General features: G+C 41.8%; 4 non-coding genes across 4 annotated transcripts; all 4 read right to left on the bottom strand.

Moving 5' to 3' along the window:
* Positions 1-39,157: 39,157 nt before the first annotated feature.
* TRNASTOP-UCA (transfer RNA opal suppressor (anticodon UCA)) lies at positions 39,158-39,244 on the bottom strand. The gene has a single exon. It is a non-coding gene; the product is annotated as a tRNA-Sec (tRNA).
* A 2,900-nt stretch (positions 39,245-42,144) lies between these two features.
* On the bottom strand, positions 42,145-42,231 carry TRNASTOP-UCA (transfer RNA opal suppressor (anticodon UCA)). Its single transcript has one exon. It is a non-coding gene; the product is annotated as a tRNA-Sec (tRNA).
* A 4,040-nt stretch (positions 42,232-46,271) lies between these two features.
* On the bottom strand, positions 46,272-46,358 carry TRNASTOP-UCA (transfer RNA opal suppressor (anticodon UCA)). Its single transcript has one exon. It is a non-coding gene; the product is annotated as a tRNA-Sec (tRNA).
* Positions 46,359-50,581: 4,223 nt separating this feature from the next.
* On the bottom strand, positions 50,582-50,668 carry TRNASTOP-UCA (transfer RNA opal suppressor (anticodon UCA)). The gene has a single exon. It is a non-coding gene; the product is annotated as a tRNA-Sec (tRNA).
* Positions 50,669-72,089: the final 21,421 nt, after the last annotated feature.

The raw sequence follows: 72,089 nt of genomic DNA on the forward strand, positions 1-72,089 counted from the left end.
TCGCCATCTTTCCACAAGCATATGATATGCTGAGACACTAATACAAGTTGTGACAAGTTAATGCTGGTGGGTCAGTTTGTTCTCCCTACAGATAAGAAGTTTAAGAGCAGAGATTTCATGATTTGCCTTTACTGCAATCAAGCAGGCCACTTGAAAACACAGTGTACTCAGAACCTCAATGGAAGAGGGCAAGATAGCAAGCATATGGACAGTCCTCCTAACTAAGAATGCCAGTTCTCTCTCCCAATGTCCCTTAAATGGAGAAACTTGAAAGGGAGATTCAGGCTCTTCTAGATAGCAGAGCTACTGAAAGTTTAATTCAATTGAGGTTTGCCACCGGAACTTTTCTTTACAAAATTCCAAAGAACTGGCACATTGCTGTACATTACCTTAATACTGGCCACTGTCACCCACCTTTATGGCACATAAGATCTATTTTGTACTCTGTACTCTGTATTGTATATCGGCACAATTGATCATCCTTAGTCAAGGCAAGAATCAGCATCCTTGACCACTTTATTTCAGGCTACGGTATGGAAATGGAGCCCAAAAAGGTATCTGCATCCAGAGCTTTGTAGAGTTCAGCAGATATTATAGGAGATTCTTCATGAATTGTTCCAAAGTTCCTGACCGCCTTGACCAGAGAGGATCAGACTACCTTCATATCCTCATACCTTCATATCCTCCTCCATCACCTTTACCAGCAGCAAGGTGTCTTGCACTCTGGCTTCAGGCCTACTGATCCTTGTCCATCCTGCTGATGGACCCTATTATTAACCTTCCCTGCTCCCATGACAATTTCTCCATTCTGGTGGTTGTGTATCATTTCATCAAGCACATCCACTTCACACCCTCAAATAATTACTTGACTGCCCTACAACTTTACCACAAATTAACTAAGGAAATCTTCTGAAAAATTTGAAGTGGAGATCATTTCAGATTGGGGAGTCCAACTTGCTGCCAAGTTTTGAAGGGCCTCGTGAATGGGGCTGGGAATCTCTCTTCAGTTCTCGATACCACCTTTAATCCAATGGACAAATGAAGAGGACTAACCAGTCTCTCAAGCACTTTATTCAGTGCTTCATCTCTGACACCCAGAACTACTGGAATTCTCAAAGAACAATCTGGTTTCAGAGTCCAATGGAGTGTCATCCTTCTTCATCAATCACCTTGTAGTTACTCCTTCATCCGAGGTTCTATCTGCTGATCAACACATCCAAGACTTCTCAGTACTATGTAAGGAGGCACAAGTATTTTGTGGACCAGAGGAGGAAAGATGGTCTAGGTGTATTCAGTGGGCAATAAGTGGCTTTCCACCTGAAACATTTCCCTGAATATGCCTTCTCTAAAGCTAAGTACATCCACCCATACCCACCATCAAGAAGAACAGTCCAGTAACATATGGCTATGGTCACCACCCAATTTATGGACCCAGTCAGTGTTTAAAGGATCCTGTCACTACCGATCCTTTAATTGAATGAGTGTTGACACCTTCTCCTCAAAGTAAACTTTGATATCCTCGATCTTGATAACCTATTATCAAGTGCAACATCTGGTACACTCACTGGTTATAATTAGTGATTAGACTGTTTCTTAATACTTTACCCTTTGACGATTTGATCATCTTGATACTATGGTCATTTGAAAAAAATGTGTTTCTTGTATATTAAAATATCAACTATATGTACTGGTATATCCATCTACATGTTCTGAAAGCCAGATGAATTTTGACCAATCATTTTCTAAATTAAATAAATGATTCATGTAATAATTACTCTGTACAGATATTTAAGTTAACACTTTGCATTATTTCAATTTAAATTGACCTTCAGCTTGACATGTTGAATCTTTACATTCCCGAGATAAATTTTGTTTACACAATAGAGAAGAAGAACTAGGGAGTAATTTAACTTGGCTCCTCTCTGACAGACAGTAATAAAACCACATACTGACATTTTACAGCTGGATAATTATTTCTTATCACTTTTAAAACACCTGCAATAATAGAGAAAGAAAAACAGGATATTAACGAGAGCCAAATTATGTTTCCACTCCATCTGATTTTCTCTCTTTCTCTCTTTTTTTTTTTTCCAATTTCAGAGTTTGTTTTCCGAGTTGGAACTTAATTCCTTGTACTTGTTATACATTTGCTAATGCTTTGTCATAATGAATGTTAATGCTCAGGACTACAGCAGACAGTGAGCAAATATTTATAATTCTCTGGGAAAAAGAAATATTTTTATGCTTTTCGTGTTTTAAGATTCTTTCCTATCTACTTGTTCCAGATGGAGAATTCATGTCTCGGACATCTCCACCTGGCTAATGTCTTATAATTACTTACTCTTCTGGATAAAATGCAAATCACCCATGGTATTTGTAATCTGCATCAGTATCACTCATTGTTACAACATGTACCTGGCGCATAACAGCTGACAGTCCGACATTATCCAGTATAAAATGTTCTTCTCTTGATTTCCCAGCTTATTTTACTATAGTCTGGATTAATTAATTGATGCTTAATACATCTCTCTCATTAATAAAGTCATGACATTGGAAAATCGGTGCAACAGTAGAACATCTTGTACTAGGTAGAATAGGTAAAGTGGGAGGTCCAGTAAAGATAAAATATATAAGTATAAGTACAAAAGTACAGTATAAGTACAAACATGTTATAGGGCAAACATCATCTTTAGGATAGGTGGAAGAATAAGGTCCCAGTGATGTCTCTAAGCACAACCAGTTCAATATATCACTAACTAATTCAGCTGATGTGAGGGTATCACCAACACCCCAAATCCATAAAATTGTCTCAATACCCTATAATCTAAACCATGCATGAAGTGTGGGTATTGCATATCCTCCTGCAATCATCTCCCAGCGGGAGTGTTGTGCATGTATGAGGTATTCCATTTCATGGTCTAAAAGGGTGACCTTACGGCAGGAGGGAGAATATTTTGAGATGAGGCTTGACATGGTAGTGTTGTTGAGGACTTTTAGGTGATGTTGAGTAATTTCAGCTGGAATTTGGAGGGTAGAGGGAGCCAGTGTAGCGATTTGTAGAGTGGTACAACGTACGTGGAGCAGTGAAAGAGGAAGATCAGTCTTGTTGTGGTATTTAAGTCAGATTGAAGCAGGGATAGATGGTTGAGTGGGAAGCCAGAGTGGAGAAGGTTGTAGTTGTCGAGTCAGGAGGTTATGAGAAAAGCGATAAGAGTTTTGGCTGCATTCTGGGTAGGGAAAGGATGTAGTCTAGCAAAATTTTAAAGGTGGGTGTGACAGGACTGGAAAAGAGATTGGGTGTGAGGAAAAATTCAGAGGGCAGACCAGGACTAGTGAGTTTGAATACATTAAGTTGTTGACAGTGAGGGAGATTTGAGAAGCAGTGGAGGCTATGGTATAAAAAGGTTATAAACTGTATTTTGAAAATGTTGATGTTTTGGTAGAGTTGAGACATCCATGTGGAAATAGCAGTTGGTCACAGGTGATAGTGATAGAATGGGAGAGATCAGAGGAGAAATGGTAGGTTTAGGTGTCATCAATGTACCATGGGTACTGGAAGCCAAATGAGGAAATAAGTTCACTAAGAGAACAGCTGCACAGTGAGGGCAACAGAGGACCTAGAACAGTTCCTTGTGGGACATCAACAGATTTTGGGATTGGTGGGATAGATGTGCCAGAAGTAGAGACACTGCAGCAACAGTTGGATAGGTTGGAAGTATCCCAGGAGAGATCATTGTCCCTAAGACCAGTAGAGTGAAGTCTGTGATGAAACAGTGTGATTAACATTGAAAGCAGGAGAGAGGTCAAGAAGAAGTGACCTTTAGACTTTGTCTTTTGGTAAACAGCTAAAATTGAAGAACGGTATAATCTTCAACCAAAGTCCCGTGATTCCTTTTTTGCTGCAAGATGTTCCACCAAGGTCACAAAGGCCTCCCTACACCATTACTGTCCAAGGAACGCGTTTTGACCCCTTCGCTTTTTATCAAGCTTAAGGGAACACTGAACAGTTCCAACCTTTATAGTCCAATACTCCGATCAGGTTGAGTTATTCCAGGAACCATCATATTAAGACCTGTGGCAACCTTTGTAGGCGATGTATGTGATGTAACATGAGTCTATAGGCAGTGATTTGGAGGTATGTGGGGCATTTGAGCTTACATTTCTGACGCCAGACCCAATATTAGGTGGATAATAGGGGCGTGGCGTCATTAGACATGGGAGTGGCTTGAGTAGATCCTGATGTAGTGTGGTTGGACTATATGATAACAAGTGAAGTTATTTGATTGCATGTGATGTGACAGTTGGGTCTGATGTATATTGGGCTGGATTAGCAATCTATTACCTAGCATTTGACGGAAGAACTGGTGTTAGTGACATCATTAATGGGTTAGTCTGAGCTCTCAAAAATGTTGTTAAAATTGGCTTCACAGTCTCATTCAGCCTCCCGGCCCTCCTTATATTAAAATGCCCTAGTCCCATCCCACACAGCTGCATGTTCTCAGCGATAGTGACAATTGATAGCACTTTTATATGGGGGCATATTTTTAATCATAGTCAGCAGCTTTCCTAAAAATGGTTTTCGGCACTTTCACCTGACAGATGAATGGACAGGAATAATGGCACTTATTGGACATCTTGAAGCTTCTACCATATGTAAAAAGATATGTCTCTAAATTTAAAATTCTTAATATTTATATATGCCAGGCAGAATATTTTGGGACTTTTTGCTCTATATCAGCTAGAGGGTCACCAGTTACCGACCTCTGCTGTAAGGCATTAGAATCTAATACCCAGTAATCGGACATTCACAAGATATTTCCAACAACTGGGTCCCAGTGTGGTGCTGGTTGAAAAGTGAAATGAAAAAAACATTAATTCACATCAGACTGAAAGCACAAAATCAAGTTATCTTTTTATAGCAAAGAAATGACAAGTTTGAAATATGCTTTACTGCTGTCATATTTTTTTATGACCTTTAGAAATATTATGCAGGAATTCTCAGAAAAACATCTTTTTGCATTTCTTAGAACCACCCACATAAGTAGCAGACGGTGGGGATTTCCAACCCCATATGGAGCTTGATTGTCACTTAAGTTTATTTTACATATTGCGCTTGGATTGAAATCAGATTCTGCTACTTGATCAACGTGTTCAGGTGCTTTATACTTGAAATTACTTTCTTTTTGATTGGTGATTTTGGCAGCAGAATTTCATCCAGTACCTCGGTTCAAAAGAGGACAGTCCGTCCCCCAGGACAGTTTATTTATTTTAATATTTTGCTTTGCAAGATGAAGACATATTGTATATATGCTGCAAGGTGCTTATTATAAGTTTGGATAATATTATGGCACCTAAATATCCTCAGTTCACCAGAGGCTTAAGGAAATTGTCCATGGAGGGCTGCAGTGATATGACGGGTCAGCCTTAGACTGGGGGATGAAGGGCCCATCGGGGAATGTAATGGTAGCGGCCCATGGAATAGTGTGTGCGCTTGGCCACAACGGTGGTCAGCCTATGGAATAAAGTTTATTTTTATATCGTCTTTTGGTACTTGTACAGATACTACTAGCTCCTCATGCAGCAAAGCTTCTGCCACTTGAGCCACTTTTTCCTAATCCCCCACAGCCGGCCTGAAGTTTGTGAAAAAGTCATTGTCAGCGGATGATTTGAAAACAATAATTTGAATACCACCCGAGCTGCACAGTATTGTTATTATTATAGTGTTTAGATTTGTTAATTAATTTTATCATTTTTTTATGCATGTGTTCTGATGTGACCTTATATTGTACATATGCCTGTGTGTACTCTGCACTGCATTCTGCTCTATCTATCTGCGTACAGTGCTTCCTTACACCCAGACTTAAATCAAAGTGCATCTCGAGATCCCCTTGGATTTGAATACGGTCGATACTACGCTTGTCTGCAAGTTGCGTTCCGATTTGAGTCATGACCAACATGGCCGCCCCCAGTGGTGACAGCTGTACATTTGTAGAAACTGGATGTCTGGTGCCCCAGATTATTAGCACTGCTGTGAAAAAGGTGCATTTATAATTACTTTACTGCGCTCTTGTTAGGAACCCCTCCAGCCAGTGCATCAAAACCCGGAGTCTGCTCTGAAAGTCTGGTGTTCACTGGAGCCCCTAGTGGTGGGGACAGACTTGGCCGCAGACAAACAGAGGGTCGTGAGATGTGCACTGACTGGGGAGAACCCAGAGATAGAGTATAGGAGCAAACCGCAGAGTGAAATCCAAAGCAAGGGTCGAGGGCCGGCAGCAGACAGCGTATCCAGTAAACAAGCCGAGGTCAGAGGTCACAGACAAAACAGCAGCGTAAGAGTCCAGGCAATAGATCAAGGGGCACAGGCAGTCAAACGTAGTCAGATATCCAGGCAAGGGTCGGCAACAATAAACACGTACAAAGGCAAGCAGGTACAGAGAGCAGGCTAGAGCACTGAAACAGGAACTATAACTGGCAGTGAGGCCCAGTCCTCACTGCCTTAAATACTATGATGGATAAATCAGAAAGAAGGAGAACAGGGCTGATAATCAGCCTCAGGAGGCTGTTGATTAATTACTAGCTGGAAACTAGCATAGGTCATATCACAACCAGGAACATGTATGAATGACAAATAGAATCATGCGAGAGCTCCCCCTGGAGTTGGAGGATGTCCCTACAACCTCCACAAATATAACAGTGCATTGAAACTAATGCACGCGCTCGGCTGCTACCTCACGCCAGGCTCGTAACAGCTCTGCGCTATATTGGCAACCCATATGTGTATCAGTAAACCCTATGGTAGAACAGTGGAGTGCTGGGATTATGGGGCAGGGACTGATGGGAAAGGCATCTCTCCTCTGTACATCTCTGCATGATTGGCGGCACTATAGAAATAAATGAATAAATGAATCCTATTCACATGGATGCATGCTTCTCTGATAGCATAAGAGGCTCTCAGTATAAAATTAGAGATGCTCACTGACCCCCGTGAACTGGTTTTGGATCTGGATTAGCTTCGTGTTTTGGTTTTGGTAAAACCGCCCTCGTGTGTTTTGGTTTTGGATTTTTTAGAAAAAATCCTAAAATATGCTACAATCACATATTTTTGCTCTTTTTTTATTCCTACATTATTATTATTAATAATAATAACAGCACTAATTTCAAGTCATTTGTAATCACTTCACAGGTCACAATATTATTTTCATACACTTTTGGACCAATACTGCAGCGACCTGGCTGGATGGTAAGCGACAGAGCAATGACACAAACACACGGCAGTTCCTAGCACATCTAGGAAACATTGGCACACAGCAGTGGCAGAAAAGAAAAATGGTGCAAGATGGAATTGTCCTGGGGACGACCTCCCTCCCACCCACTGTTATGTTGGATCTTAAAAAGGAATCCAAAAATTGCGAGATCCGAGATCCGAGGACGTAACAATGATGTTTTGCCTCGTTTTCGATTCCGAGGGAGCGCGAAATTACCGAGCCGGCTCGGTACTCGGATCCCCTAAGTTCGGGTGTGTTCAGTTCTCGAGGAACCGAGCCTGAGCATCTATAGTATATAATCAGTGAGTGGTTGCATGAAACCAGAAGTTACCAATATAGATTTTATGAGAAAGGCAAAGTAGGGACTATCCTCGGCCTTCCTAATATTTAGTGACAGTCCCTACCTAATGCTAGGGAAAAAGGAGACAGACTGAACAGCATTCTAGATGCATAAATAGAAATATATTAAAGATGTTTGCTAAACTACAGCATCGGAGATAAGCTAAAAAGATCATCACTTTCTGTTTGTTTATGCAATAATTAAGACAAACATTTAATTGATAATTTAGTTTTATGTGAGCAAGATAGGTCCATTTTTTTTTGTCGAAAAAAAAAAGTATAATGTAAATGTAAATTTATAGGGTGAACAAATAAGTAAAAGTATATAAAAGTAATTGCAATTTACAATACAGTTTGTAAACTCTGTTGACTTAAATCAGCAAACAGGGATTTACGGCCTCTGTTCTGAAATGCAAATGAGACAATTAAGCAATTTCCATATTTGCTTCAGGAAATCAGCAAGTGCTTTTATGCGCTCATTGTTCTCCTACGTTCAATAAAAAAATGAAACCAGAGGAATAGGACCAGTTTTGGAGATGGCCGGAATACTTGGAGATCTGCAGATAGTTGTCTGTTCATTAAGTGGTTCTTAGGTGCAGAATATCTCTGTGAATATGCTGAGAATGGTTTAAAATGTAGTTTGTTAGCATTTTAAGGTTTAGGGATTCAGTTATGGTGGTTTAGATGTAATTCTATTATCACATTCTTTTAAGAAATGGGAATAAAATTCTCATATGGAAAAATTTACAAATAAATCTACTGTTCAATGAGCACAATCTTCTTTCATGTATAAAACATTAATTTCACATCTATTTTGTGGGATGAGCCAAAACCCAAGTAAATGCTGCCTATTAATTTATTATGATTTAGTGACCAATACTATCCTCCAACCTGCAATATCATCACTAAGCACCAAACCCACCCTACTGCTAGCACTCAGATATCTCAGGCAACGACTATTACCATTTCAGTCAGAAATCTCTCATTTAGTTGAACATGAGCTGTTTTTATTTGCTGTTTATAACACAGAAACAAATCATTTATAAGAGCACAAAATGTGGATGTGCTGCGCCTTTATTAACTTGTTTATCTCAATGCCTGGCGCATATATAAGAACACACCCCCGTTCTGTATTTTGGATTTACCCCAGGAAAAAGGAATGTATCTATTTTTGAAGAATGGCATGGTCTGCTGGAAATGTGCCTGGTGGAATGTGAGCAATGGTTATGGAGAGTGAGTGGGATCATTGTGGGATGGATGTAGGGACTGAGTGGGATGGATGTATGGACTATATTTTGTGCTACATACCTGCTCAGACCTTCAGTTGCATAGACCGGCGGTTCCCAAACTGTGCGCCGCGGCTCCCAGGGGTGCCGCGGCGCTGTCACTGGGGTGCCGCGGGCCAGCCCTAAAAAAAAGAAAGAAAACAGAAACTTACCAATCCGCGCGGCACCGGGACCCAGCACACTCCTCTCTCCTGCAGCTGTCACTGAATGACGTCAGTGACAGCTGCGGGAGAGAGGAGACTGCTGGGTCCCGGCGCCGCGCGGATTGGTAAGTTTCTGTTTTCTTTCTTTTTTTTTTAGGGCTGGCGCCTGGCGCGGGGCAGAGTGAGAGGGATTGTAGCAGAGGAGGAGAGCAGATGAGGGGGACAGAGAGCAGAGGAGGAGTAGGAGGGGGACAAAGAGCAGAGGAGGAGGAGGACAGATGGCAGAGGAGGAGGAGGTCAGATGGCAGAGGAGGACAGAGAGAAGAGGAGGAGGAGGACAGATGGCAGAGGAGGAGGAGGACAGAGAGCAGAGGAGGAGGAGGACAGAGAGCAGAGGAGGAGGACAGAGAGCAGAGGAGGGGGACAGAGAGCAGAGGAGGGGGGACAGAGGGCAGAGGAGGGGGACAGAGGGCAGAGGAGTGGGGACAGAGGGCAGAGGAGGGGGACAGAGGGCAGAGGAGGGGGACATCAGAGAGCAGAGGAGGGGGACAACAGAGAGCAGAGCAGGGGGACAGATGGCAGAGGAGGGGGACAGATGGCAGAGGAGGGAGGACAGAGGGCAGAGGAGGGGGACAGAGGGCAGAGGAGGGGGACAAAGGGCAGAGGAGGGGGACAGATGGCAGAGGAGGGGGGACAGAGGGCAGAGGAGGGGGGACAGAGAGCAGAGGAGGGGGACAGATGACAGAGGAGGGGGACAGATGGCAGAGGAGGGGGGAAAGAGGGCAGAGAAGGAGGACAGAGGGCAGAGGAGGGGGTCAGAGAGCAGAGGAGGGGGACAGAGGGCAGAGGAGGGGGACACGTGACAGAGGGCAGAGGAGGGGGACAGATAGCAGAGGAGGGGGACAGAGGGCTGAGGAGGGGGACAGCGTGACATAGGGGGCAACGTGAGAGAGGGCATTGTGCCTGGATGCAGAGGGGGCAGTGTGCCTGGATGCAGAGGGGGCAGAGTGTCTGGATGCAGAGGGGGCATTTTTGCATACAACTAAATAAGTATTTCTGTCGTGACCTAAATACTTATTACAATTTTTTGACCCAACTACTTCTAAAACAGGACTGCTCAGTAATTATTTTGGAGGGGTGCCTTGAAAAAGTTTGGAGACTCTAAGGGTGCCGCGAACTGCAAAAGTTTGGGAACCACTGGCATAGACCATACTTGCCAACTTTTATGTGCAGGGCTGCCGGGAGATCCCAGGGGGAGGTGGGCATGTGGGCTGGGGCTCGGCGAATCGCGTTATTTTGGTCCTGCCCCATAAACGGACATTACCATTTTAGTCTATTACAACAGGGGGCTGGGCCATGATGACGCATGAATCATGTCATTATGTCCTGTCCCCACCCTCTCCACTAACAAAGTGGGCAGGATCCTGGAGGTTGTCCTTTTCTCCCGGGAGTCTGGTAGGACTCCCATAAATTCGGAAGTCTAACAGACATTTCAGGAGAGTAGACAGCTATGACAATGAACACACAAATCTGTGGCTGATATAACAAAATTGCAGGGACAAATAGACCTAGCCTGGTCACCACAGGGGAATCACAATGCACCAAAAAATGCACCCCCCCCTCCCCAGAGAAAACAGTCCCATATTGAAGCCACAGGGGCTTCTCACGCACCCCTGGGTTAGTTTGGATAATATGCAGTTAATTAATAAATATTTTTTTTTTCAGGTGAACTACTAGTCCCAGCAAGCTTCTCATGCGGGCCGTCTTGAAAAAAAAATACAGTCAAATAAACACACAAACACTGTGAATAAAGTCCTTTATTAAAAATGAAAGCCCCCACAAACACGCTGGGTCACTTTTATTTATATTATTTACATTTTTACACAATGCATAATCATCATCAACACGGATCTTTGCACCACCCTCAAGCACCCGCAACAGATACTCCTAATGACAGGAGTATCTGCGTGCCCCAGGAGGTTTGCATCATTCCTAATTAAAAACACGCCCCTTCCTTCCTCCTTTCCGCCTCTCCGGTCATAAAGAGGCGCAAGCGACAGATATTTCTAACTCTGGGACGGAGGAATGCAGTCATTATTGTGGGTGGATAAGTGCAGTTCAAAAGAACAAATTTTGCCCTAGTCAAGAGGCTGTCCCCCCGAATTAGCACCAGTCCCTCTAGTGGTTCAGTGCAAATTTTGGAAAATGATGGATATATATCGACAAATTACAACAACCAGTAAACAGAATGGTAGACCGTTCACCCACAACTATCATCATGCTTTATAACATGTAAAAATAACAATCTAAAAAAAGATACATTCACTTTTACCGAGTTGACAAATAAAAAACTTGGCTACCTGAAACCTAAAGAGTCATATTAACAGGTATTTATATAGTGTCCACATATTAGCTTACAGAGAACATTGAATCATTCAGATCAGTCCCTGTACCAGGGGAGCTTACATTCTATATTCCATACCATACAGACACACCGTAGGGTTAACCTACCAGAATGTCTTTGGAGTGTGGGGGGAAATCGGTGGACCTGGAAGAAACCCAAACAAATATGGAGGGGGGGGGGGAGGGGGTTCACATACAAAATCCACACATGTACACCCTTTTTGGGATTAAATCCAAGACCCCAGCATTATGAGGTAGCAATGCTAACTACTGTGCAATAGTGCTGGCCACAGCGTAGGATTAGCAAAATTTTCAAAACTCTTCTGCTTAATATTTGCCTCATGGGCTTTAGCCTTCCTTGCAGTGTTCCTTCATCTGCCTGGATTTCTCCCTTGTTGATACCCCAACCACAGTGCAGAATGAAATGACAATATTGTCGTTCTCTTTATATACAATAAATTACACGTAATGCAGAATTTGCAAAAACAGTGCAGCAGCCATTCCACGGAATACAGAAACAAAAGCGGAGCTCAAAGATTTTGTTGTCGGGACGACGCACCTCTGCAACACGGCTTCTTCTGATGTGAAATTTGATGGGTTGAAAGAGTTCACAGCAAATTTGTTCATCTGTACTGGAATCGGTTCTGTCGTTTCAAACAACACCGCAGTATACGCAAAATGAAGTTTTTTATTCTGCAAAATAAAACTGCATTTCTACAATGTAACGCATTGACACCATTCTTTAAAGTTGACCTTTGTTTCCTGATATTAATTTTTGTCTTTTCATTAGTGCCTCTTGTAATCAGGGAGGGATAGTTTATCAATGCCAGTGCGGCTTGCACAGTTCCTTGCTGGCAGTAATTGTGTCTGAGACGGAGATTAATGGGATGCTAAAACAGTGTAATGTTCCTGGGCATTATCTCCCTCTTCTTTGTCAGCCCAATAAGCCTTCCTTTATGTCTGTAATCCCAGGAGTGTGTTTACACTGAAATAATTGCAGCAAAAAGAGAGCATTCAGGGAATTTCAAAATGAAGATAATTGAAGCCGCACACATTTCATTAACTTGTTGATACAAATATATAACAACATAACATGTCTGGTTTTTATAGTGGGCTAGCTGATATTATCAGAGATAAGGAACAGTTTTTATACATATTTTTTCGGAATAGCAATAAGTAATTCAAAATATGTGTATGTGTCTTTTCTAAACTTTGTTAGCAAATTGTGATTTGCAGGATCTCAGCTCAGATTTTCCTATTCCACGATCAGCCAGCTCCAACTTGGACTGGCAGAGGGGAACAAGATCCACCACAAGGCTAAACCCTGTGAAGGTTGAAGAGATACACCATAGTGACGTGGAGGAAGAAGAGCGACAATATTATGGTGAGAGTGTCAGTTCTGTGGCATCATGTGCAGTGATGTAACTGGGACCCATGTAACTAAGGCTCTACAAGAGGAAACTATTTAATACAAGTGTTGACTTACTTCATCAGAGAGATGCTCATTCATTTTGATAGCTGTACTTGTACTGCACTACTGTATCTGTGTCAGCTCCTCACTTGGCTTTCACTTGCTTTTAAACCTGCATGTGCAGGGGCTCCGGTCCATGTATCTACCCACTGCATCCTGGGAAAAGAAGAATGAGCTAAGCCTGGGTGGTGAGTATGAGGGTCTCCAGAGGTGGGAGGCTGAGAGTACCTACCCCACCCTACAGGCAGACAAATCACAGAATAATGGGTGACCCCTTTCCAAATCCTCAAGACCCAGTGCTAGATAGCCCAGTGTTGTTTCCAGTACAAAAGAAAGACAACAAGAACGGTTCCCCCCTCCCATAGGTAGAATCAGTCCCACACTTGTTCCCTTTATGAAGGGAGTGTAAAAACAATGAAACAATCCCCCTTCCACACCCCCCCCCCCCCCCATAGATGTTACCCATTGGGCTGATGGGGCTGGTATAATTAATTAGATTGTGACTCTTGGAGGGACAGTTCATTCATCTCTATTGATTATTAATATAGTTGGTCCTGCTCTCTCTCACCACTGTGATACCTGGCTGATGCAGTGCCTCACTCACCTATCATTCAGACTGTCAGTTCCTTGGTGGATGGCCATCTTTAAGTAGCCCATATGTAGAACTGCCGGACATTTTGGGTGAGACTCTATAGTAACAAGATTCCCCAGAGTGCACTGGGAGAAAAACGGTTGGAGAGGAGAAAGAAGAGATCTCTGAGGGAGCGCGTGAGAAAAGTGCAGGAGAAAGAAAGATTAATCTACATGGTACAGACAGACCAGAGAACAAGTAAGGACACTGTGTAAAGCACCATGTGTGCACCATAGACATCTTTACTCACAGCGCTGTAACATCTATATCTGTGTAAAATGGAAGAGACCAACAATTTCTATCTTATACTTCTCAGACAGCAGGGGCCCCAACGTGCACATTAAACAATTACGATAACCCGGGTTATATATAGATATTTAGCTATAGGTTTGTGTGTAACATTGCAACAGGAACTCTGACTAGAGACTCAGCATAACTGCCTAGGTCAGTGTTGACTAACCTGTGACACTCCAAGGTGTGAAACTACAAGTCCCAGCATGCTTTGCCAATACATAGCAGCTTATTGTTGGAAGGCTATCCTGAGATTTGTAGTTTCACAACACCTGGATTGTCACAGGTTATCCAACATTGATCTAGCAAGTTACTGGCAAACCAAGTTTAAATACTGTGTTCAGAGGTGTATCTGTATTCTTCTGCCATATAGATGATTGTTCATACTTGCCAACTTTTTTCAGATGGCTTCCGGGAGCTGCGGGAGGGAGGCGGGCGTGTAGGGGGCGGGGCTCCGGAAAATTGCGTCATTTTAGCCCCATCCCGTGACATAATGACGCAAATTGCGTCATTTTACAGCAGGGGGCGGGGCCAAACACCGCGATTCCCGGTGAATCGCGGCGTTTGAACAAAATTCTGCCCACTTCACTAGGAAGTGGGCAGATCAGGGAGATTGCCACACTCTCCCGGGAGTCCGGGAGACTCTCGCAAAATGCGGCAGTCTCCCGGATATTGCGGGAGAGTTGGCAAGTATGTGATTGTTTGCAGTGTTTAGAGTTACTTCTATTTTTATATATAAGCTAAAAAAAGTGTTTTATTTTGAATTTATTCCGTATTGGTACTACATTGGAAAAGACATTGTTTACATGTTAAATGTTTATGATTGTATATTAAGGCCGACCGAATTTGACTCTCAGGATTACAGCTATGAACAGAGTGAATAAAACCAGAAATAATTCAGCCTCTAACCTTTGTGTAACTTATCTATTATATTCTCTATCTGGGGGTAGACCCTTACCTCTCCGCCGTAGCGTAACTGAAGGGAAGAAGAATAAGGGGCTGCCGAGCAAGAGCCTGTCCCACAAGTCACGCTACACAAGGAACCATCTGACCTGTGCTATCCATTATTCACCGAACATCTTGTCTACATCGGTACCACACCACCCCTCCCTCTAGAATGTAAGCTCTTGTGGCAGGGTCCTCTCTACCTATTGTGCCACATCTGTCTACTGTCTGAGTCCCTCGTACGTCCTGTCACGTCTTTTGCTGCACTCAGAGTCCCCATAGCATTACTCACACTCATCTGTGCTACTTATATATATATTACCTCATCTATTTGTTACTTCTCTATCCGGCGCTACGGAATCTGTGGCGCCTTATAAATAAATAATAAATAAATAATAAATATTCAGCTTGATTTATTATTTTTCCACATCAAATATTCCCAAAGACATTTTTAAAGTACACATTTAAAAAAAATAATTAATAAAACAAATAAAACCAGATTAAATCAATTAATTGCCATCCATGTGCTTCTTGTTTGCACAGAGTACGGGTATTAATAACTCGGAACGCTCAGGATAAAGCTTTTGACAAAACAACGATGTAAACAGTTTTGACTAGTAATCTGCTACTTTGTATTACCCTAAAGGCATAAGATTACATACGGATAATAGCTTCCAGTATTTGTCTTTGAGTCAGAGACACACACAAAAAAAATGGGTAAATATTTAAGTGTCTTATAAATTATTTATGAGCGGATTAAGGTGCAGCTCTGGCACAAATTCTCATTAGATTAAGTTTTGGTGTGAGGAAACTGACACTCATTAAAGTGCATCAGCGTGAGGGCAGGGCAAGCATACGACTTGTTTGGACCACGGGACTTGTGAGGCCTGATTCAAAGGACGTAAACATCAATTTTGTGCGTACAATCCTCAGAATCACTCTGCTCATGCCCAGAAGCGGCTCATACACCACAGAACACAGAAGCGCTCAATTCATCTTCAAGCGCAAAGGACATTTACTACAACCTACAATTTCAGGGAGGGAACAGGGTGGGAAGAGGCGTTTAGCTATCGTCAATGAACAGTAAAGACGTTCCAATCTCGAGTGCACCCAGCGGCATCCGATACAAGCTGTGGGTGTCTCAAAGATGCTTGTTTCTCCAACAAATCTCTTGCTCCAGCTACAGGTCTAGTCTAACTGCTGATTACTAGTGATGATGGCTGTGCATGCTATTACATGTGTCTGCTATTACATGTGCATGCTATTACATGTGTCTGCTATTACATGTGTCTGCAATCAGGTGCAACTGTAAAATTTTATTTTATGTACAGTAGACATTAATTACATTCTAATAAATGTGTTTTATGGAAAAAACAAGATAAAAAAACATATATTATATTCTTAACAGATGTCATTAATTAAATAGCTTTTTTTCTGCGCATTATTTTGCTAATTTATATTCCTCATATGTATTGGACGTATCTTGCAGTGTCTCGTGTAGTATAACAGAGCAGACTTACACCCGTATTCATCACCACACAACACAGCTTCACATCCGCTCATTGATGAATTCAGCAGTGCATATACGCCATTTACGTGCGCTTTAAAACATACGCACATTGCCCTCAGTAGTATGCACACCTTAATAAATCAGGCCCGTAATGAGTGTACATTTGAAAACTATTATTATGTACCGAAAATGTACAGAAAAATATAATTTGTGTGTCTATTGCATGTGGTGCTTTTGTGTGTTTCAAAGTTGACATTAAATTTGTCAAAGTGTGGCTAGAAATTCACTTTTCTGCAAAATGGGTCCCATTATAAACCCCAGAAATAATGAAAGGATCACGGCGGTGCCTCCAGCCTCAAAGCTGGGAACTTGTCCCTAAATCTACCCCGTCTACCCCTTTATCACCTTCTATAATCTCATCCTATTTGGACTCATGAGCCTTTTTTCCATTCAGGAAGTAGCTCCTGGTTGGCCAAACGCCTCCCAAATGACGGTGTAAACATTCGCATCCCCGAAGATACAGACGTTTTGCACCACAAAGCCGTGCTTTGTTCCCGCAACAATAAGCGCATTTATGCAAAAATGCACAGAAAAAGAAAACAATTGATTTGATCATGGAGGAATTGTTTCCTATGCACAGTTGACTTCCTGTCTGTAGCTGTTAAGATGAACACAAAAGGCAGAGTGTCCCCCCAGTCTGAGTGACTTGCATGCAGATGTATGGCAAATTTAAACACAATGCCAAAATTTTAGATACTTCCAGTTAAATATTATTTGGAGCTCTCTTATGCAGGTTTGGCGCACACCTAGTAAAGCCCAATGCCAGGAGGGTGGTCAGGAATTGCCACAACCCTCTCACATCCAGGCCCTGTAGTGCATACTTCACAACTTTTCCTCGTTGGCTTCAGGGAGATCTGGGGGAGGTGGGCGTGTGGGGGCGGAGCTTGACGAATCACATAATTTTGGCCCCATCCCTTATATGATTGTCACAATGTTGGTTAATTACAGCAGAGGGTGGGGCTAAGATGACGCCATATTTACATCATTAAGCCCAACCCCCGCCACTTATCTATTGCAGGGATGAGAACCGGGAGGTTGCCCTGCTCTCCCGGGAGACAGGCAACTATGATGTTAAAGAAAAGCAGCTAATGAATCTCTAGAGACTGAAGTGTCTTTTACATTTCTGTCTCCATTACTGAAGTCATGTTGTCTTGCCTGTCAGTCTTTAAATAAATCTTGGTCTCCATGAAAATGGCCACCTCCGTAGGCATCAATACATGGACATAGGACACAATTTCTGAACTGTGTCATCATGCCACAGATGGCGAAGCCAACCACGTCTTGTACTGGCTCAGCATCAGGGAGAATGCCAGACTCTTCAGGGAGTGAGGGAGATCACCCCTATTTCAGGGAGTCTCCCTGACATTCAGGGAGAGTTGGCAAGTATGCTGTATTGGCTACTGCCTTAGTGCGTCAGGTCACACTTTACTGCCCGTTTCAAATATGGTGGTGTGCTGCTCTGTTGTAATCTGCGCATAAACTAGGCTGTCACAGTCTGTCTCCTGAGTCCTGCGCCCAAATACAAGACGCCAGTTACACTTAGGAAGAAAAACTTTCACCACAAAGATTTATTTCAAATATCAGAAGTTCTGATACTTTCCTTTTACATTTATATAAATATATTAGAAATGTTATTAGACAATCTTTTATATAAGGCAACTTGTATTATAGGCTTAATGGTCCCGTAAGCTTAATCACCTAATAATGTATTTTCTGCCAGTGATAATGGCTGCACTTCATGTCCAAAGACAAATTAGGTGAAAGTTTTGTAAAGCAGTAAATCTCTAACCGCTGGATGATTAGTGGGCTGTGGGGACATCCGTTTCAGAATGACAAGTGTGTGAAACCATATTTATCTAACAGGAACATCCTGCAGACAGAGGCGCATTTAGAAATGACTGGATGAAATACAGATTTGGGGATTGCCACCTCTTCAATGTCAATAGGAATTAAGAAGAAATGTTATCTCTAGTCCAGTAAGATTGATGCTCTTCTCACTTTAGAATGTCCTTAAGAAGAATGTTCTGCATTTTAATTTGTATTGAACGTTTGTCAGGAAAGAGAGTGAATGTAGCAGAATGTTTGGTAAACCTGCACCTTTCTGCGGGGTATAGACACATTGCATGGAAGTCAATTAATTCCATTCTTATATTATGAAGAATAAGGCTGAATTATGTAGAGTGTTTCACGTGGCCGGTAGTCTTATCTCAGAAGGAGCCAGCGTTACAATAGTTCCTGGACTCTTGGTGGCAGAAAATATATATAGATTTCATTCCCACAAGTTCTTCTATAACACCCCTCTAATTGTTTCATCTCTGTAGTGCAGGGCAGGCGGAAGGTTGGTGGGCACCCTTGTCAGCAGCGGGCAGCAGGTGAGGGAGGCATCTCCTGTTCCCTTTAGTATGGTACCTGGGCGCAGGTGGGTGAGATCGTAGCCTAGTGCCACAAACCAGCCCACAGGTTAGAAGCTGCCGGCTGCTTTTCCTCTACATCAGTGGCTGGTGTTCTGGATGGGGCGTTGTGGGGACATTGACAACACTGGTTGATTGACTTTATGTCACTAATGCAGTGTTTATGGTCCCCTAATCATTGGCGTCCTCTGCTCTATGGTCTATAGAAACCAGCAACAGGTATTAATTCTCTAAACCGCATATTGCATCTTAACAAGGTAGTGCTCATCCTAATATTTTAGCTCAATTAGGTGCACTTGAACCTAATAGTCTACTGCTAAATAGAAGATGCTAAAAACAGAAGTGAAAGTGATTCCAGGCCATATTAAGTTTCTTCTAATCAGTGATCTTAACTCTTTATAATAGGGATAAATAAAACCAATGCAGGAATTGGAACAATGGCAGTAACTTCCCTTTTCCCGGTTGGGACTTATCTTATTTACCTGACATAAAGTTCTCTATAGCTCTTCTACAAACTACCCTGAGACATCTGCAAAAAGCCAAGAATTAGGAGAAGTACAGTGGTCTTCTCAAGGAAATTTGGGAGGGAGTGGGAATTAGGCTTATCTGACAGTACTGACAGTACAGCTTATTTCTACACCTTCAGAATTTTTTAACAAACTACTAGAGATTCCACCTCTTTTATTGGAGGGAGATGGAGATCCAGTGAAAACAATGCGTCCATCAATGTGCTAAATACTATAAACATTTCAATTGATTACTAAATATATGAAATAATTTTAAAACAATTAGGAACAAGGAAAAAATAAATATAAATTATTGATGCAATTTCTTACTGCCTTTACTACAAAACCAAACAATTATGAATAGTGAGAAAAATCAATTGTTTAGGTTTGAAAAGTAACTTCAAAATCCATCACTATAATAGGGGTCTCGTTACATCAGGTGCCGTGGTGGAAACTCCGGGAATGCAGCTGCTACTGATCCTGCAGGGTATGGGGCCAGGCAATGCCAGGCCACCCTCCTGAGGTCCCTGCTCCACTCACAGAAAAACAGAGCGGGCCCTTTCTAAACAAGAGCCAGTTCAGCGCATGTGCAGCTAAGCCCCAGTCAGGGCTTCTGTGTACGTGCACCAGACCCCCACATGGTCAGCAGCGGTCATCACTCTGCTCTTCTCTGCGCGGGTACATGGTTTTCCTGTTCTGATTAGGAGTGATGTTTAGGAGAAAACAAATTTATATATATTAAATAGACTGTGGGGTCTATTTAACATTGGTGGCTTGTGCATGGCAGAAAGTAGAATTTTATGCCACTGCAGACCACAGCAATACAAAATGTACTGCCGCTGGTATTTACTATGAAAGGGCTCATTGGCAAGCCCTGGCAAACCCTCCCCCCCTGAAGAACTAACTAAAATCTCCTTTAGTAGCAGCCTAATCATGGAGTAACCAATCCCAGTGTGGCTATTGTGAATGACTGGCTTAGGTTGAGCATACGCTTAGCGGTAGGACTCAAGGGGGGATCCATAGAGGCTTCTTTGCCACTAATGCCATCTTGAAATGACGTTATTTCTTATGACTGACAGAGCATTCATCACTTGTTCAATTGTATCACTTCGTACTCCCCATAGGAGCCTTTGGGGACTGCAGTGACCATCTTAACGGAAGAGAAACCTCTGATTGTTCCTGACCCCTTGATATGTTGAAAGAAAAGCTGCGCTGGCCGTTCTCACACAGCTGTGTTACAGGATTAAGTCATCGCCAAACGTTTTTGTCAGATGTTGCTATGGTATACTGAAGTAACATTACAAGCATTTCATAAGTGTCAAAGGCTTTTATTGACAATTATATTAAGTTTATGCAAAGAGTCGATATTTGCAGTGTTGACCCTTCTTTTTGAAGACCTCTGCAATTCGCCCTGGCATGCTGTCAATCAACTACTGGGCCACATACTGACTGATGGCCGCCCATTCTTGTCTAATCAATGCTTGGAGTTTGTCAGGATTTGTGGGTTTTTGCTTGTCCACCCGCCTCTTGAAGATTGACCGCAAGTTCTCACTGGGATTAAGGGCTGGGGAGTTTCCTTTCCATGGACCTAAAATGTTGATGTTTTGATCCCTGAGTTACTTAGTTATCACTTTTGCCTTATGACAAGGTGCTCCATCATGCTGGAAAAGGTATTGTCCGTCACCAAACTGTTCTTGGATGGTTGGGAGAAGTTGCTCTTGGAGGATGTTTTGGTATCATTCTTTATTCATGGCTGTGTTCTTAGGCAAAATTGTGAGTGAGCCCACTCCCTTGGCGGAGAAGCAACCCCACACATGAATGGTCTCAGGATGCTTTACTGTTGGCATCACACAGGACTGATGGTAGCACTCACCTTTCCTTCTCCAGACAAACGTTTTTCCAGATGCCCCAAACAATCTGAAAGGGGAATCATAAGAGAAAATGACTTTATGCCAGTCCTCAGCAGTCTAATCCTTGTACCTTTTGCAGAATATCCCGATATTTTTCCTGGAGAGAAGTAGCTTTGCTGGCCTTCTGGACACCAGGTCATCCTCCAAAAGTATTCGCCTCACTGTGTGTGCAGATGAACTCACACCCACCTGCTGCCATTCCTTCCTGAGCAAGAACTGCACTGGTGGTGCCCCGATCCCGCAGCTGAATCAACTTTAGGAGATGGTGCTGGCGCTTGCTGGACGTTCTTGGTGCCCTGAAGCCTTCTTCACAACTATTGAATCTCTCTCCTTGAAGTTCTTGATTATCCGATAGGGTGCATTCTTATTAGCAGCAATATCCTTGCCTGTGAAACCCTTTTTGTGCAAAGCAATGATAACTGCACGTGTTTCCTTGCAGGTAACCATGGTTAACAGAGGAAGAACAATGATTTCAAGCACCACCCTCCTTTTAAAGCTCCCAGTCTGTTATTCTAACTCAATCAGCATGACAGAGTGATCTCCAGCCTTGTCCTCATCAACACTGTCACCTGTATTAACGAGAGAATCACTGACCTAATGGCAGCTGGTCCTTTTGTGGCAGGGCTGAAATATAGTGGAAATGTTGTTTTTGGGATAAAGTTCATTGTCATGGCAAAGAGGGACTTTGAAATTAATTGCAATTTATCTGATCAGTCGTCTTGACAATCCGGACTATATGCAAATTGCCATCATAAAAACTGAAGCAGCAGACTTTGTGAAAAATAATATTTGTGTCATTCTCAAAACTTTTGGCCATGACTGTACAGTCAGAAATAGATTATTTTACTGCCTCTGAAAAAGGTCAGTAATAAAAGTTCTAGTATAATTCTAGATGCACAATAAGGTTCTGAAACTCTTTCCTGGTCTTCAATGAGTCATGTTTATGTTAATCCAGACATGCCTTGTTTATGACACAGATCTGTGCAGAGGTGGCAGTGCAGCTTTAAAACATATACAACTAATTATACAATTATTAATAAAATTATTGGTCCTATATCACATATAGTTCAGAAGCAATAATTACAATTCTAATAGAAAAACACGTCTGTTGTAACTATAGTAGAAGACTAGCTGATGGTACAAGCAATGATAATTGTACGAAGCAGCACAAAGTATTTCAGGAAAATAGCAAGAGCCGTGATCAGGGCTGCATGTGACAGGGGCAGTCTCATAATGTGAGGAGGGGAATGGAGGCAGCAGGAAGCCACAGACTGAGAGTTATATAGTGGAAGGAGCAGGGTCCCCAGCAGCACAGAGTATATCAGGAGATGAGTGATGTGTTAGTGAGGACAGGGCTGCATGTGACAGGTGTAGTGACATGATGTGAGGAGGGGAATGGAGGCAGCAGGAAGCCACAGACTGAGAGTTATATAGTGGAAGGAGCAGGGTCCCCAGCGGCACAGAGTATATCAGGAGATGAGTGATGTGTTAGTGAGGACAGGGCTGCATGTGACAGGGGCAGTGACATGATGTGATGAGAGGAATGGAGGCAGCAGGAAGCCACAGACTGAGAGTTATATAGTGGAAGGAGCAGGGTCCCCAGCGGCACAGAGTATATCAGGGGATTAGTGATGTGTTAGGGAGGACAGGGCTGCATGTGACAGTGGCAGTGACATGATGTGAGGAGGGGAATGGAAGCAGCAGGATGCCACAGACTGAGAGTTATATAGTGGAAGAAGCAGGGTCCCCAGCAGCACAGAGTATATCAGGAGATGAGTGATGTGTTAGTGAGGACAAGGCTGCATGTGACAGGGGCAGTGACATGATGTGATGAGAGGAATGGAGGCAGCAGGAAGCCACAGACTGAGAGTTATATAGTGGAAGGAGCAGGGTCCCCAGTGGCACAGAGTATATCAGGGGCAGAGCCGTAACTAGGGTGGTGCCGGCGGTGCTGTCGCCCAGGGCGCAAGCCCGAGGGGGCGCAGCAGCCGCCCGCTACCTGCCTCTGTGTCCTGGCTCTGTGAATGCAGGCTGCAGAGTGCCAGCGAGCCCATGCTGTTCAGGTTCCACCCATGGAAACTAAATATGTGAGCCTCCTCTTCTAACCTCCCCTGGGACAGTCTCTCTCCCTCAAATTCGCCCCATCTCTGAGTGTGACAGACAGCGGCATACCTCCAGTTTCACGGACTTCAGAGGGGGTGGAGCTTATCCGAAAGTGGGCGGAGCTTCACCTCTGTACATCTTCTGTCTCTGTAACACATCCCCCTGTGTGTCACAACTTCTGTCTCCTCCCCTTTCCTTCTCTGCTTGGGAGAGCCTCTGTCCCCCCTTCCTGGGTGTGTCTGTGTGTGTGTCTGTGTGTGTGTGAGTGTGTGTGCCAGCCTCTGCCCCCTCCCTCTGTGTGTGTGTGTGTGTGTGTGTATGTGTCAGCCTCTGGCCTCCTCCCTGTGTGTGTGTGTCAGCCTCTGCCCCCTCCATCTGTGTATGTTCATGTGTTAGCCTCTGCCCCCCTCCCCTTTGTGTGTAACAGCCTCTGCCACCCCCCATGCAAGTGAAAGCCTTTGTCTCCCCTCTTCTTCACACCCCCCCCCCCCACATGTCACAATATGGCTGGCATTTGTGTAGAGGGGGTGACCAGACTCCTGGCTTCTGAACTCTGCCCTCTATCCCCATCATGACGTCATGACGCTGCTAGTGGATTCAGAGGAGCCGAGAAGAGCCAGGAGCTACAGCGGAGGCTGGACTGGGAAGGTAGAAGAAGAATAGCGAAGAAGAATACAGACGTATAGAAGAGAAGGTAAATATGAAGTAATAAATTGTCCACAGTCACATATGCAAAATCTGGAAAACAATGTCACTTTAATAATACAATCTGTGCTTTTTCCCCACATGCCTCTGTTATATTCCCAGCACACCAAATAATTTAATATTCTACACCGTGCTAGCATCTCTCCATAGAAACACAGAATTTGACGGCAGATAAGAACCACTTGGCCCATCTAGTCTGCCCTATGGTAACCTCAAACCTTATTTGATCATTAGTTCTTTGTAAGGATATCCCTATATATATCTCAAGCATGTTTTTTTTTATATATTTTTAATATGCAGAAAAATATATGGCTGATATCACTATCAGATGAGTTGTACCTCTCCCAATACACCATCACCTTTCACTCTGCCAAGAGTGTTGTTTGTACATTTTGTTTGGGATTGTGAGGGTAGTATGTACAGGAAAAGGCTACACTGTCTGGAATTGCTATATTACTTTTATTTTTGTTTTACGACAATTTTTTTGGAACTCCTAACTAGAGCGGCTTACACCTGTGTCCCAGACCAGGCCCAGGTACAACAACTAGAGAAGGAGAAACACGCCACCTGACCTGTCTCAGGGTACAGTGGACGGACCAGGATTTTCATTTGCACCCCATCACTGAGAGAAGGACAGTAAGTCAAATTATTAGTTTTTGTATATATATATATATATATATATATATATATATATATTGCGTAGTGTGTATAGGTTTTCTTCTAGATACAAGTTTTTTCACCATTGTTGGGGCTCTTTACAGCTTTCAAGAATATCAGTGAGACACATAGAAGGAAAAGTGCTAGCCACACCCCAACAGTAGGTTGGCCACACCCACTCAACAAAGGTCACTCCCACTAAGATGGGGGGCGCCGGTGCCCTGTCTCGCCCAGGGCACTAAAATGTCTAGTTACGGCACTGATCAGGGGATTAGTGATGTGTTAGTGAGGACAGGGCTGCATGTGACAGCGGCAGTGACATGATGTGAGGAGGGGAATGGAGGCAGCAGGATGCCACAGACTGAGAGTTATATAGTGGAAGGAGCAGGGTCCCCTGCAGCACAGATTATATTAGAAGATGAGTGATGTGTTAGTGAGGATAGGGCTGCAGGTGATTATTTTAAGACACACTCCTTCACAAGACCTAGGACAGAGCCATCTCTTCTGCAATCGGTGTTGATAATATCTGCTGAAGATATTTAGCTCATTAATATCAAGTGAGAAAACTTTTAAATATTGTCCAGACAACACCATAATCTGCTACAGTTGTATTTTGTCCTATCAAATTCATTTATGTTTTATTGCTAATTAATACTTATTTTAATGCATGGACTAGGTGACCTAATATGGTCACGGAATGATATCTGCTCATCGCTGCAATGAATATAAATTATTATCATCTCAATATTAAGAATGAGCAGCAGTGAACATCACACAATTTCTTCATTTCTTTCACTCCAATCACACCGGGGTAATCAGAAAATAATTACACATGCACATGGAAATAAATAATAAATTCATTAGGTGAAGGTAAGATATTCCAAGGACATAGTGTGACCTGTAATTACATAGCTGAGAGTTTGGAAATTGTAATGAAATGTGTCAACCAAAGGAAAATGTTAGGAATAGGAATGTGAATATATAATTCTTAAGATAAATTATAATTAACCAAATTTATCTTAATAGCTTCTGGAATATGTATTACCATCCTCAGACAGTAGTTTGCTGCAAAATTGAGGATTTAAAAAAACATACAGGGTCTCATTCATGTTTGGACGTAAGTCTGTTTGCGTGCCGCATCTTGCGTGAATTCGCTCTGCGCATGCGCCAGAACGGGACGTTCGCTAATAAGCTTAATTGCATGTAATTCATGTCCAAATGCAGATAACACTTACTACTGCCTATGACTAAAATGACAGAATAGGAAGGGGCGGACAATGTACCATAAGGGCATTCCTGCTCAGATGCGGTATATTCAAGTACTAGGTTTCTCGTACGTACGCTTATTCAGGGCCGTAGCGAGGGCTGTGCGATAGGGGGGATCACCCAGGGCGCAACACTGAAGGGGGCGCAGTTTATAAACATTTTAGGTTCATTTGGTTAAAATTGAGAGCTGGGGGGGGCGGCATTTTTGTTTTTCGCCCTTAGCGCTAAAATTGCAAGTTACGGCTCTGCGCTTAGTTTCAGTTGTATCATTTGCACCATCTACATGGCAGGTGTCATTGGCAACTGATAGTGATGTCTGACACGGCATCGTCTGTTTTTTTGAAAACCACACATGTGCGTGCCACTATCTAGCACAGAACATGTATAGACCATAAAAATTAATTGTATGTATAGTACACGTTTAATAACATATTGATTTATGTATTTAGTGTAAAAAAAAGAAAATTTTGTAACAATCCATATTTTAATTAATTATTATACGGCTAAGTACTGATCTTTTATTTTATAATAGAATGGTTTTTTTTATATGTGCTGATGTGTTGTTATGTAACACACACACACTTCGTACAACTCTGACACACAATAAGACTATTATTTTATATAAAAATATTTAATTTGAAAATATATAATTTAAATAGATGTACAATTAGGGAATAAATAATAATTAAAATCACAAACCCTTTAATGAGTTTGAGTATTAGATTAGACTCCCTATAGCTATATTAATACATTTGGATGTTATGGTATCTATGTGATTTTGATATTATGCTAATTTTAATAAACTCCAAAATTCTCTTTATAAACTAATCCTAACTACCACTATAAAATATCACTATGTTTAACACCTATATATAGATCATATCACACTAAATTACTTTATAATAGCTTAAAAGCAATACTAAATTACGCTCATTACTTTGAATAAATATTAACTAATTAATATTATAACACACTTAAAAATGTTCAGTTCACAGTATTGATTTCTGCAATATCCCACACTTCCTTGACAGGCTGTCATTGATGCACGTATTACTGTTGTTAGCTGCTTCTCACTTAGTTATATGTAGATTTTATTTTCTTCAGATTTGTATCTGAATTCCTTATCACTAACGATGCAGAATATATAATTAAATTATATATATCTCAGTCTCTGAAATATATATCATATTGATGTAGATGATATATTGAATGGATTTAAAACACAGTCTCTGAATTTCCTTACACAGATGTCACTTTAGGTTTATGTTATATAAATATATGAAAATTCTCAGGTTTACTCACAAGCACCAGGGTTTAATTTGATATAGAATTACTGCTTTTCTCACAGTTTCTGCTCCCAGATTTTTCGCAATGATGTTTCTCCTCACAGCCACTTTATCTTAGTCACATTTTGTAGGTTTTGATCCTTGATCTGCCCAATTTAGCACTACTTCCCGCAAGGCGCAGAATCTAACAGGTAGATGGTGTTCACCAGGGACCGCCAAAAGGTGTTTTGGTCTAAGCTGCATCTGCACTGCAGGTCGTGACCCCTACTGGGGGTACCAGGCGATATCTATAGGGGAATTCACAGAGAAGAGTCCATCTGAGAACAGCAGGTTCAACACTGGGATGGCAGAGAATACACAGGAGGTGTAAATGTCTGCGGGTAGCAGGTTTATCACTGGAATGGTGGAGTGTTCATAGGAGATGGAATAATTTGTTGATGGCAGGTTACCACTGAAATGGTGGAGTGTTCACAGCCGAAGTAATAGTCTGCAGACAGCAGGTTACCACTGGAATGGTTGAGTATTCACAGCTGAAGTAATAGTCTGCAGACAGCAGGTTACCACTGGAATGGTGAAGTGTTCATAGAAGATTAAATAGTCTGCAGGAAGCAGGTTGCCACTGGAATAGTTGAGTATTCACAGGAGAAGTAATAGTCTGCTACCAGCAGAAGAATCCCATTAGATGCAGATATCCAGCATTAGATATGGGAGTCACATCTAGAACCAAGGAAGGTAAGTAAAAGAATAGGCACTGAGTAGCTGGAGGAAGTGCCTTTTAAAGTTTGGAGCCAAATTAGCCAGCCAATGAGGAAGCAGCAGAGGAAATAAGGAGATCGTTGGACAGCCGGGACAAAGCGCAACGGTCAGCAGGGAGCAGGTAAGTGCACCGGGCTTCGGTTCTGGAAGCCAAACGCTCGGCGCGTGACAATCTTCAAAGATAATTCTCTTTACATATATTTCTATTGTTAGATGTTTTTTCTCACAAATGTGGTATTTTACATATACATATACATACCTTAATAGAACATCTCAATAAAATATATTTGGCAACTCAGAGGTCTGTCTCAATTTTCTCCTTATATAGGTCTGTCTTCTCTCTCCCTATCCCTGGTGTCCAGTAGAACCGCTATTCCTTCTCTCTCTACTGTAACTGACACACTACCGTGCAGTGGCGGATCCAGGGGGGGGCGATCGGGGCATTCGCCCCCCCTAGCAGGGGCTTGCTGCCGGCGGCTGCACAGTATGTGCAGGTCTGCTCGGCATTGACTATGTGCTGCCCGGCTGCTCTGATTGTGTTTTAAACACAATCAGAGCAGCGGCGCAGCACATTGTCACTACCGAGCGGACCTGCACATACTGTGCAGCCGCCGGCAGCCTTAAAAGTCAGAAAGGGGGCGTGGCCTAAATTGTCCCCCCTAAATCGCCCGGGGTAGAAAATCTTTCTAGATCCGCCCCTGCTACCATGTTATTTTTGCTGCGATTGCACAATATATTTCCAACCGCCAGGGTCTCAGGGATATGTAGTCCCAGCCAGTGCCAGCTTCTATATTTATGTTTAATCTCCGTTCAGCGACGGATGTTATACTTATGTTGCACATATGCATGTGCATATCCTGTTCTGTCTTTCCACCTACGGCGAGTAATGTTTAGGCAGAACATACTTACACCCAGATTTAAATCAAAATGCATCTTGAGATCTGCTTGGATTTTAAAACGGGTGTGACTACACTCAAGTTCCGTGCTCATTTTTCAACTGCAAGTTGTGTGCAAGATGCATTTGCACTTGAATCAGGCCCAAAGTATTTATACAAAGCAAGTCTGACAAGCTTACAGTCATTGAAGGTTGTTTACAAAAGGATTTTCTGTAGTATGAAGCAGCTTTGGACCCTCTGTATGCCTCAGTTTGTGCCAGCGTATCTAAATTTCTGTTATAGTGCTAGATGACTGTGTTTGCTAAGGAGCCAAGGTGAGGAGTTGGACAGAGTGAAGGAAGTCTTACTGAAGAACGGAGTATCATCGTCATCATCATCATCATCGTCAACATTTATTCATATAATGACAGCAAATTTCGTAGCGCTTTACAATTGGAGACAAACAGTAATAAAACAATACTGGGTATTACATACAGACAGAGAGGTAGGAGGGGCAGCATGTTGATTCTGGCGATTTTCACAGCAATCTCAGGAGGAGTTTGGAAAATCGCAGCTTCCTGCATATGGCGACTTGTATTCTTAGAATGGACGAAAGTAGGGTTGGCGCTATGTAGCGCAGTGATTTGGTTACAATACTTTACTGGCAGTTTGCTATCAACTCGCACTTTCGTATATATCGGCGGGTTTAAACTCATCCAAGAAAATTGCTGAAAAAGGCAAATTACAGCTTTATACTTTTACCTCCTGATCTCTATTAATACAGACATTTGTGGGCTGCAAAGCAAAATTTAATAAGGGACCCCATGTACATAAAGCAGACCATTTCTCACCGGGCTTACTGAAGCTCCATCTACTGTTCAGTCCATGGCTGCCGTTACTGATAGGAAACAGCCTACACTGTTACTCAATCACAGACCTATTTTTGTTACTATGACAGTCATGGCCTGATTACTAGAGGGGGCTTCAGTAAGCTGGAGCAGGTGAGAAATTGTATGCAGCTTCGCTGCCTCTGCATGTGTCTTTGACAGGGGAGGCAGGCCTCCAAAGCCATGGATCCCATAGCAGCTATACCCGTTTGTAGCATGATGGTTTTGCCCCTCGTTTCTGATTACTAGAGGGAGCTTCAGTAAGCTGGAGCTGGTGAGAAATTGCCTGCAGCTCCGCTGCCTCTGCATGTGACTTTGACAGGGAAGGCAGGCCTCCAAACGCATGACTCCCATAGCAGCTATACCCGTTGCTAGCATGATGGTATTGCCCCTGGTTTCTATCATATCAGCTTTGTACTTTCTCTCATCTGAACTGTACGTGTTCTGCTCTAGGTCTTTCCTAGTACGTTGTGTTATGCAGCCCATTCACCATTTTTTCTCTTTTGCAGATAGGACCTCCAGATCTGTGCACAGCATTTAAGGTGACACCCTGCCAGTAACCTACAAAGGGGCCATATACCTTCCCACTTCCTACTGCTAATATCTCTATCTTGAAAAAGGCATACGCGTGTCAGGAGCTTTGACGGCCGCGGGTACCGCCGTGACTCAATGCCCCTGGTTCCTGGCGTCCCAGCTGTTGCTTGATGACCGGGACATCACATCCTGTTTTGCGGCCCCAACCGACGCCGAAATCGCTGCTATCGCGCCACGGCCACTCAATACAGCCGGGCGCACGCACTACAGCCTGTGGGCTAATTAGGCCTCTAATGTAATTAACTCTAGCCTGTGTGTTGTTTCAGGGCAATGCTCTGATTAGTTGGCTCCAGTGTAAAAGGCAGGGAGGGCTTAGCCTCCTTGGCGATTATAGCATCCTGTTTCCAGTACTGCTGCCTGCTCCTGAGCTATTGTTTGGTGTTGAACCTTAGATTGATTGGCTGTATATGATCTAATGCCTGTACCTGGATTCTGAATCTTTGCCTGTGACCCTGACCTATTGCCTGTACCCGGATTCTGAACCTTTGCCAGTGACCCTGACCCTGTTGGTACATAACATCTCCTCCGGCGCTCCATCCAGTCCGCAGATCTCTGGCCTGCCTCTGCACCGTGTGCTACCTCCTGTACCTGTGCGCAGCCGTGTGAGTATAAACTTATACTACTTTGAGCTTAAGTCCTGAGTACCTGTGAGTAAAACCAGTCTCTATGGGAAAGGCGGCTGCTAAAGATAAAGACCTCTTCTACTAGTTCTATGAGTTTATGCCGTAACACGCAGGGTCTCTGACTTGCCTGAGTCCCTCTGATTCAAGAGTTAATAATCTGCACTGGTACTCCAATAGGATATCATGAATCGCTGCCACCACCTGCGTTACATTGTGCAGGGCAGTTTAGACAGTTTGTTGCACAACTCTCATAAATCAGGTCAGTAATCCAAGTAGCTATGACAGAAGACCAAGTTGTAGGTAATTCCTTTGTCTGGAAGAGCAGGAAAACTAGCTGTCACTCTTCATTAGTGTAATGGGGATCAATTGACCTCCAAATGTCTGGAAGAGGACCTGGAAAGTGTCAGTTTTCCTTTTGAGGAACAATAAAAGCAGGAAATTTACTTCTCTAGGTCTGTGCTTTACCTTCTCCTAGTATTTTTTATTATTATTAATTTTTATTTCTAGGGCGCCACAAGGTATCCGTAGCGCCGTACAGGGACAGACAGAAATACGGTACAGGGTGAGACAGCACGGTACAGTTCACAAAAAGCACAGTAACTCAGAAGCTCAAAGTACAGCTAGATGAAAGGTGAGGGCCCCCAGCGGGGTAGCGAGAAGGGTAGAAGGGCAGAAGGACCTCACGGAAGAGACATGGAGCTGGAGAGCAGAGTTAAGGTAGTGGAGAACAGGAGAAGAGGATGCCCTGCTCGAGGGAGCGTACAATCTAAGGGGAGGGTAGGATGGACAAAGACGCAAGGGTAGGAGGAGGAGTGGGAGGGGGGTGGGTAGGCGTGACTCCCCTGGTCTTATCTCCTATCTAAGCTCTCAGGAACAGGGCCAGGGTTGGACACCCCTTCTATCAAACATATTGAATTAACCTCATGAATCGCATGCAGCAGTCTGCAAATGTCCCCCCTCCCCCGTTAGCTCTCATTGTCTTGAGCGAAAAAACATATTTAATACAACTTTTTTAAATTGGCACAACACAGTCATTAATGATGTTTTTTGCCGATGACATCTGCTGTAGTCAAGGTGGAATTCCATTTAGATGAAAAATCACTTATGAGTTGATGTTGTGGCAAGTCGTTCCATCTTTGTAACGTGGTAAAAGCATTTGTTGTGCAATATGATCTGTTAAAATAGGGACTGATTTTCCTTGACATTGATTATATGCTTTCAATGTCTTGACAAGTGTGCAAGAATATCTATAGGATTACCTTAAGCACAGGGATTTGTGTAACCGCAAGTCAGCAATGATATTTGAGCCATAGTCAGATATCGTTTAATATGTGTAATTGTCCGGAGGGCAACTAGAGCGCATAGTGGGCTGTTCCGGCACCTTTTTTCAGGGGTTTGCAAACTTTAATTAATATTTTTTTTCCTTTGAGGTGCTGCTACAGCGCAGCACCACATCTTAGTGTGTGTCCTGCTTCCGGCTCTGGCAGCGTTGTGACGTCACTACTCTGCCAGTGAGAAGAGCCGCGATCAAGCAGAGAAGCGAGAAAAGAAGCATAGAGCGTAAGTACAGACTACAGAAAGCGGGGGAGGGGTGCAGAAAGAGAAAGCTACAGAAAAACGAGAAGGGGCAGAAAGAGAGGGCTACAGAACAACGAGGGGGGGCATAATAGGGGTGAGAATAGCTAGTGGGCATATGTGAGAAAAGTTGGTAGGCAGCAGGGACATGTCAGTGTGTAACAGGTGAGTGATGTCCAGTTGTTTTGTTTTGTATTATTAAATCTAACATTTGGGGCCTCCCCTCTAGATATCCTGCGTTTGCTCCTGGGCAGCAGTGAAGACTGGACAGCGTTCTGCTTTAGACATCAGTGCATCTGGACTGCAGCCTTGTCAGCCAGCCAGGAGGAGGTGAAAGTTATTATTTTTATTTTACAATTGTCAAGTGTGTGAGGGGCAAGGAAGGGAGTATTGGGGGGAGGAGGGGCGGTAGGGTGAAGATTTGCCTAGAGTGCCGAGCAACCTTGCACCGGACCTGCGGGCACAGTGCTTAGTGAGAAGTATTTGATTATCTAGCACAGAGGTATTTATAAGGAACCGCTGTACAGTTTGTATACACTAATCACGGCGTAATACATTGTAGAGTGGCTCAATAAGTCGTATAACATCAGTACAAAAGATCTTTTTTAATAAAAGAATAACAAGATGTGAGATCCAGCACCTTTTTCCTTACAGAAAAAGCACTGTATATGTATTTATACATTGTGTACAGTTAGGGCAATGCATCTTTTGCATTTATAACTGTCACTGTCAAGCTGCATTCTTCTCTATCACTGGGTATAAGTATGCGCATTTGCACAATGTTGAAATACTACAGTTTATTTTTTAGTTGGATGTATTTTGAGATACCTCCAACTAAACATGAGTCCCATAGACAGGAAAAGCAACTACATGCAAGGAGCGTGATTTAGAGTTACACGTAAAAATGTGACTTGTGTAAACTTTGCTATGCTGGTCATGTGCCTAACACAGTGTAACGGCAGGTTAGGGGCATTCACGTGTAAGTTGGGTACAGTAGGGGTGCATAGATGCAAGCCAACCTCGTCCCTTAGATATGCATTCATTTTTGACTTACACCATACTTGCCAACTCTCCCGGCATGTCCGGGAGACTCCCGCATTTTGCGTGAGTCTCCCGGACTCCCAGGAGAGTGTGGCAATCTAGTGAAGTGGGCAGAATTCGGTTCAAACGCCGCGATTCACCGGGAATTGCTGTGTTTAGCCCCGCTGTTAAATGACGCGTTTTGCGGCATTACATCACGGGGGCGGAGCTAAAATGACGCAAATTTGGGGGGCCCCGCCCCCTACACGCCCACCTCTCCCTGGCAGCTCCGGAAGAACAATTTTAAATGTTGGCAAGTATGACTTACACACAGCTTTACGAGATGCATTTTGGGCCTGATTCATCAAGGCATGTATCTGTCGATTTTGAGCTTAATCAAAAGCAAAATCACTTGCACATGCCCAGGACTGGGAGATACGTCTTCTGCATCTTCATACACAAAGGGCACTTACTACAGCCTGTGATTTCACGGTAGTGAATGGGGCGGGGAAAGTGCGTTTTACCGTAGCTGCAGTACAGTTGGAGTTGCCAAACTCAAGCGCACACAGACACGTCCGAATGAAGCCTTACGCATCTCAAAGTTACTCTTTTTTCTGCTGTATCTCTTACTCCAGCTACAGTCTAAGTCCTGATCAGTAGTGATGTCACTCTCGTATTCATGCTATAACATGTGGTTGCAGCCAGGAGCAACTGTAAAAATGTATTTTATGCTCAGTGGACATTAAGATCATCCTAATAAATGTATTTCATGGGGAAAAACAAATAAAAAAAAAAAAAAGTTTTCTTTTTTTAACTGTTTTATCAGTAATGCCTTTATTATTACCAGGTGACCTTAATGCAATATATTTTTTTATATTTTCCTGTGTGTTCTTTGCAAATTTATAATCCACATATATATTGAGCGCATCCTGCTGTGTCCGGGCAGGTATCTTGAGATCTGTGTCTTGATGAATTCGGGCACATGCAACGTCTAAATACATACGTACAACACGTACAGATGTGCACTGTGCAGCGCAGTATAAAAGCACTGGAGCGGGAGCTGGGGTAAATACCATAAGGAGAGTATGCGAGGGTTAGATAGGATATAATGTGAGTATATAACACCATCATTACCTGTCTATTTCCTACACTTAGGGGTTATTCACACCAATCTGCTCATAAAGCGTATTGAGTGCAATATTTAGCATCCGATAACAGCGTTACATTTAAAATAAATCTGCGCAACGGCTTGAATTATACTGTCTAACAAAATAATGACACTTTAAAAATACATTATTCGTAATTAAACTCCTTACACCAATACGATGAAGTACAGAGGCCCTGTATTGCAGTTTTCATGTATTGAGCATGTTTTTACATTCATACAATTGAATGGAGTCTGGATCAATGTTTAAATAACTCATCAAAATGTGTGTGCTTTGTTTAGATTTTTTTCTATTGTTGGAAAGAAACTTGTATATTAGGAAGACAAAGCCCTAAATTGTGCTGCATAGCCAAACTTATTCTATCTTGATTTCAAACCAAAAAGAAAATACAACACAAAAAAAAAAGTTTCAGCAATATTTTACATTACTTTTTACTGCATTTTAAAAAATTATTTAGGCGTAGATGCAACTCTTACTAAACTCTGCCCGTGGGCCAGTTTCATATTAGCGGAAAGTATATTCTAGTTTGCAGTATTCCCGATCTGAACGAGCGTCAGTGCGTCACATAATCGTAGAGATAAGGAAAATGAGTAAAAGTGTTGACTATTCGCCACAAAATTTCACAATTTTTTACTGGTTGGAGATGAACGAAGGTACATTTTGCGCTAGTGGCTGTTCCTGGACGATCTGGTCGTTTCACAGAGGTGCAGAGCTCAGGCGATAGTATCACTTACTGCATTTGCTTCGCTCTTCACGCAGCGCCGTTCCGCACAGTATTTGTAAGATCGTATTTACTGATTTTGTTGTCTTTACATTTATGCTGAATATCGTTCTAATTATTTTTTTATTATATAAAATGCAAATTTTCAATCATACTTCATTTCATACAAAACAATAATAAAGGTTTAGAGATGGTTAATGTAATATGATATATAGAAAAAGATTTACTAATAATAGACTTAAATTAAACCTTCTTCTACCAGGAAGAAGAGGTAATGCTGTGTTATGAATGACATGCTGATATTAGAATCTCTCCGCTGTACCTCTTACTGAGTCCACCTAAATGTAGATAATTACAGCGTGATCTCCGATCCTAAATGTATTCAGATAATCCCACTCACGTAACAATCTGTTTTTTCTCAAACCTCTCATTGTAGTTCTGATTCTGTTTTTTCTGCTATTTAGTTTATTATAATGGTAAAATATTAATTTTGAATGCATCATCTACCTAAGAAGCTTTAGTTAATTCCAGAGATAATATATCTTCCGATATAATGGAAACAGATGTCATGAATGGAACGTTCCTACACTTCCGCAGAGATAGCAGCTTAGCATTCAATTACTGTATAACCTTATGGAGATAGTTCGTAAAATTCTAAAAATAAGTTTAAAGAGTAGGACAAACACCTTATTTATTTATTTTTAAACAAACCATAAGCAGTCCTCATTTTTCACACATGTTCCTGACGTTTTCTAGGATTAGAAAAAAAATGTTCACAGGCGTTTATGAGATTTTGAAAGCGTTCAGAAAACTGCAAACTCCCAAAAATGCATCTGGACGTACCCTTAATCAGGAAATCATATATTAGTTGCTCAGTTTCTGCTGCCATATTAAGATAAGGGAAAATTATATAATCCAGTTTAAAGAATAGGGTCCTGATTTAATGTTGGATGCATATGCACAAAAAAGTACACTGAGAAAGACACAAAAGACACAAAAACGTGTTCTTATGTGTGTGCGTTATGTCAGATATATCTCAAGGTGTGTTTAGCTCAAAAGCAGTAGTATTTGCACAAGGCACAAGTGTGTATACTAACCCGTATACAATAGCATAGAGATTTGTAAGGCGCTACAGTGCTCCGCATCACCGTACAGTAGGGAAGACAAGGACATAAATAAAACAGGACATACGTAAAACAAGAACAGACAAGGCAGACAAAATGAATGGAGACATGAAAACAAAGGGTATGGAGGACCCTGCTCATTACAGAGCTTACATTCTAAAGGGAAGAGGGCACAGCTGAAACAAGAGGAGCGAGTGTGGCTCAGAGTGGAGATTGGGATAAATGTAAATGTAACAGTTACATTACCCTATTTGTGTCCAATATAATAATGTTGTAAAGCATCATACACACGAGTGAATAGTGTCTGGTCAGAGTTACCCTGCCCTAGTGTCTTGTCTTCCACCCTCCGGTAGTCCACCTGGAAAGGACAAGTAAGTAGAGCACATAGACGACTGTGACTTGTTATGATCGAGGCGCGATGTTCATGAATTAAGTGCTATCACCTGGATACACCCAATCAGAAGAATCATCATCATCGCACATCATTGCACCAGACCTCCAGTAGAGTCATATATGGGTTTCTAGAGGGGAAGAGGAGCGGAAGAGGAGCCCAATTTACAAGTAACACAGTTGTACTCGTACCAGCCCTATACCTGTTCTGGTATCGCCATTATATCTGTTTTTTAACCTTTTATTTCAGTTTAACTGTGCATGCGCTGATAGAAAATCCTACTTATTGCTGGAGTAAGGCATACTTGTCCACTTCCTGAATTCCAAGTAGGTCTGCTGGACTCTCAGTAGAGCAGTCCCTTCTCTCGCATCCTGTTCATTTCCTAGTGAAGTGGGTAGAATGGGAACCTCCATGACGTGTTTTGCGATGAATCTCATCATTTTGGCCCCATCCCCATGTAAAATGACATTCCTAGCGAATTAAAACACAAACTAGACTGCCCTCAACCTCCCCTCATGAAGTGTGGAAAATCTGCACAACAATCTTCATGCAGTCACCTAAAATCAGTGCTGTCATCATCATCTCGTTTATTTATAGCGCACCACAGGATTCCAAAGCTTTGGATGGTCTTCATACAGATATGACATACTGCACATGAATATAATAAACATAATAACACATACATTGATAGCCATGCGGTAGCAATTACATCTCGCATGGATCCGGTACGAATTCCAGGCATCTGAGAGAACAAACAGCAGAAGATTCAGCTTAAGACATAACCACCAAGGTGTACGAAGTGGACAATCTATCCAGACTGAAGTGGGACAGTTGTAAAGTAGGTTCCTACAGCTAGAAAAGGAAATATGTCAACTGTAATGTAAAAGGTTAACAGGATTGTGAGTAACTCATGCAAGCTCCTCGGGTTAAGACATTTCTCAACAATCAAAATGTATTCCGCAGCTCAGTACCTATTCATGTTATATCTATCTTTTATAGTAAACATTTGTATCATCCTTTTTACAATTATCGCTGTCTGTCAATCATTGTTATCTCATACTAGAACCTAAGAGTTAATATCCATCCTGTGACAGCAACGAAAAAAAGGGCCAATGTCAATAATAACGAACATAAGAATAAAATTCATCCAATTATCATCAAAATTATTCCAGAAAATATATTAATAATAATAAACTACTTTGCTGGGAATTATGGAGATGATTTGTTAAAGAGAATATAAGCCGCCCAGTTCTGCAATGTGTGGACAGAAGATGGTGGAATAGTACTTTGTGATTGCGATCAGAAGTTTGACAAGAAGTCATTTGACAAAATGTAATAGCTGTAACATTGCAACATTTGGTAACAAAGAAAGTCTACATGACAAGTACAAACTAGATTTAAAAACATATTACACATATTTTTGACGGAATTGTTTCATTTCTCAGCAAACTTTCTTGACAGTAAAAGGTGATTTTTAAGCTATAGAAAACCTCTGGAGCCCAGTGAATTTTTTTGGTGATGTCACATGCCTCAATTTGCACTGATGCAGCGAGCGTTCCAAAGTTGGGCAAGACAGCGGGATTTGCATCGGGTGAAGGGAGAAGTTGGACGGTAGAAGTATGTTCTTTGCTAATGTCAGCAATGACCAAATGACCAAAGCAACTCTTCAATTTGGGTGTATATTAGACCCTACACTTAGTAGTGCAAATTCAGAAAAAAAGCCTGCAAGGACTTGTAGATTTACAATTTGTATTTCAGCAATGACAAATTCAGCAATAGAGCCTACCACCCTCCTCTTTCTCTTCTATCACTTTGCCTGCCAAACTGCTCTATACTCTGTCCTACCCCTTCTCTGTCCCTCTCTCAAATGGCGCTAGATCGCAGTGGAGGGCGGTATTTATAGATTCCAAACGCTTTGCCTCGTTTTGGAATCCGAATAGGCAAGAGAGTACCAAGCCGACTCAGCTCGGTACTCGGAACCCCAAAGTTCGGATGGGTTCGGTTTTCACGAAACCGAGCCCGCCCATCTCAAGTAGAAACTGTGATTCACAAAATTCAACATGATTCGTGAATTTGAGTCTGAATTCAGGCAAACTGACACAAAGGCAAATTATTGGATTTCATACACCTCTATTGGTGCCTTTTAACTGCTGATTTTGCCATTTTGGTCTGGCATTTTGCATTTAAAATAAAAAATAAAAAGGAGGATTTTGGAATGGACAAACAGGATTATTTACTGCCCAGAAGGTGGAATTGAACCAATCTATTCCTAGACAGCTACAGGTTTGAAGCCTGCACCCCAGACTACTGAGAATCATCTGGTCACTAGTTACACATCAATGCTTCCTATTTCAAGGCTTCATTTTTAATTTATGTCACCTTAAGGAAATTGGATTTGTTTTTGTTTTTTTAATATGACAGTTGTTATGTGGTAGCGATACATATGGAATGCATTATCAAGTAAGTTATTAAGTTCGAATTTTATTGCATTTAGCAGAGGAAGGAAAAGCCTGCAAGACATTTTTTTCTCATTTGCATGCAGGACTGTTCCAGTGTATTCTGGGTTCTGACTGTCGATACAAGTTTATGACCTTCCCAGCTAATATGTGTGTTGATAGCGCAAAGACTCTATTGTGTTAAAGAAATAATGAGGTTATTTATTACCTTCCTTAACTATTCAACCGCCCACCCTCCAAATTATCACATCAAATTACATGCACAAGTTTTTTATCCTGCGTTTCATTTTGCAATTACTAACTAAAGTACTCAGAGAAGAGTTTTCATTCAAAGCAAGTTTATTTCACAGCACTATTTCACGTGTGTTTCACCATTCCGCTCTGTGTCCACCAGTGAAAGGAGAAAAAATTTGCAGTCAAATGCAGTATATATTAGCAGAAGATAATGTTCCCCCACCCCACTCATTGTTCACAAGTGCAATAAGTGCAGTAAGTAAAAATCGCTTCTCGGCCTTTTGGCTAAGATCAAGTGAGTACCTGTCTGAGTAGGGATTCCTGCACCTGAAAGGGCCGTGGGGAAAGCTTGGCCTGGCCAGAAGGCCGGTAGCTTGAAAGCCTTGGGATAGTGCCCCTGGAGTGGTGACCCAGGGGTGCCGGAAATCACCTGGGGACTTGTCACCCTCACTTGACACGATGGCACTGAGCACAATCTCACTTTCAGCTACCACCACCTTTCCTTGCCCCGGCCTTTTGGTCAGGCAGGAATAATTTTTAACATCTCGGCCGAAAGGCTGGGGCCGTTATGCACGGCACTATTTATTTTCTTCACTGTTTTGTCACTTTTACTTATTTTTATGTTTTTTTTCTCACTTGGATTGAATGGGTGTGCGGCTTCCCTTATGGGTCCGATCCCCTGACGATCTAGGGGAGGTGGTGTGGTCCTAGTGGCTCCTACCTCTATGAACCCCTCTGAGGTCTCCCCTTCCGGGAAGGGGGGGGGGGCAGAAGAATTGGTGCCAAGGGGTAAAATGCTTGGCAAAAGGGACCCCCCTAGCCTTGCGGCGAAGGGGGTCTGAAGACCCTTGCCCCTTAAGGGTCCCTATGGATCCGGGGATCAAGGGACCCTTCCTCTTTTGAGGAGGGTCTGAACCCGCAACCCTGTGCACATTTTTTTATTTGGGTTTTTTCTCACTTATTTTTTCGACCACTCGGATACGAAAGCACGCTTAAGGCTTTCAATTAAAAAAAAAAAAAGAAAAGGAAAGATATAATTATATTGCCTGACATGGTGGGAAAGTAAGTACACTGTCACATATTTAACTGGTGTCAGTAGTGGGATAAGACCCATAAATGGTCAAATATTTACATTTATTTGAAACAAAGAAGTTATTTGTGACAAGTAGACATTTGATTCCATAAAATTCTAAACTTCACATACACTTTTTGTTGTAATTGTAGAATTTCTAAGCAAAATCATCTTGAGCTATGTTAACTTAAAGAGTTTATTAGAAGTACTGTCGCAGCATTATCACCGGCAGTAAGCCTTTAAAAAAAGCCATGTGTCTTTATTAAATGGCTTTTTTTGCCTTTTATTAAATTGACACCTTAGGAAATGTAAAATCCTCAAGGAGGAACCCCTGACCAGCATTATCTCAAAATCCTATTAGCGTGTGCACTAATGTGGTTTTGATCATTATGAATAAGTCACATAATATAACAAAAGTTTACTACTCAGACACTCAGCAATAATGAATAAAATCAGCAAAGTCTACTTCCCTGGAATAGTTGTGGTCGATTATGTGTTGTAGGACATGGTTCTGCCTTTGATCCTTCATGTCACTTCTGGCAGCAACCAGCACTGGTTCAGCCTACCGAACTGTACGCTCCAGCTGAAGAGGAGGAAGGATAGGTGTGAAGAGGTAAGAAGTGGAAGGCAAGAGGGAAGAAGCTGTGGCACAGGAGGAAAGTGGGCAGGCTGGGCTGGTCCCATAGTGGGCTACCGTGGGCTGGGTCACTGGACCACCTGATTTTTTTCCTTTAAAACTTTCCTAATAGGCTGCTGAGTCTAGTCTTGCCCAAGGGGCTACAATTTGCTAGCCCTCCCCTGGTTGTGAGAGCAGATAGGAGAGAAAGGATGGGGAACCGATGGGATGGGAGCACAAAGGAAGACACACACACAAAGAGGGAGAAAGGGACAGACACATACAATAAGGTGACAGAAATGCACACAAACATCTTTTAGTTATTTCAGTGATCAGGGCACTAGGGGGCCGGCTATGGAAGCAGTGGCACCCAGACTGCTAGCCATATTGTAGTGGTCACAGGATATATGGCCATGATTTTGTTTTATATGGTAACAATAGTAATAATAATAATAATTATCAAGCTGAAAACTGGGCAAATTGCAGTTCACTGTCTCCTACCGGTGTATCAGAGGGGGGAAAGAAAAAAAAACAAGAAAAAACTATTTTCATACAGTCCTAATTATTTCTGCCAATGTTTATAAATATTTAAGATGTTTTATATTTTGTATACTGTTAGAATGTACATTTTGCAAAATCAGCCAGATTCTAAAATGTGGGTCCAAATTCAGGTAAATAGACACAATTAAATTTCATATAACCCTATTGGTGGTTTTTACCTGTTTCTGGAATTTTGCAGATCATAATAATTTGTCAGTTGTTGTTGTGAAGCAGTGCATTGTTCATTCTTTCATGTGAAGAAAAACATTTTAGCCTGGATATTAGAAGAAACAGTGAGATAGAACACGCCCAGAGGGTGGAATTGAACCACTCTGTCCCTAGACAGCTACAGGTTTGAAGCCTGCATCCCAGACCACTGAGAATCATCTGGGCAAATAATAAAGCTTTAGTTGTTCATATTTCAAGGCTTAATTTCTAAATTGTTTCAAATTAGGGAGAAATAATTTTTTGGTTAGTATGATAGCTGTTACATGGTACATATGAATTGCATTGGCAAAAACATTTTGATTTTTATTCCATTGTATTAGATTTTGCAGAAAAAGGAGAAATCTGCAACACTTTTTCCCCCCTATTTGCATACAGGTCTATAGCAATGTATTCTGGGTAATGACTGCAGATATAAGTTTATGACCTTCCCAACTAATATGAAACTCTAATGTGTTAGAGCAATAATGAGATTACTGATTAACATCCTTGACTATACAACCCACACATCCTTAAGGAGAAAATACTCAATACACAAGTTTTTTTTTTATTCAGTATTTCTTTTGCAATTATTAAGTGTTTGGAGAAAATTTTTTGCACAGCAAATGGGACTATGAAAGGTTAATAGATATTCCAAGCGAAAAAAGTTTCACTGCAGAACAAGTCGCTACTCAGAGGTATGATTTGCCAGCAACACAATCTTGAGTTCGCTTTTGCTTTGCCATTCCGCAATGTTTCTTGTAATTTCCCATTTCTCTGGGATGATAGTGTAGGAATACACCCAATGAAAAAGCGGTACCGTATATACTCGAGTATAAGTCGACCCGAATATAAGCCGAGGCACCTAATTTTACTACATAAAACTGGGAAAACTTATTGACTCGAGTATAAGCCTAGGGTGGAAAAGAGCGCTAATTTAAAAACCTAAATAAAAATGATAGGTTCAATCTATGAAATCATTTTTAGCTAGATGACAAGGAACATTCATAAATGATTATAAAATCATTGGGTACAACCTAACCTAAATAAAGGGGTATATAAGGGGTAGGGATATAAATGTATGAACATGGTGGCTGTATTGTTTGTTCATTATGTAATTGGAGAGGGGAGAGGGGAGAGGAGGGAGAGGAGGGAGAGAGAGAGAGAGAGAGAGAGAGAGAGGGGGAGAGAGAGAGAGAGAGAGAGAGAGAGAGAGAGAGAGAGAGAGAGAGATTTTCACTTACCCGGCAGTGGAACGCATATGCGTTCCAACAACAGGAAGTTCGGCATTTGATACGCAAACTTGCGTTCCAAATGCCGAACTTCCTGTTGTTGCAACGCATATGCAGAAGTTGACAGCCGAGGGACCGGACACCAGGTAAGTTTACCCGTATATAAGCCGAGTGCCCTTTTTCAGCATACAAAAGTATGCTGAAAAACTCGGCTTATACACGAGTATATACGATAATTTCATTCTGATCTGTGGTGAGGTTGGTGTACTACAGGAAGTACCTCAGACAAATTCCACCAGCGTAATCTGCAAAATTTTGCGGCCAAATGTAGAAAAAGACAATTCATTAGTGAAATACTTAATAAACAACTCACTTATGGATAATAGTTAGCTTATCTAGGTGTTGACACAGGTAACAATGTAATTGTGTTACATTGTGTTATCGGTGTATTTGTTTAAACGCTTTAAACAGAAAATGGGCAAATTTCTTGCTGCATCTCAGAGGGGGTCAATCAGGGCCATCTTTTCCATTGGGCACAATGGGCAGGTGCCCGGGGGCCCCACGGGCAAGGGGGCCCCATAGGCAGGGCTCTTAATTAGAATAAATAATGCTGCAAAAAAAAAAAACCTGCAAAAAAACCCTTCAAGGATCACTGAGCAAGTACATCCATCTATCTCTATATATCTATATCTATATCCGTATCTCTATACATCTATATCTATCTATCTATATATCAAAATATATATCTGTATATATGTAGGGACCACGGTGCACTGCTTTGCCCGGGGGCCCATAGTGTTGTTAAGATGGCCCTGGGGTCAATGCTTGTGAATCGCCATGAAACGCTGATAAATTCTCTTCTGTCTTTCACACGGCAAGGCAATATGTCAGAGAAATGATGCGTCAGTGTGGTCACACCAACCTCGTAGGTGAACATGAAGGTAATAATGAAATTCATCACACTGTCACCAAATCTACCTCTTTTAGCAATCAAAAAATCTCTATTTATATTAGAATGGTTCAGACTTTTTAAAGGAGGACAAGGAGACCCCAATCCTGTACCTCATGGACAGACCTTGGTGGAACTGTATGTAGTTCTTGTTTTGCTGTGCTTATCCCGCGGAGGGATACACTGGATCTCATTTTTGTATTCTTTATATTGGCGTGATAATCTATCACTCTGTGTGGTGTGATATATGGAGAGCAGCAGTAAACGAGCATGCTACAAACCACTGTGTCATTACTTATACAAAGTTTATGTGGGTTGGGTACGGTTTTTCGATTGCGAAAAACCCAACACCCACTTCACCTACAAATAAAAAACGAAAGTGTTAAAAACCGATGTCAATCTTAATAGACTTACCTTTAAACCGACTGTGCAGATCATCGATGGAGCAGTATGCTGACCGCAAGGGATTTCGAATGAAGAGGTGTCCAGCACTACAGTTTACTGTCATCGCAACTTCTATTAATCTGAATTTAAAGCGACAATGTCGAAACCCCGCAGGTTAAGTGTTTAACCTGCGGGGTTAATAGAAGGCACTTCTTCCTTCTATTAACTAAGAGAAAGCATCCTATTAAGAATGAAGCTCCCATTTAGCTAATTAAGTGATCGGGCACTAGGTGGTTGGCTATGGAAGCACTGGCACACAGACAGCCGGCCAGGTTGTAATGGCCCAACCTACATGGCCGCGCAACAGTATTTGTCCTACAGGACTCCGATAGGTTACGGTAACCATATAGGACTAAAACTGTGTTAGAGAATAATACGTTCACATCAGGTACGGCTTGATACTGCCACCTCATTAACTGATACAATATTGATCCTAAAGGACTCCAATAGGCTATGGGAGCTTCTGAGACCAATACTGCTTCAGATTCACAGGTCGCACATAGGCAGCTTGCAGCAGCCATCTCGCTGCGCCACTGGACTACCAGGAAGGCCGCAGGTGGCCCAGGTGCTCCTGGCAGCCCCATTAGGAAAGGCATATGGCCAATCTGTCCCTAAAACAAGGTAAAAGCGAGATTTTGTTTTACAGAGCAAAATTATAAAAAGGAGATAAAGTATTGTGGAGTATTCTGGCGTTATATAAATGTTAACGATAATAATAATAACCCGGCGGTAACTTTATTAAATTAAACTGAAATGTAATGTCTAAATTAACAGAATTCACTAACCTTTTTATACTCTACATTACATGTAGAAATTTTAACAACAGAGTATAATAAATAAATAACTATATTATCAATCACTATATTAATCTTTATACACTACAATATGTGTAACTTCTTCCATAGAAGATACATTGCTGGGCATGGTCCCCACAAGGCGCACTGACATATGTGGCTGCAAATAACTGTCACAGTTTCCAGACCACCCAGCAGGTCACATGTTCCAGGTCACCCAGCACATGCACAAGGAGAGTTCACTGTCACAGTTTCCAGAGCAACCAGCAGGTGCACAGGTGTAATGGCAACCGTCACATTTTCCAGAGGACAACGGTAATGCATTGGCGGGCGGACGTTTTGTGAAATAACTCCGAAACGATGCAAACGATTACAACGCCAATTTTTTTTTTCAAATCTACATGCCAAGACCTTTAATTTGGTATATGATGTGGACAACTGCACCATACTAATAAGTCACTCATAAAAGTCCTACTTATGCTATTACTATAGAGATAAGAATAATTCTTCTTATTATTATTATTACTCTGCAAAAACTGAACACTGGGTGAGGAAAATTGCAGTTCAGTGACTCATATCGTCGTATCAGAGCTAATTGCCTTTTCGATGTTAGAATCTACATTTTGCAGAATCAGCCAGATTCTAAAATGTGGATCCATAATCAGGTAAATTGAGTTTCATATATTCCTATTGGTGGATATGACCTGTTTAACTGGAATTTTGCAGATCATAATAGTTCCTCAGTTAATTGTTTTGTTCTTAATATTAAAACCAGTAATAGTGTGCATTTTGGAATGGGGTTTTATAGAGCACCCAGAGGGTGGAATTGAACCACTCTGTCCCTAGACAGCTACAGGTTTGAAGCCTGCATCCCAGACCACTGAGAATCATCTGGGCATAAATAATACTTGGATGCCCCGTATTTCAAGGCTTCATTTTTAATTTGCTTAAACTTAGGGAGAAGGAATTTGTTTTTATTTTGGTCAATATGTTAGCTGTTCCATGGTACATATTGGCAAATATGTCAATTTTTTATTAGATTTTATTAGATTTAGCAGACTAAGGAGAATTCTGCAAGACTTTTCTTCCTTATTTGCATACAGGACTATTGCAATGTATTCTGGGTAATGACTGCAGATATAAGTTTATGACCTGCCCAACTAATATGTGTTTTTTTTAACACAGAAACTGTGTTAAAGCTATAACAAGATTACAAGATTATTAACATCATTGACTAATCAACCCCCATTCTTCAAATTATCACATGACATTCTTAAGGAGAAAATACTCAATACACAAGATTATTTTGTCTTGTATTTATTTTTGCATTTTTTAAACATTTGGAGGAGAGTTTTCATCAGCAGCAAATTTTTTTCACAACACCTCGGTCTATAAAAGGTTAAAAGATCTTCCAGCACCGTAGAGATGACTGATGTTACAGACAAATTCCATGTGAAAAAAGTTTCACAGCAGAATAGTACGAAGTTCTTGTGATACAATCTCTGATTTTGCATTTCCATTACCTCTGCACTGTTTGGATGAGGAAAATTCAACTTGATTGGCAGTCAATTCGTAGGTTAAAATCTACTACATCTAGTTGTACTACATGAGCCGCGGCGGTATTCCGCATCCTGGCGTGAACTAGCAGCCGGGCGCGTGCTTTAGTTTCTATGCACTGTTATTATCCTTGTGGTATAGATGTAGGAGAGTGTAGTGACATCCTCCAACTCCAGGGGGAGCTCTCATATGATTTAAACTGGTTCATTTATATTTTTATACATGCTTCCTGGTTATGTTATTACCTATGCTAGTTCTAGCTAGTAATTAATTAGCAGCCTCCTGAAGCTGATTGTCAGCCCTGTCCTCCTCTGTCCTGATTGGCTCTTAGTACTATTTAAGGCAGTGAGGTCTGAGCCTCACTGCCGGTTATAGCGGTCTGTTGCCTGCTCCTGCCTTTGGTGTTGAAACTTGTGATTGATTACCCGTGTATGACCCTTGCCTGTTCCTGGATTCTGAATCTGTGCTTCTGACCCTGATCTATTGCCTGTACCCGGATTCTGAACCTCTGCTAGTGACCTTGACCTATCGCCTGTCCCTGGATTCTGAACCTGTGCCTGTGACCTTGACCCTTTTGCCTGTACCTGACATCCTCTCTGGTCCTCTGTCCAGTCCGCTGACCTCTGGCCTGCCTACACACCGTGTGCTACCTACTGTACCTGTGCGCTGCAGTGTTAGCATAAACTCATACTACTCTGAGCATAAGACCTGGGGGCATCCGAGTACCTGTGAGCATAACCAGTCTCTAGGGGAAAGGCGGCTGCTAAAGGTGAAGACCTCTTCTACCTGTTCTATGAGTTTATTCTGCATTGGTGGCCATAACACTAGTGTGCCCAAGAATGACACAACTAATAAAGGACTTGATCAGCTGCCACTCAAAACATTATGGAAAAGGGATAGGCACGTTACAAGGCATCAAGGCCATATGGATCCAATTTCCTGTATGGTACCATATTCTATCTAACCGGAGTATACACACTCTCCCCTGTAGAATGCAGTGGATGGCCTCCGTCTATAGTCCCCATGATAAAGAAGGTTAAAGTGGGAAATATCCATGGATATTTCAAAATAATAAATGTGTTGCTACACACTGTACATTACTCTTTACCTAAAACAGAGGACATTTTTGCCACTCTTTCACGGTAAAACCGTTTCACCAAAATCGACCTAGCGCAAGCTTACTTACATATGGAAAACTCCAAGAAATACCTGGCTATCAATCCACACAAAGGCTTATTCCAATGTAACCTCCTTGTGTTCAGAATAGCTTCCATCCTAGCCTTATGGCAATGAGCAACGGATCAGGTTCTGCTAGGAACACCAGGCGCACAGTGTTACCTGGATGACATAATAGTAACAGGCAAAGATGATGAGGACCATCTACACAATTTGAAAAAATATTGGTCTGACTAAAGGAATACAGACTCAGAGTCAATGAAGACAAATGTGAATTCTTCAAAGAAAAAATCGATTATTCTGGTCATGCACTTGATAGGAACGTCCGCCACAATGCTAAAATTGAGGCAGTACTGTAAGCCCCGGTCTGTGCTACAACTAAGATCCTACGTGGCTCTAGCGAGTTATTACCACAAGATCTTGCCGGATTTATCCACATTACTACACCCACTGAATCCTGAAAAAGGTACATTGGAAGTGGATTAAAACTGTGGAAAAGCATTCCTAGAAGCAAAGAAACTGATCACATCGGATAAAGTATTGACCCTCTTTAATACGAAGCTGCCCATCAAGCTGGCATGCGATACCGAACCATGAGGCACAGGAGCAGTGTTGTCACATTCTATGACACATGAAAGTGGGGCATCCCAAAGGCCCCTTAGAGCATGTAAAGACCCCTAATGGGGAATCCCTGGCTAACAGTGTCTCAACAAATGTTACATCATGCACCAATGGGGTTTTGAGCTTGACGAATAGAACCCATAATGTAGCAAAAATCCACTATTCAGACACTCAGCAAAATGATTCAAATGAGAAAATTGTGCTCATCTGCCATTCTTAGGTTCAGTTATTTGGTGTTGGACACCGTTGTGCCTCCATTCGTCCAAGGCACCTCTGATTGGCAGCCTCCAGCACTGGTTCTGCCTACCGCATTGTAAACTCCAGTAGAAAGGGAAGAAGGAAAGGGGTGAAGTGGAAGACGAGGGGGAGAAGGTGTGGTGTAAAAGGATAGTGGGCTGTTGCGGCAGATGGGAGAATAAGGAGGGGGAACAGATGGCATGGGTGCACCATGGAGACATACGCACAAAGGGGGATAAAGAAAAGGGAGAGATGGGAGGGGAGACATTGGGATACACGTACATTTACAGAGAGACAGGCGCACAAAGGTGAAGAAAGGGACAGAAACATACAATACAGAGACAGAAGTGCACACACACACACACACACACACACACACACACACACACACACACACACACGCGGAGGGGGGGGGGCAGAGGCACACAGGGGGATACACCTATGAGAGCCTTATGGAACCAATACTGGTTCAGTAGCACAGGCCGCACATAGACGGTTTGGAGCAACCATCCAGCTGCACCACTAGACTACCAGGGGAGAAGAACAATTGCTCCAGGTGGCCCCAGTAGCCCCCTGGCCTTCCAGGAAAAGTCTTGGTAAAGCCTATGGCCAATTCACCACTGGGCCAAGGAAAAATGTAATTTTGTTTTACTGAGCAAAATTCTAAAGAGTAGATACAATGGTAGAGAGTGGGCATTTGTAGGGGCATTACTTGCTTTCCAAAACAGTACACAGCCTTTCCTGTATATAGCGGTGCACTCTTACCTCACACTCTGTTTTTTTTAGTGCTGAGTCATGCTTTATTATCCTTTATCTTTCCATTAGTAAAGTGCTATAACACTTACATTATAATAACCGGGTGATAATAACTTGTGATCACCTGCTCAGACTGGCGTCTCACAGCTTATTGCCTTTTCTCTGGTAGAATCTATATTTTGAAAAATCAGATTCTAACATGAGGGTCCAGATTCCGGTAAACAGACATAATATATAATTTCTTAATTTTCTACATCTCTATTGGTGGATATTAATTCTTTACCTTGAAAATGGGATTTAGCAATTTAGAGATCAAAATAATTCCTCAACTAATTGTTTCGAAAGCAGCCAAAACACAGGTTTTGTTTATTGAATTGTTCCTTCTTTAGTGTGAAGAAAAACATTTTGGGCCTCATTCCTTAAGGAAAGGAAAGCAAAAAACATGAGTAAGTTTATTCTTGGACAAAACCATGTTACAAACAAGGGGTGCAAATTAGTTTATTATTTTGTACATCAGTTAAATACTGCCTGTTTTTTCATATAGGATGCAAATACTTGATAACTTTATTTTTACACTGTTTTAAAAGTTGATCTAGGACATGCCCTACCCCAATTATAAATCTGTCCCGATATAGTACATTTACCTCCCCCCTCCAATGCAACATGGTTTTGCCAAGGTGAAAAGTTGCTCATTTTTTATGCTTCTACTTAATGAATCAGGCCCTCTATGATTTAACATTAGAAAAATAAGTTACTAGATATAGGCAAGGGAACGCCCAGAGGGTGGAATTGAACCACTCTGTCCCTAGACAGCTACAGGTTTGAAGCCTGCATCCCAGACCACTGAGAATCATCTGGGCAGAAGTCAAGCTTGAATGGTTCATATTATAAGGACTCATTTTTAATTTATTTAAAGTTAGAGAGAGGAGCTTTGTTTTTATTTTTATTTTTTAATATAATAGTTATTATGTGGTAGAGATACATAAGGAGTACTTTGGTAAATGAATTATTAAGTGCAATCTTATTAGATTTAGAAGAGAAGCCTGCAATACATTTTTTTTCTCATTTGCATTCAGCTTTATTGCAGTGCATTCTGGGTAATGACTGCAGATAGAAGTTTATGACCTTCCCAACTAATATGTGTGGTGTTACCACAGAAACTCTATTGTGATAAAACAATAATGAGATTACTTATTAATTTTCTTAACTATACAACCACCTCTCTCCAAATTATCACATCAAATTCTTAAGGAGAAAATACTCAGTACACACATTTTTAAATCGTTTATTTATAAAAGAGAAGAGATGTTCGGATTCTGAGAAATCCGTCAGATCCTAGATTATGGGTTTGGAGTAAAACCGAGTCATGATTGGGTTCCTCACACCAAAATCGGAACTGAAAACGAAGCAAAACGTGATTTCTGGAAAAATGTTGCATCTCACTAGTTTTGGGTCGATATATTATATATACAGCCCTTGTGTTCTTATCTGCCATTTTAAAGCGAGAGGATGTCAGCTGCAGTGCTCTGCTGTGAAAAATTGCATTTAATCTAGGATAAAGTGTAAAACAGGGTGCAAAGGACAGAGGAAATAATAAAATAGCTGTGATTGATCATATTTTATTTCAATGCAGTTTAGTTCTCCAGGGATCACTGAAGTAGAATACTTTGCAGATCAACGTTTCCATACATAGTACTATATGAGTTAGACATCATTCTGAACTATCTAGTATTTAGTGGAGGAAAACAGTGTGCCTCTGCTCTATGACTATTAGCACTAGAATCCAAATAGTGGATTTATTTCTTATAAAATTTTTAGCTTTTCTAGGGAAAGTAATCTTGTGTGGGACAGTGACATCTGTCTTAAGTGGGGGGAAAAACTGGGTGTTTGTGTGTGAAGGCCAAGAGCAGAACCCCTCCAAAAAACTACTATATTCTAAACTTCTTTGTATTTTTCAATACTTATGAAGTAGTAAAGGGTCATTTAGTGACTTCTTTATTAAGTAGGAAAAAAGGGGAGTTTACGTGTGAGAGTCTGTGGGCATTTTCGACATTCAGCGACTGCATGTAGAACATTCCAGTGGCTGCGAAAAAAAATGTCATCTGCCATCATGGGAGGGCTGGCAAACTTTTGGCCACGGGGCGAGACTTAGCCCACCAGCCTATTAGGAACATTTTAAAGGAAAATAAATGCATGTAGCCCAGTGACCCAGCCCAAGGTAGCCAACTATGGGACCGGCCTGAGGGGCATATGCATTTCCTGCCCCCCAGGCAAGTCAGCCCCTGTCTGCCATGACTAAAGCAAGCTCATTAGATAAATTAAGCAACAGCAAAACATTTTGTTTAAGGTGCAAGAGATAAAAATGTTGCAACACTATGCAGACACTAAGTTTGGACAGCATGCATCATGCAGAGTGGCAGGGTCTATGGGGTGACGTATGTGGGGTGAGACGTATGTGTCTTTTCTGCTTTAAGTGAGTTTTCTCACAAAGTGTATGGAAACGTACAGTTAGACAACACAGTTGGACAACATTTGATTACTTCCAGGAATAAGCTACATCTGCCACAGGCTATGTATTACTTGTCTATCTACACGGAACACTGCAAATAGGTAATTCTTTTAACTCCCCTAACTCTGTGGCTTTTACTCTTGAATCGCAATGTTTAAAAAAATCACTTTTCTTAGTTTCTTTTCATGACATTATCTTTAGGACTGTATCATCTTTCACCCCTCCATCAACATAAACATTTGTCCACATTGCACCTTCATTACTCCACTCACCTCTAGTGAACACCCATGAACTTTTGTCCTACTTATTATCTCTAACCAGCATAGCCACCTCCTGTTGCCAGAAGATAAAAGGACACACATGTTATAATCCCCTTACCTATCTTTTTCTCTCTCTGCTTCTATTAGCTGGTGATATATCACCTAATCCAGGTCCCCCACACTCCTCACACACACATACATCAGAACACTACCGCTCTATTAGCAAACCTCAAACATATCACCTGTCTTCCCTCTCTTCCAAAGTCCTTTAAATGTGCCCTTTGGAATGCACGCTCTGTTTGTAAAAAAACTTACCTCCATACATGACCTCTTCCTCTCAAAATACCTCAACCTTCTGGCAATAACAGAAACATGGCTCATAGAATCAGATGCTGTCTCATCTACAGACCTTTCACATGGTGGTCTCCAACTCACCCATACCTCCAGACCTGAAGGCAGACAAGGAGGTGGGGTTCGACTACTTCTCTCCCCACAGTGCACATTCACAGTTCTTCCAAATTTTGCCATCACTTACATTCACATCTTTTAAAGTACAAGCTATTCGCATTTTTAATCCATTCTCTTTACTTGTTGCGGGATCTATCGCCCCCCCTGGAGCACACCAACAATTTATTGAGGATTTCTTTGCATGGCTCCCTCACTTCTTATCTTCAGACATCCCCACTCTCATCCTAGGTGATTTCAACATCCCCATTGATAACCCAACTTCCAAAGCTGCTTCCAAACTACTCTATGCTCCTCACTTGACCTCTCCCAGTGGGTTGAATCATCTACCACGTAGCCACTGTGGACAGCATGGTGGTGAAGTCTTTAGCACTTCTGCCTTACAGCACTGGGGTCATAAGTTCAATTCCTGACCATGGCCTTATCTGTGAGGAGTTTGTATGTTCTCCCTGTGTTTGTGCGGGTTTCCTCCGGGTGCTCTGGTTTCCTCCCACACTCCAAATACATACTGGTAGGTTAATTGACTGCTAACAAATTGACCTGTGTGTGTGCTAGGGAATTAAGACTGCCCAATGGGGCAGGGACTGATGTGAGTGAGTTCAGCGCTGCGGAATTAGTGGCGCTATATAAATGATAATAATCTACTCATCAGGATGGCCATTGCCTTGATCTTGTTTTCTCTAGACTATGCTCAGTTTCTAATTTCCTTAACACACCCTTCCCCCTCTCGGATCATCACCTTATCAGCTACACACTTACGCTGGCTGTTCTAACCTCTTTACTGTCTAACTCTGCCAAGCCTCCTCATACCCGCAGATACCTTAACTCTATTAATCTTCAACAATGTTCCTTCTCTCCCCTATCTCTACATTCTCCTTGCCTGAGATGGCAGTACCTCATTTTCACCAAACCTTAGCAACAGCCCTTGATCAAGAGGCACCAGCGACTCTTTATACTATACGTCGACTTCAATGTCAGCCGTGGCACACTACAGCAACACGAGATCTTAAAAAACTTTCCCGTAAAGCAGAACGTCACTGGCATAAATCTCGTACCTCTGATGACTTTTTCACATATACTTCTATCAACCGCTCCTATCGAAATGCTCTGGACACTGCAAAACAAACATTCTTCTAATCTCTCATCTATGCTCAGGCTTCTAACCTCAAACGCCTTTTTAACACATTTAAATCTCTTCTCAATCCTCCCACCCCAAACCCTCTATCTACTATCAGTTTCCAGGATCTTGCTTCCTACTTCAAGGAAAAGATTGATAAGAGTAGACTATAAATGGTATCCTGTTCCTCGACAAGCAGTCAGCTCAATTCCTTCCCACCACCCTCTGACACCCTTTCTTCATTTGACCCCACAAATTAAGAGGAAGTATCTACTCTCTTCTTATCTTCCTACTCTTCCTCCTGTTCTCTTGATCCTCTTCCCTCACAAATTGGTAGATCCCTGTCTCCTGTGCTCATTCCACCTCTAACTAAAACCTGTAATCTCTCGCTCTGTAGTGGCATCTTTCCATCACTATACAAGCACGCAGTGATTACTCCTATTCTGAAAAAAACTAAATTTTGACCCAAACTCGCTGTCAAATTACCGTCCCATCTCTCAGCTCCCGTGCCCCTCCAAGCTTCTAAAGAGACTTGCCTACACTCGCCTCACAAGCTTCCTTTCCGCAAACAATCTGTTGGATCCTCTTCAGTCAGGCTTTCGTTCTCAACACTCCAGAGAGACTGTGTTGACCAAGGTTGTCAATGATCTGATCACCGCTAAAACTAAACACCATTACTCTCTCTTAATTTTCCTGGATCTCTCTGCTGCATGTGACACCGTTGACAACTCTCTTCTCATACAAACGCTACAATCCCTAGGTCTTCAGGACACTGTTCTTTCCTAGCTGTCCTCCTACCTTTTTAATCGCTCTTTCAGTGTTAATTTCTCTGGATCCACCTCTACTCCGATACCTTTATCAGTTGGAGTACCGCAAGGCTCAGTTCTAGGTCCTCTGCTGTTCTCTATCTATACTGCTTCTCTTGGAAATCTAATAAGCTCCTTTGGATTTCAGTATCATCTCTATGCGGATGATACCCAAATTTATCTATCCTCACCTGATCTCTTGACATCTGTGTTGTCCCGTGCTACTGACTGTCTTTCTGCAATTTCATCTTGGATGTCCTCTCGCCAACTCAAACTCAATCTTTCTAAAACAGAGTTAATAATATTCCCACCCACTACCAAGAGCATGCCTGACATTTCTATCTCTGTTGATAACATGACCTTAAACCCCCACCTCTCAAGCTCGCTGCCTAGGTGTGATCTTTGACTCAGAACTTTCTTTGTTTCCTACATCGACTCTATATCTAAATCATGTTATGTGCATCTAAAAAACATTTTCAGAATATGCACATATCTTGCAAAAGACACTGCAAAAACTTTAATTCATGCACTTATCATCTTCTGCATTGAATTTTGCAAATCCTTCCTTACTGGTGTTCCCCAAAACAGACTCAAACCCCTATAATCTATTTTGCATGCAGAGGCTAGATTGATTTTTCTTGCAAATCGTCATTCCTCTGCTGAATCACTCTGTATGTCTCTACACTGGTTGCCTGTTTTCTACCGAATCCAATATAAAATACTTTTACTAACCTACAAGGCCACCAACAAAGCTGCATCAACATACATCTCCTCTCTTGTCTCAAAATATCTCCCAACTCGGCAACTCTGTTCTGCACAAAATCTGCGTCTCTCATCCACCCTCATTACATGCTTCCATTCCCGGTTACAGGACTTTTTTTTGGGCTGCACCCACTGTATGGAATTCACTCCCTCGCACAATAAGACTCTCCTCTGGTGTACAAATCATTCAAGCGTTCTCTAAAAACCCACCTCTTCAGACAAGCTTATAATATTCCTCATCCACCCTCTTGACCTCAGTAGATTGCCCTGTTGCCACTCGTTACACGGTTCACATGGGTCAACAGCCCCCTGACCAACATTGCTGTGTGATGGGATCATTTAGCTTATGAATCACTTTTTACCTTTGCAGTCTGTCTGGACTGAAATGCAAAATGTAGACTTAACCTCATGTATAAAACTCCCATTGTCCCATAGATTGCAAGCTATATTGGCGCTATATAAATAAATAAATGATGATGATGATGATGAACAACTTGATGTCATTAGATGGACAGAGGCACATGTAGATATTTAGACATGTAAATACCCAATTGTAAAGTGCTGTATTTTGCTATTTATACATAAATGATGATGCTGATAGACGAAGGTGGCCTGCATCCATACTACAAAACTTCAAAGACTATGCACACAATATATTTTGAATGCTATAGGGCATCCATCAGTGAAGCTACAGTAACAGAAAGAGGTCATTGGATGGACAATGGTATGAATTAATAGAGTTAGACATTTAGAAAAGTAAACAGATGAAGGTGACCAGCACCCATACCAAAAACTTCAAAGACTAGTACTATGCACTTCTCGATGGACAGAGCATTCATGTGTATCCAACAGCAGAGCTTTTATACCTTGTTTTACTTATATGCTCTGTGCTGTAATGCTGCCCTTCTGAATCACACCAGAGGCCTCGTATATATTTATGGGGAGGGCTAAAGAATCAGTTCCCTCGGAGTAAGCTTCCTCCAAGCCCAGGGGTTCAAGGGGACTGTCTGAGACTTGCAGCAGAGGTGGTCCCCAAGACCCATGAATATAAATATGGAATGTATATAAATAATATATGTCAGTTCTATTAGTGAAGTGTAAGAAATACTGTATATAAAACAGACAGTTCAGATAGGCCAATAGTTGCCCAGCCCACACATGTAAGTATGCAGAATACTTAAATTAATGCAGATTTGGTTGCCCAGAACATGTCTTGACAATACAATTGAAAGTCCACATTCTGCAGATTGTGGCCCTGGCAAAGAAAACATGTATAGATGGAGATTTATACTAAGTGATGGAGTTAGAGAACCGTATAGACTGCTTAATTATTTTATAAACTAATAGGAGAAAGCAAATGCAACAATTACAAAATCCTTCATTAAGACAGCTCGCTGCGGACTAGGGGAGGGCTGGCAAATTTTAGCCCAGGGGACAAGACTCAACTCAGCAGCCCATTAGGAACATTTTAAAGGAAAAAAAATGCAGGTTGCTCAGTGACCCAGCCCAAAGTAGCCCACTATGGGACCGGACCGAGGGGGTTGATGCCCCCCTGCCCACAACCCAGCCTGTCCCTGCTGTGGACTTTGACCAAAATTGGTGACAATTAGGACAGTTGTTAAGTGATCATTAGAAAATAAACTGGATAGGACTGGAAAAGAATGTTAATGTGCTAAATAGTAATATAGGAGCAAAAACAGCTCAAAATTACATTATTTTATCTATTTTTCACAATGTTTTATTAAATCCAGATCCAAAACCAAAATATTTCACGATTGTTTGGCAAAACCTGTCACAAAACCAAAACACGAACACATTTTTGAACCAAAACCTCATCCAAAAACAAAACATGGGAGTGCATATCTCTAGAAGCAATGGTAAACGTATTCTGCCCTTTGGTGTGGTTGGTATACAATGGGAAGTACAAGAGCCTAAATTCCACCAGTGCAATGTGCAAAATGTTGCAGTCAGAAGTAAACTGAGACAAATTATTGGCAGAACAGCTAATAAAATATTCACTCATGTCTACTAGTCATCTTATCTAGGTGTTATTACAGGCAACACACCGTGTTTGGCAGATTTCTTGCTGCATCTCAGAGGAAGTCAATATTTGTGTATAGCTATTAAATGCTTACGCTATCTCTTCAGTCATTCATACAGCAAGAAAGGAATAAGTGAGAGAAATGATGCGTCAGTGTGGTCAGAGCAGCTTCGTTGGTAATAATGACATTCAGTAATCTGTCACCAGATCTCCCTCCCAGGTAAAGTGAATATCTCTTCTGTAGTGCCTGACACTATAATACAGACACGACATACATGTGAACAGTAAGCAGAATAATAAATGCATGGATGAAATTAGCAGAACAAATGACATGTCATACAGAAATAATTCAGCAACAGACAATGATAGTGAGGAAGATGGAGAAAGTACACATATGGGACACAGAACAGAGGACCTGCCCACGCGAGCTTACATTCTAAAGGGAGGGGTAATGAGAGACAATAGAAGCAAATGGGGCAATAGGCATAATGGGGTCCATTGTGGCATGGAGATCTACAGAATGCTTAGAGGAGAATGGTGCAGAGGCTTAGATGGAGCAATGATGGCTTACATTACTGGGGGGTATACTAGGAGTGGTATTTATTACTGGGTGGAAATGTGTATATCTGAAGGCAGTTTACTTTACTGGGGAGTATGCAAGGAGCAGTATGTATTACTGGGTGAAAATCAGGGGTGCCAACAGGGGGGTGGGATGGGTACAAATTACCAGAGCCCAGCCTGCCTGGGGTTAGGTCTGGGCCCTTAGTTCAGTCAGTTAATATATTTTTTTTTTAAATGATTCTTTAAAAAAAAAAAAAGTTCCCCAGCGGGTGGCGCACGCAAGCGATTATTTTTTTTTTTTGGGGGGGCGAACTCCCTATATATATATATATATATATATATATATATATAAATATAGGCTATGAGCCTATAAATTGATTGAGCAACTTCCACTTCTGTATTTGTCTGAGAGGCCTGTTGATGTCAGTAGCTGAGGGGGAGTACTGGCTCTGAATTGCTGTTTGGAGGCTTCTGGGGTACCTCTTTGGTGAGTTAGCTCTCAATTTAAAAACACATATGTATGGCCCAAATATATGGGACTCTCACTGTTTAGAGTTAGGACCACCCTATTAGCAAAAGCGCCGTGGAGTGGCGGGTGGCTTTAACATACATTTGCAAATGTGTGCAACTAAGACTTTTGCATTTTTATCTACAGTAGAAATGGCAGGTCTTTTGCTGGCTCTAGCAGTGTGCTGGGGAAATTTTTGGTGTGTTTGTTCCTTTTAGGATAACCCCACCCTTTCATGCACCTGCTATGAGCCTATAAATTGAATGCGCAACTGCCACTTCTGTACTGCATTGTGGCTAATTGAATTCCCCCCATACTGTCATGTGCAAAGAGGCGCAGCCACAGCCCATGTTGGCCACACCCCCATCACTATGTGACCACGCCCCCTTTCAACAGAGTGCCCCTGCGCGGCGTAGCGCATCCCTTCTTCTGCTGTTTGTGAAGGGGGGCCCAGAAAGTTGCTGTACTGGGGCCACAAATTCCTCTTGACGTCCATGGGGGAAATGTGTATATCTGGGGTCAGTTTACATTACTGGGGGGTATGCAAGGAGCAGTATGTATTACTCGGTGAAAATGTGTATATCTGGGTGTAATAACTGGGAATGAGTTACTTTGTGTTACCAGGAGTTCGGTTGTCCTTGGCTGGTAAAACATCAACACCATAAATTATTGTTCATTATTTATAGATTATTACAGTAAATAATGATTTTCATTTTGAGTTCCTTTTCATTTGCATTTGTCTAGCATAGGTAATAGGTGATAAAAGTAAAGTAATATTCTTCATGCAGGATTTTATGTGTTTTCTATTATAAAGAATGTACTATCTATAGCTCTGTAACTTAACCCCTTCACGTCCTGTCACATTTTACAAAGTCAGACACAAGTAAACACTATGGGCCTGATGCATACACAATAAAGGAGCACAGAACTTGAGTTTATTTCTACCCAAATCCATGCAGATCATCGTTATCATCATCATCATCGTCATCATCATCATAATTTATTTATGTAGCGCCAGCAGATTCCGTAGCGCTTTACAATTGAGAACAAACAGTAATAAAACAATACTGGGTAATACATACAGACAGAGAGGTAAGAGGGCCCTTCTCACAAGCTTACAATCTATGGATACATGCATATTTGTAATATATAATCACTTTAGGCCTGCAAAAAAAACATTTTATAAAATAAATCAACTACTAATAATACTATAATCATTAATATATATATATGTGCTTTAATACATGCATAAATTAGAATGTTCTTAATGCGCACTATACATACAATGCGTTTTTATAGTCTCTCTCTTACTTGCATACACATCTTGTTTGCTATATAGTGTTACGCATACAGTGACGAAACGGGGTCACCGCGGACTGAGAACTTTTTAATCATGACCCGTTTCTCACAGTTTAATGTGCTTTCTAATCCTTGTCCCAGTTGAAGAATATACACCAGAGCATCGGTGTATTATGTGTATTATTATTTTGTGTTATTAGATACATGTTATTAGGTAGGTGCTCTTGCTATTACCTGCAATATTGTATGCATTAGAAATAGAAAGAATATTGCCATATTGTGTGAAAAGAGCAGGACAGCAGAAGTCATATTGCATTACAGGATTGAGAGCTGGGAAGTTGTATTAGCTAAGGCAATTACCATTTGTCTCAAATATCCAATGTTATGATTTGTGGCTTAGATTTGGGCTGTTAGTAATGTAATCAGAACAATGTCTGAGTGACTGTTAAGATAGCTAGCTGGCAGCCCAAATTAATTTTCTAGGTCAACAGACAATCTGGGAGGTAATTAGGTTAGAATGTCTAGGGGATGTACATTGGGAAAGATATTAATATGTATCAATATAAATTATATTGTATCAAAATGTATCTCAGACTTTGATCATGTAACACTGCTGATACAATGTGTCAAATGTCTTATTGTTTCACTCAAGCGTGAAGTGTCATGTTATTCCCTGATGTAATATTTGTTTAGTGTATTCAGCCAGCTAGCTATTTCGGGCAAGCCATTCCATTGTATAATCAAGGTAACTGAGACTTCATATCTAACAGTTAAATAATTTAAGTGTCCACTAATAGACTCCTGTTGAAAAGGAGAGGAGTGGGACATCTTGACCCTACACCCTGAGTAAACAGAAAGTAATATAAGGAGAGCAGAATGGCTATTCTATCTTAGAGGATCCTGGTGTACAAGATATCAGCACAAAGTACTCTGGGCCAGTCTTGGTGGTGCCACTGGAGGAAACTCTACCAGGACAGGGTGTGGGGGAGTTTGTAGCCAGGCTGGGGGATACAGGATTGTCTAGTAAACAGTATTGATAATACTGTGGGAGGATATGATTCTGAAATATACTGAGATTATTACTTTGGGGTACTGCCTGCAAGAGGCTGCCTTAGGGTACACGCTACCATTTACCCTGTACCTTGTGAACGTCTTATGGTTTTGTGCTGTTGTAATAAAAGTTTTATTTTGGACATATGCCCAAGTGAGTTGAATCCCACTGGGGTATCCACTCTCCCAGCTAAGGGTGGCTACCTCACACACATGTTCTTTGCTATCTAGTGACATGCATACATGTATTTTTAATAAAAAGACTATGCCATTTCAATTACTTCAACCTTATTGCACCAGTGTTTGAACTGAATTAAGAAAGTTTTTATTTCTAATGGTCTGCTGTCCTTTCACTGTTTGTTTGTGTAAACCTTTTATTGCTAGTGTTTGTTGGGGGAGTTTATTGAGGGCTTGATTGAAGAACACTGATCACATGTGTTTGTTAACCATATATATTCATTGTAGAATGGCTGCAAGCCAAGTGATGGCTGCATAGTTAGTGTGTATAGTTACAAGTGTAAAAAGTTTAAATATATTATAATTATACCGGAACTAAACAGGAGAAGAACATTCTGCCTATTACCACAGCTACACAAGGACAACAGTCAGTATTCACCTGAAACTCCATAATCTACTCCTGATGTTTCCATCTCTCCCTGGCTACAAGCTTCACACAACATGAAGACTGTTTTGGAATCTGCTTTTATTTTCTACTCAGCTTATGAAAATTTGTTTTATTGTGTCAGTTTATTTCCCCTGTAAAATCCGCTCTGTTTAATCAGCCTGCTGTACTACTCGGTGGTAGTCACTTTAACGGTAACACCGACAGTGACTACCACAAACCAAAACAATGAAACTGATAATAAATGATGACTGACCTTAATAATGACAAAACAAGTCCCCAACAGTATCATAACAAATCACGATCACCAGTTAGAATCGCAGCGTGTTTTTACCTAATTTTAAATTGCGGCCTCTATATCAGTATTTTTAAAGCGGCAATGCCACTCTTACACTTAGGCTTAGCGTTAGGAACAGAGTTAGGAATAGGGTTAGACTTAGGGTTAAGGTTAGGAATAACAATAAGGTTAGGGTTAGGGTCCCGGCATTGTCGCAATTTAAATTCACGTCAAAACACGCTGCCGCTATTACTGATGATCGTCATTTGTTATCACACTGTCAGGGACTTGTTTTGTCATTATTAAGGTCAATCATCATTTATTGTCAGTCGGCCAAGTCACTTTCGCTTTTTTCCCTTCGTCCAAATGACTATCGTTTACACCACCACCGGAAATTCATACCCCACCCATACTACTTGCGTAGGGAGTGGCTGAGCTCAGCCACTCCCTACCCATGCTACAGCTATTTCAATCCTTTATCTCATCATTGTACTTTCAATTCTACTCAAGGCTTTGTCTGTCATCACAAGTAGGAAGAAATTAAACTGATTTTGAACCACTCTTCTTTCTCTGACTCTGCAAGAACTCAGCTACTCTATCACCTGTTCTTTATTATTCTCCATTCAACACTTCCACTCACATCATTACTCCATGCTGTCCAGACATTCAGGAATAAACTACATCTACTACAGCTTCACTCTGTACTTCTTCTCTGATTACACAGGACATTGCAATTAGGTAATTATTTCAATTCCCTCATTTTTTGATATTTTTTTCATGAATCTCAATGCTTGCCAAAATATTTTTCTTTCTCTCTTTTCATGGCATTATCTTTTAGGACTATATCATCCCTCACCCATCCTGCAACACAGACCACTGTCCACATTGCCCCTTCATTACTTCACTCACCTCTAGTTAACACTCATGAACTCTTTTTCTATTTAAATTCAATAACAGCCTCACCTTGTCACCAGAAACTAAATGGACACACATCTTGCAATCATCTTTCCTACCTTTATTACTCCCTGCTTCTATTAGCTGGTGATCTATCACCTAATCCAGGTCCCCCACACTTCTCCCACACACATATAAAATGCTACAGAAATCCTGCAAACCTCAAATGCATAACCTGTCTCCCCTCTCTTCCAAAGTCCTTTAAATGTGCCCTTTGGAATGCACGCCCTGTTTGTAACAAAGTTACCTCCGTACATGATCTCTTCCTCTCAAACAACCTAAACCTTCTAGCAATAACAGAAACATGGCTCACGCATTCAGACACTACCTCACCTGCAGCCCTCTCACATGGTGGTCTCCATCTCACCCACACCCACAGACCAGGAGGCAGACAAGGAGGGGGGGTTGGACTACTTCTCTCCCCACAGTGCACATTCACAGTTATACCAAGTGTCCCATTACTCACATTCACATCTTTTGAAGTACATACTGTTAGGATTTTTAACCCGTTCTCTATGCGAGTTGCTGTCATCTATCGCCCCACTGGTCCACACCAACAATTTCTTGAACACTTCTCTGCATGGCTTCCTCACTTCTTATCCTCTGACATCCCCACCATCATCATGGGTGATTTCAACATTCCTATTTCTAATCCACGTTACAATGTTGCTTCCAAACTACTCTCTCTAACATCCTCACTTGACCTCTCCCAGTGGATTGAATCCGCTACTCATCAGGATGGCCACTGTCTTGATCTTGTTTTCTCTGGACTATGCTCAGTTTCTGATTTCCTCAACACTCCTTTCCCCCTCTCGGATCATCACCTTATTAGCTACTCGCTCACTCCCAGTTCTTTACCTTCCCCAGTGTCAAACTTTTCCAAGCCTCCTCACAACCACAGGAATATCAACTCTTTTGATCGTCATCAGTTTTCCACCTCTCTCCATCACCTTCTCTCCCCAATTTCTACATTCTCCTCCCCTGATCGGGCAGTATCCCATTTTCACCAAACCTTAGCAACTGCCCTTGATCAAGTGGCTCCAGCAACACAACATACTCTGCGTAGCCTTCATTGCCAACCGTGGCACACAGGGCCGCCATCAGTGGGGTACGGAGGGTTTGCTGTACCGGGCCCGGGCTCACTAGGGGGCCCGGCGGCACAGACTTACATGGGTTCCGCTGTTCTCCAGTTCCCGGCGTCCGCGCTGCTGCTGTCAGCCTGGCTGTTACTGTGACAGCCAGGCAGCTGAATGCTATCGCAGCATCGCCGGATTAAGGGGGGGGGGCACAGGGGGCACGTGCCCCGGGCCCTCCTCTCTCTGAGGGTCCTCCGCCGCTGGCCACACGCTGATCGGATCTGACAGGTGATCTGATTCTTCTCCCCCCGATGCAGGCGCGCACCCCCGCCCCCCTAACAAAACTTAACAGCTTGATGTACAGCAGCCGCGGTGCTGCATATTCTAAGATTGACGAAATGGAGCTGCTGCGGTTGGCTCCTGGACCATACCAAGAGAGATTGGGAGACTTTGTAAGGTATATATGTCTTCTTTGCATTATAGTTTAGGGCAGGCTTTTTGTTCGGCATGTTTTACATAGTGTGCACAATATGGCTGCTACAATTACATTACATTAGCTGGAATAATGGTGCTACTTATGAATCTAAACACCCTATACAAAAAGAAAACGAAAACTTTTTTTAATACCTTGTGTTCCTTATAATATTGCTATACAACATAAATGTATACCTCCCAACCTTTATAATCCAAAAGCAGGACATAATAAGCCCGTCCCCTATCTGTGCTGAACATGGCTTCCAAGGTGTATGAGTATATATATGTATGTGTATATATATATATATATATATATATATATATATATATAATACTGCACATTAAAAAAATAAAAGACACATTGAGCACATGACACCAATTTTGATCTCTCTCTCTCTCTCTCTCTCTCATTTCCCGGGGATCCTTACGATTCGTTCCCCCCCCCTTTTCTCTATGTAATCGCTGCTATTGGTGTCACATGGGACGTGCACCACATCACAGGTGCCGTCCCATGTGTGAAGACAAACAAGGCCATACTGCACGCGGATAGAAGAAAGTTAGTGGGGGTCGTATGCTAATATAATGTGTGTGTGAGGGGGGTAGTATGGTAGCAAGTTAATATAATGTGTGGAAGAGGGGGTAGTATGTTAATAAAATGTGTGAGGAAGGGGGGTTCTTAACATAATGTGGGAGGTACGTTATTAATGTAATGGTGGATGCTAATTATTTAATGGGTGCTATTTTAGTGTGGGGTGATGGTGTGGTAATTTAATTTAATAGTGGGGTCTAAATTATATGTACCAATTTTTTTTTCCAAATAGAGCCTCCAACATTCCAGGATCCAGACAATCAGCAACTGAGCTAAAGACACCAGCAGCCACAGGTGGGGACAGTGATAAGAACAGGTAGGAGAGAGCAGGACAGTCTACCAACTGTCCTGAATCTGTCGGGCCAGTCCTGAATTTGGGTGACTGTCTCGCGTAGTCAGGATTGGGTCCGACTATAAGGACAGTTGGGAGGTAAGTCCTGCTTCACTATGTACTACTCGTGAAGGAAGAGCTGTGTGCACCTAACAGTAGTGCACACTGTATTACCTGTGTATTTGTATAAAATGATAACCATGTTACATCATTGGGGCCCCCCAGTCTAAAATGCCCCGGGCCCCCCAGAGCCTCTGGATCGCAGGGGAATAGTTGCTCTTCCCCTGCGATCCCCTGCGATCATGTGATCTGCCTGTGACAGCCAGGCAGCTCAAGGCTCCTTCATTGTCCCTATTTACCGAACTGCAACCTGGAGACGCAAAAAAGGGCCCAATAAAAATATGAACGGCATCTACAGAAAAAGAAATTGAAGGTACATTGAATTGAAGGTGACACTTTGTTAGACTTCTAATGAGGGATATATGCAATAACATTATTACCTGACAAATAAATTATCACTGTTATTGTTGCTGGTGTAATTAAATGAATCTAAATTATACACAAGATAAATGCATACAGTGCCTGGGTGTGTACGAGACATGTACACTGTTATGTTAGGGTGAATTAGTGTTTGATTTCGCCTTTTTAAAGGTGTGAGGCATTGAGATTTGTATCTTGCATTTAATGACATAGAATAGAAAATGGGTCAGAAGCACTTGATTCATTTGAGCAGGAAAAAGGGTCAAAGCAAAATAGAGATATGTTCTAAACAACAGTTTGTCACATCTGCCAAAACATGTTTATAACAAAAATACTAGTTATTGGAGTTGTTTTTGCTATATTTATCATTTAAATGTTTTCTTATATTGGTAGAAATGCACCTACAAATGTCCTTTCACCTATAACGTGTTAGGAAGTTTAGGTCAAGGCCCCACACCCACCACCTCCAAGCAAAGGGTAAAAATCTGAATTTATGATGGAGGAAAAAGTTTTCCCATTAACTCCATATGCATTCTTTGACCAGCCAAACTATATCACATTTTTATATGTGGGTGACGGGGACAGGGTGTTTTCAGAGGGGAAATGTTCATGGGGGGGGCCCTGCCTATTTCATTTGTACTGGGCCCCACGATTTCTGATGGCAGCTCTGGTGGCACACTAAACTAAATCGAACTCTACAAAAACTCTCTCATGAAGCAGAACGTCACTGGCGTAAATCTTGTACCTCTAATGATTTAATCACATATACTGGTATCTACCACTCCTATAGAAATTTTCTGGACACTGCAAAACTAACATGCATCCAATCTCTCATCTATGCTCAGGCTTCTAACCCCAAATGCCTTTTAAACACATTTAAATCTCTTCTCAATCCTTCCACCCCAAACCCTCTGACTACCATCAGTGACCAGGATCTTGCTTCCTATTTCAAGGACAAAATTGGTAAGAACAGACTTGAAATGGTATCATCTCCCTCGACAAGCTATCAGCTCAATTCCTTTGTAGCACCCTCTGACACTCTCTCTTCATTTGATACCACAAATGAAGAGGAAGTTTCTACTCTCTTCTCATCTTCCTACTCTACCTCCTGTCCTCTTGTTCCCATACCATCACAATTTGATAGGTCCCTGTCTACTGTGCTTATTCCACCTCTAACTAAAATCTGTAATCTATCTCTCTCTCTACTGGTATTTTTGCATCACTATTCAAGCATGCAGTGATTACTCCTATTTTAAAAAACAAAATTCTGACCCAATCTCTCTCTCGAATTACTGCCCCAACTCTAAACTCCCATACCCCTCCAAGCTTCTCGAGAGAATAGCCTACACTCGACTCACACTCTTTCTTACAGCAAACAACCTATTGGATCCTTTTCAGTCAGACTTTCGCTCTCAACACTCCACAGAGACTGCGCTGACCAAGGTTGTCAATGGTTTGATCACAGTAAAAACTGAAGGCCATTACTCTCTTCTAATTCTCCTGGATCTCTCGGCTGCATTTAACACTGTTGACCACTCTCTCCTCATAAAAACGTTACAATCCCTAGGTCTTGAAGGCACTGTCCAATACTGTACATCCTAAGAATGCAAAATTAATTGTAATTGTAATTTGTCATTTGTACACTACAACATACTTGAAGCATACTATGCATTTCTAATACTGCACCATGCACCACGAGGTGTGCTGGTGCCCAAAAAGTTGCCCTTCCTCTAAACATTTCATGGCGACACGAGTCTGAATAAAGCTTTCATTATCTGGATTGCTTCCTCCTCTTTAGTTGTATGTTTAACCTGCCTGTGGCCATGTTGCTATTACTGTCTATTAATTTGTGACTAGAATTTCTCTACAGACAGCAACATACAAAAGAAAAGGAACAAAGTATGAAATGCGCTTAAAATTTAAGAAGTTTTTCTAATTAAATAAACGGCAATGTACAATTTTATTTAATACAAGACGAAAATCACATACTTGTCATTAGGTTATGTTTCCCTTTAATTATTTTGGCAGCTCTAATGATAGATCGTGCAGAATTGTCACTGACAAATAATAAATGCTGATATATCATTGCACAACTTCAAAGCAATCACATGCATGAAATAGCTATTACACATGTGTGGTGGTCAACGCAGGGCCGTCTTTCCCATTGGGCACGCTGGGCAGGTGCCAGGGGGCCCTGCAGCCCAGGGGGGCCCTCCGGAGGCAGGAAAAAAAAGAAAACCCTTAAAAAAAAAGAAGAAAATACTTACCGTGCGGTCAGCTGGCGATCCGGCTCCCTCCCTGGTCTCCTCCTCCGTCGCGCTGGCAGTGCATGTCAGGCGTGACATCATCACGCCCGCCCGGCATCCATTGCGGAGCGCGACGGAGGAGGAGACCAGGGAGGGAGCCAGATCGCCAGCTGACAGCACGGTAAGTATTTTCTTCTTTTTTTTAAGGGTTTTCTTTTTTTTCCTGCCTCCGGAGGGCCCCCTGGGCTGCAGGGCCCATATATATAATCATTATTTTTTTATTTTTGTACATATAGGGGCCCCGGTGCACTGCTGTGCCCGGGGGCCCAAGAGGTTCTTAAGAGGACCCTGGGTCAACGATCACGTCTACGTTTGTTTTATGTGATCTCTTTAGCCGACCCCCTTAGTGTGGCTCCAAATAATAAAACAACAAGAAATAATATGGAAAAAGCAGCCTAAAATAACTTCAGGACAGTGTCAGGGGGAAGTAATGATGGTTGTTTAAACAAAGCGTAGCAGCCGCAGCTGATCATGAGAGGCTGAGAGCCGTGGAGCTGGCCATTACAGATTCACATCCCTGAGCAATGGCCTGCATTAAGCCGGGAGACGTTTTTAGTATTGCATCATTTATAAAGTGGACAACATCACTGTTGCGGATAATAGAGATTATCAATTTTGCCTTTGGCCTCCTGTGACTTCACCTATTACTTAGATCCCGGAGCACAGAACTGAATTCCCTCCCTGCATTCTGTGCCTGACGTGGTGTCACAAGGCGCTCACCCGGCCTGATATTGTCTCCTCTTGACGCTGTTTACCCACAATGCAGCAGCCTGTCCTGTGTGATTTTAATCATGTGTGATGTACTGTATCTCTCTCTTGCTTCCTCCAGACCCGAGGCAGAGAATGCACTTCAGTTTTCTGTATATTCAGAAGATGTGATACCTGATAATGTTGGTGTTTTATGCATTTTTTTTCTGTGATGTTTAGCTGGAAGGAGAATTATTCTTGAGCTATGGTTAGCGCTGCTAACCACAGCTATACCCTAATTACAAGTTAAAATTGAACACTGCAATTGAGTTAATTGGAAAAACTTGTTTAAATTTAATTGCGGTTCATACTTTGCTCTGATGCTACCTTTCTGTTGCGTGTTGCCGTCTGCAGATGAATTTTAGTTGCAAACTAATCAAGAGTAATAGCAACAGCGCTACCTGCAGGTTAAACATTAAGATGTCATAAGCAGCAATCCATTATATAAATATACTCAGGTATTACTCAGAGGTTAAAGCGTGTTCTCCGTATACGATAAGCCAATGGACCATAGTTTCGAGAGTGAGTCTAGTGGTCTCTCATTAATCCACTTTTCTCTACTGGGACTCTTCAACTCAGACTTGTGATGCCTCAACTTAATGGGATAATTTAGGATAGATGGGTGAAACTGATGTACCTTGCTTTGTACACAGGCGGCTTCCAGGTTTTTCGTTCCTGATTTATGGTCTTCACAAATATATCTCATGTACAGCTAGAGAAGGTATATTTGTGACATATATTTTCAATGTAAAATGTACCTTAATCTAACTGCCTTCTAACTCGCTCTGCCAAGGTGCAAATGTCTTAAGATAAGCCCAACTCAACATAACCAAGCAAGAGCGCAATTTTGCGGACCACCTTTTGCGTGTACGTTCAGGCCACAAATTGCCCTCAACTCTACATGAATCCCTTAGTTCACAGCACCTTACGTATTAAAGAAATCAAATCACAATGCAGAATCCAGGTTTTCTTTAAGAAGACCTGTGAGAAAGTTTTCAAGCAAAGTTTTCCGACCAAAGATTATTTTAGCTCTAATAAAAATGTCAGATGTAAAAGGAGTTGGTTCATGTACAATGTGTAAAAACGAATGTTTGTTCTGCATCAAATTGCAGAAAATTTATACCATTATGAAATATATGCTGAGTTTTAAACTCTGATATATCTTTTAGTTTTTAGGCTACAGCTTACCCTGACAAATTAGTAAATGCAATCAATTTTACATCTAATGGGATTCGTGCTCTCTTATAATTATTTTCTGATTAATAAAGATTTGTATCTGCAAATTCAGAGCGTTGCTGTGAGCACCAACTTCGGCCATTGGGATGTAAATTTATTCATTGGCGTTTGAAAGAGATGCCGGTATATCTGGAGTCTTAGCAAGGAACTAATTACGGGCGCTCCCATTTATTATTTCTTCCTGTCTGCTTCTTTGTGTACAATATAGTATGTATATAATATCACCGGAGAGCATGAAAAAAACAAACATTTTCTCAAGGTCACGGAGTAAGTGTCATAATATACAAGCAGACTGTGATAAGTGAGATATGAGACAGTTGTTCATGTTATATGGAGAAGTACGTTCAGTTTTACTAAGGATAATTGCAGATATTGAAATTACTGTGGTGACAGATATTGGGTAACATAACAGCAGCAGCGGAAATAACACTTTAAATGAACACTTATCATCATCATCATTTATTTATATAGCGCCACTAATTCTGCAGGGTTGTAGAGAGAACGGATTCATATCAGTCCCTGCCCCATTGGAGCTTACAGTCTAAATTCAGTAACATACACACACTGGCAGAGACACAGACTAGGGTCAATTAGATAGCAGCCAATTAACCTACTAGTTTGTTTTTGGATTGTGGGAGGAAACCGGAGCACCCGGAGGAAACCCATGCAGACACGGGGAGAACATACAAACTCCACACAGATAAGGCCATGGTCGGAAATCTAACTCATGACCCCAGTGCTATGCGGCAGAAGTGCTAACCACTGAGCCACCGTGCTGCTATAGGCATCATCTTCACTTTTCAAACCCGACGGAAACTCTTAGCTTGATACATTTACCCCCTAATGTTTTATTTTGCCAAAAAGAGGAGATAACCTAAAATTTCACCATTATTCTGTTGCTTTTGGGGAAGAAAATGAGGAACAGTTCTGTAGCATAGTATACGGTATATACAGTAGTAGACAGCTTAATTAACTAAAAAAATGGTAATTGAGCATAGTTGCCAATGCACCACTATTAGGTATAATGCTTATGCAGGCTAACCTCCCCTCGGCCTCCCCCTTCCCCTCTCAATATTCCAGGGATTAGTCGCTCACCAATTTTTAGCGGGGGGTATGAAGGAATTTCCCCATTTTCTTCCTGGTAAGGCCTGATTAGTGGTAAGCGTTCATGGTTGCGATGGGGTTTTCGCCTTTGTTTGGGTTACTGGTATTACCCCTTCCTCTATCTCCTAGAATGGTGTTTCCGCTAGTCTGTCACTAACAGTTGTGTTTGTGCAGGGGTTAGTCAGTGTATGGTTAGTTTGAGCCTCTTCCTGACAGCAGACTACTTTGCTTTAATCCCAGGTACTCAATCAGAGAAGATTCGTGTGTGGGTGATTGAACACTCATATGTGCACTGGGCATCCAGGCATGCCAATGCAAACAATTATATGCACTGGGTATCCAGGTTGAGGAGAAGGGGTTTGAAATGGTTGGCTCTTATGCCTTGGTTGGGCACTGAGATGAAAAAAGATTGTACCCCGGACATATTGGTGACGACCTTGGAATGGGCAAGTCACTCGACTTAATTATTAACATCAGAGAGGACTTGCTGTTGATAAGAGCCCGCTGGCCATCAGTAAAACTGCGTTGATCGATTTAATTCCCAGGTTATCATGGAGATCCCCCATCTCGGCCTCCATAATAAGACGCGTGCTAAAGAAATTGAATTAGAACATGGGGAAAGTAGTGCAGACTATATGAGGGGTCGCAATTCATCACCCTTTAATCACCCCAGATCACGGCCATCTATATCATCCACACGAGGTGCA

This window comes from Mixophyes fleayi, chromosome 5 (assembly GCF_038048845.1).
Source record: "Mixophyes fleayi isolate aMixFle1 chromosome 5, aMixFle1.hap1, whole genome shotgun sequence".
Lineage (NCBI taxonomy): Eukaryota > Metazoa > Chordata > Amphibia > Anura > Limnodynastidae > Mixophyes > Mixophyes fleayi.